The sequence below is a fragment of the Mauremys mutica genome, chromosome 1 (assembly GCF_020497125.1).
Source record: "Mauremys mutica isolate MM-2020 ecotype Southern chromosome 1, ASM2049712v1, whole genome shotgun sequence".
Taxonomy (NCBI): domain Eukaryota; kingdom Metazoa; phylum Chordata; order Testudines; family Geoemydidae; genus Mauremys; species Mauremys mutica.
Genome location: NC_059072.1, coordinates 312,719,194 through 312,791,282, shown reverse-complemented (window position 1 = coordinate 312,791,282; position 72,089 = coordinate 312,719,194). Strand labels below are relative to the sequence as shown.

Below are 72,089 nucleotides of genomic sequence, written 5' to 3'. Positions count from 1 at the left end.
GAGAGGAGAAACAGGCCCTGTGAAAGCAACATCTGTACATCAGTGAAAATTAAAAAATGTTTTTGATAACTTCATTTGATATCAATTAATTGCACTGCTAGCTCTGATTAATTGGAAGCGGGGAGCCATCATATCATGGGCTGCATGACAATTAACAGCAATGATAGTTTGATAAGGGCTTATTTTTGGAAAATGTTTAATGGCTTTGCTTCAATTTAATTGATGACTGAATTTTGATAAACCTTGCTGTGGAATTGTGTGAGGCATGTCAGAAAGGCCAATAAGATTCTGGTGTTCTGATGTCCGTTGGGTTATTCCTAAATCAAATGAAGGTACTATACAAGGTACATTATATACATTGTTTGTATATAATGTTCTTATATCTATTTGAGAGCCTTTGAGATGGACAGTACTACATGAATCTGTTTACTAAGCATGGCTAACATATTGAGACAATCTCATTTCACATGAACCATAAAATAATGATGAAGTGGTAACTCTGCAACCTGACCTGGACTGGATATGAACCACTGACCTTGGGGCTAAGGACACTATACCCCAGTATCTATCTTATAAGTACTGAGAATCCCAAATTCTTTCTAATTACTGTAAGACCTCATAATTATATATTCAATGGCTGTACTGGGAATTCAGTGCTGATGTATAACAATAAACCATTTTCAGTGATAAGAGAATTATGCTATTAAATAGCAGTTACCTCATGTTAACAATTACAAAGATACTGGGCCAAATCTTCCCCTCAGCGAGACCTATGCAACTTCAGTCAATGGACAATATTAATTGATGTATTCCAGACTATTTGCATCACCAAAACAGGGTGAAGCAGCCCAAAGTGTATCAGTGAATCTAGCCCATTGCATTTGTAATCAGAGACAGAATTCATCCTTCATATCTTCTGTGTTGTGCTGCATACTACTATGATTAGAAACCAAGGTGGTCGGCATCTTACAAATATGACAGACACATAGACAGAGTTGCATGAGTGGAAATCAGTGGAATGTAGAACGACACAAATCCAGATCCTAAGCAGTGGTGGTGGTGTTTTAACTACAGAGACTAAAAAATCTTCACCAGCTGAGCTCTTTTAATCAATTACAAAGGACAACTTGAAATGGACAAAGAGCTATTATAAACCAAATTATAGTCTTGTTTTCAGTAGCTCCGTTAGCAGCATTAGCAAATAGCTGCCAAGTAGTAATCATTTCACAGATTTAAATATTGGAAAGGGGGCGCAAGTCGACTGCATTCCAGAGTATACAGTGGAAATTAATCTGTTAATTTGTGGATAATCAGCAGGGTATTTGAATTAGTTTCAATGGTCCAGCTTATACTGGCACTAATCATTGATGCCAATGAAGTTACAAAGGTGTAAAACTGGTATGAGAAGAAAATCAGTCCTGGTCCCATTGGCTTTGCCATTAACACATGGTCATCAGCCATGGTCCACAATACCCTGAAATTCCTCGACCAATTTTCTGTCACTGCTCGAGCCCATTTGTCCTCACTGCATTGCTGATATGTTTGATTTCTCACTATATTATTATTTAATGGTGAATTTTATGAGAATAATATATTTTGTAGCATCTTTCATTGGAAAGGATCTCAAATGCTCTAATACATTACAGATGACACTGTGGAATTCTGGAGAGAGCTCTCATTAGAGACGCTGAGACAAATCGTTCCTTCTAGGCACAGGAAGGTACAAGTTGCACCTCTCTGAACCAGCACACCCCTTAACACACATGGGGAAGTTCCCCCAAAGGGAGTGTCATGGGTCTACCCTCACTTGAAACTGGGCGGTTTCAAAGTGAGGACCCGCATGCCACCATGTCCTATGGGATCTCACCCCCACTTTGAGCTTGTGGGTTCAAAGATGGGGACCCGCAGGTATTCTGCCACCACCCTAACCCTTAGGGTGGGGTTCCTTCTCGCTGCCACCACTCAATCAAGAAATGTGGATTGAGACACAGTCCTTCCCCAAAATCCTAGGGGATTCCAAGAGCCCCAAATCCATGGAGTTCTCACACCAAGGAGAAACAAACCATTCCCCCTGCTTCCTCCCCCCTCCCTTTTCCTAGGAGAGATACCGGGATCCAACTACAGAGGGATACCTCCCCCTCCCCTTTCCCTGAGAATCCACCCAAGGAAAGACCAACAAGTCCTTAATAGAAAAGAATTTATTAAAGAATAAAAAGAAAATACAGAATCTCTATGAGCCCAGGCTGGACACTCATAGGGTATAACCTTATCAATCTCTGGAGAGAATCCCCTCTCCCCCTTTTCTCAGTAAAAGCAATATCAGCAAACAGGAATAAAGCATTTCCTTTAGCAAACACACAATTGCAAATATAGAAATCAAATCATAAGACTAATTCGCCTTTCTAATTAATACTCACTATTAATTAGTAGAAACTACTCCAGGAGAACTTGGAGACATGACTGTCCTCTGTTAGATCCAAAAACAGTTCTCACCCAGACAAAGGCTTCCCTCCACAGAGATTTGAAAAAATCTTATCTCTGATTGGTCCTCTGGTCAGGTGGTCACCAGGTACTACATGTTAACCCTTTACAGGTAAAACAGACTTTAACCCTTAACTATCTGTTTATGACAGGGAGGAAAGACAGATTTAGTTTAATCGCTGCCTTTGCAGAAGTCCCTGTAAATGAGACTGCCAATGGGATGAGCTGAATTATCCCCACCCACTGATGCCCTAGCCTCTTCCTATCAAGCACTGTTCATATTTTCGGTCATGCTGGATCCTCTTGAACTCTTCAGTGAAGGGAAGGATGTGGATGTGTTTTCATAGCATCCATATTTCCGTAATTTCAATGGAGCTGTGCTGCTTCATGCCAGCTGAGGATCTGGCCTGTGATTTTTAAATTGACAGTCTCTCTATAAAAAGAATATGCATCCTATAAGTAAATCCCTGATTTTTTGTGTGTGTGGGAATTGAAGCACACTCCTCTTCTCATCATGTGAAGGGACTCATATTCTTAGAATGGTCGTAGTCCCTCTGTTAAACTATTTATTTAATATGTACCTTATTTAAGTAACACCAAGGTTTTGCAAATTAATGGAAATTATAATTTAAAAATGGGGAGAAAATATATCCAAGATTAAAACTAGGCAGACTGCAGGCTCAAAACACAGGGAACCCACCTTGGAACTTTGTTATATGCAAGACTCTGACTTACATGTCTCCTGTCCTCATAGATGTCAATAGGTCTGCAGCAGATCTTTGTGGAAATGGCACCTCTTCCTCTCAATATTCTTCTTATTGTTTTCCAGTAGTGCCTTAAAACCCCAATCAAGCTGGGGGCCTCATTGTGTCAGGCACAGAGTTTACTTCTGGCCTGGGCAACAGCCAAATCTGAAACAATAACAGGAATCTTTGGACAAAGGCACATAAAATAGAAGGGCAAAAGTTAATACAATGAACCTCTGGACTAAGCCCCCTATTTGGCATCATGCAGAATTTAACAATTGAGAGGGCATTATCAGAAAGAACCAAAGGAGGCAGAAATAAGAGTTCTGTGAGATTTATAACAAGGATCAAGCATGGTTACATAATACAGCTTACGTCCTGGACTTGCTTTAGGGGAAGAACAATATATATAGATGCAAAGATCCACATCCTGCAGTGTGCTGTGCATGTCCTGTGAACCTGTTAATTCTAGGGCACCCTTTGCTGTAGTAAATGAGCAGCAAATGCGGAGCTGGGAGATGAGAACCTGCAGCACATGGCAGGAGGTGCTTGTTCAGCGCCTCACAGGATCAGACCCATAAGGTTTAAAGACTGTCTTAACCAAAACTCTGTAAAAGTGATCAGCCCAATTAGCACTGTTGAGTCAGCTGGTGATCCAGAGAGACAGTATTTGTTCCTCTTTCATAGGTTTTTGTATCCCAGGTCAGAGACAACATGCCAGCTAATGTCTAAAATCTATCCATTATTATTTATCCCAAGTGTTATCAACCTCCAAGGCTGGATGGGAATTCACAATTTCATCAGAGCTATGAATGAGAATAAACCACAAGGGGGGATGCTAACAGTTATTATTTCTCCACTCTTGCCTGGTGACAGAAACTGCATTATTTTAAGGGATTGAGAAGAAAAATTAGTCTCATAGGAAAACCATACTCAGCTGTTCCTTGGCTGGGGTTGAGCCAATGCACACTCAGAAGGCATAAGCTTGATATGTTATCAGAATTCTTTTAGCACCACAGCTAATGTCACAGAATTTTATGCTACTATACTTTTATATAATTTTATGCCCCTAGTCCATGACTAGGGTCCCCAGGCACTATGGTAATTCTCTGAATAACTCTCTATGGTGATAATATAGTAGGTAGATTTTCTTTTATCCTGATGAGGCCAGGGGGGTTTTGGATAAGAAAATGGCCTCTCAGGAACTGAGGGAAGAAGCAACCATTGACCTTTCAGATGATAAAATCGTCAAAACCTCTCATGTCCTTAAATTCTAATGAAGGTTGTTTTCCCCCCTTCTTTCTTTAGACTGATTTTGAAATTCCCTCAGTTCAGAACCTGTTGTTTGTAATGCTTTTTAATGCCTTTTAGAGAGATGAAGGCTCTCTGTGGAAATGTTACTTTTGACAGAGAAATATAGATGGGGTGATAGTGACTGAGCTTCAGTCACGAGGGGTAGCAGATTGCTATGCGAGACAAGACTTTTATGTTTTGTTTTTGTTTTTCCTTTTCACCATCTCCTTCCCATACCTTTTTACAGGACTGAGACAAAGGGCTGCTGATGAGAATCACATATACTTGTGTCAAATCTATTTTTTTTTTGTGAAGGAGAGATTGATCTTTTTCTGGCTCATTTATCTTTGTGATGGAGTTCCTAATTCTCATTTATACAAGGGCCACTGCACACTGCTCTAGCAGTGAAATGGGGCCTTTAAGTGGGTTTGAATTACATTTATACTCACTTTAAGGCCGCTTTACACTGCCAGAAAAGTGTAAAATACCCTTGGTATAAATTAAATAGCAAAAAAAATTGTTAACACACAATTGAGGTGGCCGGGTGATAGCTTTTCCCCTTCCAGAACATTGCATTCAACAAAACTCAAACTTGTACAAACCAGGAACTACAGAGTTAAGATGAATGCCCACATACCCTTAACTCTGCCCTCTCTGAGTTATGCTCCAAAACACCCACAACACACTCACTCACATTCTGCCCTATGCTCAAACATTGAGCCTACTTCCCTGACTGAATACTACACTTGTAAAATTTAACAACCACTTCATACCCTTTTACAACCCTGTCACACTTGCACAGAGGATACCACCTAAACCTAAATTTTCCTTTACCCATAATTAAATCCACAGACTGCTCTTAGATCCTACCTCACTACTGACAATACCCAGGGCAAAAAGACCCCATTGCCCTGCTACTGACACAACCTAAACAATTTTGTACTGTAAAGGGGTTTAATGCGGTTATTAAATTTTACAAGTGTAAAAGTTGAAAGGCAAAGTGCAAGTATATGTGTTTTGGGGCATCATTCAAAGTGGGCAAAGTTAAGGTTATGTGGGCATTTACCATAACTCTGTATTTCCTGGTTTTCAAAAGTATGAGTTTTGCTGAACATTGCTTCCCCAGCCATGCCCCAGGCCCACCCAATCTGCCTTCCTCCAAACTGGGCCCCTCCCCCACACACTCTGGCCAGTCTTCCCATCCCACACTGGGATAATATGTATCTTAACTATTCATTTTATGGATATGAGATGTTAATTTTGTGTTACCTTCAGCTAGGGTTACCACACCTCCAAGAGGAAGAGGGTCCTCCAGATCCCAGAACACACAGTGGGCAGGGAGAGGGGTTCAGACTACTCCAGAGGGGGAGGGCTCCCTCAGATCCCAGCACAAACATGGAAGGGGAAAATTCAGGGCTGACAGCCCCCCTCCAAAAAAATCCCCAACTTCCTCTGCTACTCCTCACATTCTCCAACCCCTTCCATCTTCTCCCCTCCTATTCCCCCCAATCCCTAGCCTTTACCAAAGCCCCAACCCCTCTTCCTTCTGCTACCACCCATTTCCATTTATCCCCTTCCCCATAATACCCTATCCCCCACTACAGACCCAAACCCTCTCCCTGTATTCCCACCTACTCTTTCATCCCAATCCCCCCTCCCACAATGAGTACTCGCTCATGTAATTTATTTTCTTTTAAAAAATAGCTTCAGAACCTTCTTAATTATCCGCTCTACTCAGATTATGTTTCTCAAAAAAGAAGACAACACAAAAACCCCACAACCTTGAGAGAGGCAGTTTTTTCCAAAGTGTTTGTAGTTCATTCTCAGATTTCTGCCCAGGGTAGATTTAAAACTTCGAAGTTCCTGGAATCTGTGAACTTAATGAAATGTTTTGTTTTGTTTTTCCTGCTCCTGCGCCTGCCCCTTGCTCCAGTGACCCCACATTTAAATCAGTAGCCATACCCTACGTTCCTGTGAGGCATAGCAAATTTCAAGACAATCTGTGTAATCGGGTAGATTTTAGAGCACAAGGAAGAGTGGTCTTTTTAACAGGAAGAGCTGCCCGACCTTAGCTAAAGCAGAGCTGGCACGCCACTAGAATATTGTGTGAAACTAGATGGAGGATGGAGGTGAGGGCTTTACAGGTCCATCAGCAGCACGGCAGGTTCAGAGAGGTGTGAAGTGACCCATTCATCCCAATGTGATGTTCTCAGATAAAAGGAAATACTCACTGGAGATGAAAACAGGCTGAAACCACATTATTTTACTCTATCTAAACTGAGAAAAGCTCAAATAGACTTTCAGAATTTTTTTGTGAAAGTGACTGTTGAACTGTTGGCGGCTGATTCACGGCATGATTTTACAACACCCCCAGGCCAGGACCTGTCACCATACACCTTATCACAGCAAGAGGATCTTAAAACTTTGGATACAGCAAGTACAGGTTCTCTCAGTACAGGTATGACTGAAGATGGTGTGAGAAATGTAACTGTTCCTACAGATCTCAGAGAAAAAAAGCAATGGGCCTAATCAACTACATCTGCCTGATTTTCCAAGGAGAATGTTTAGGACACACAACCATTCTTTTTCAGTTTTCCATTACAACAAAATTCCTTGGGTTGAATATTCTGTTCAACAAGATGCTGTATTCTGCTTTCCCTACCATCCCTTCCAGGCTGAAATAGGCTATGTAGATGATTCATTTATCAAAAAAGGTGTGCCAAACTGGAAGAAAATCTCTGAAAAATTGTCTAAATATGCTGTTTGCCAGGTTCACATGAAATGTATGTAAAAGTGGCAATTCTTCCAACATACTGAAGAAAATGGATCAGTAGCAGTGAAGATTTTGGCAAGTCATAAAAGTATCGTTGAGAGAAACTGGGATTACCTTAGTAAAGTTGGTGATATTGTCAAATTACTTTAGAAAACTGGTTTACCATTTCAAGGCACAATGAGGAAAAGGAATCTAAATGGAAAGGGAATTTCCATGAATGTTGTGATTTCTTTTCAAAGTATGATGAAACTTTCAAGAAAATGCAGGCAAGTTATTTTAATTACACAATCCTTGCATTTCAAAACAAAGTGCTGCAGATTTGTACAGATTTGGTTTCCAAAGAAATTGTACAGGCAGTGAATAAGACTGTTTTTTTTGGGGGGGTGGGGTGTTTTTGTTGTTGCTGTAATTGCAGATGAGGCCAGGTCATTTAAGAGATTACAGAAAGGTTTCTGTGCTTCATCAATTGCTCGTCTTCCCAAAATGCAAATGGCATTTATACTGCCATAAAGACAGCTTTGGAGAAGAGTGGATTGCAGAATGTGCCTATAGTTGCTCAATCTTATGATCGTGCTTCTGTGATGTCAGGACATATAGCTGGGGTTCAGCAATGAATGAAAAAAGACCATCCATTTGCAATGTATGTACATTGCATGGCACACAAACTCAACCTTGTCCTCTTGGAGTGCTGTAAAGTAAATTGTAATGCTGTGGGCTTTCTAAATGTACTTGAGAAATTGTATTCACTCTTGCAGAGCCAACCAATTATCAGATGTTTCTCAACATGCAGACAGCTTTGGGTCTTATGCATCAAAAGATCATGCAGCCAAGTGATATGCACTGGGCATGTAAGTGGAGAAGTGTGTTTTCAGTAAATATGCAATACATTGTCATCGTGCTGTATCTAAAAGATCTGAGTGAACAAGGCAAAAAGTGGCCTGTGGAAGCAAACAGCCTTGATCATCACATGACTGGAGTTTAATTAATTGAATGCTTGATTATCTTTCAACATATTATGCAAGTTGTTCATGTCCCTCACAAAGGACTACCAGGCATTGATACCACACTTGCAAAAGCTTCCTCTATCATAGAGAAAGTGAAAGTGCATTTTGAGAAATGAAGAAGTGAAGAAGGCTGGAATGAAATGTGGAAAGAAATTACAGAATTCTGCCAAGACCATAACATTGCAGAGCCAGATGACACACTTCACTCATCGAAGCAGCTCTTCTGGACTGAATTGTCCCAATAACTTTGGGTCAAAGAGAGCATGTAGAAGAGGCAACAAATGTTTGTGAAATGCCCAAGACTGTAACTGCACCTGAAAAAAACAGGTGGCATCAGCAGCTGTACCTTCCTATTTTGGATGCCATAATTGCAGAGTTACAGAGACGATTCTCAAAGGAATCAATGGAGATTGCTGAAGCACGTGACTCAGTGTTAAGGTGTGACAAAAACGGCATTCATCCACTCTTGCAAAAATATGCAGACCCACTCAGCATAAGTCCTCACCTTGCAGCTGGAGAAATGGACATTTTTACCAGTACAGAATCACCTGTTACCTTTCTAAGACTTCAAGAAGAAATGTCTCAGGTTATGTATCCAAACTATTATAAACTCATTCAGTTAGCTCTCAGATCGCCAGTCGGGATGGCCACAACAGAACAAAGCTTTTCTGCAATGAGATGGATTAGAAACTGGTTGTGTTCAACCATAGGAGAAAAAAGATTTTCTTCACTGGCTCTTCTCGTTGATTCTAGAGAACATTGTGAACATTTAGGCTAACTAAAGGGAAATACAATTGCTTCTACATTAAGATAAATACAGTAGTTTTATATTAAGACAATGTTTATATATCTGGAAAACCAGGGAGACATGCTTCATAGTTACATGAAAGTGCTCAGTTCTGTTTATTCAAGAATTTGGTTTTATGCTAATGTTGATTTTTCAGTGTTAGTTGATAAATATGGCAAATAAGTTAAAATAAAAAATAAGGGTTATTAAATAATGAGTGTAAACTGTATATATAATTTTAAGTACACTGTAATTTAAGTACCACTAACAATCAGTAAATCCAGATGTAAGACCTATATTTATTATTAATACTATTAAGCCCCTTCCCCAGTACTCCTGCCATTCACCCCCTCGCCAGTTTTCCTCTCCCTCACCTGAGCCCCCTAACCCCTCCAACTTCCCCTACCACCCACCCCCATTTGTCCCCCTTCCCATAATCCTCCCTCCCATTGATGCAGTCCCAAATTCTTTTCACCTTATTCCCCCACCACCTAAAATTTCCCTCTCCTTCCATCAAGATTTGCATGAATATTTTTTTTACAAAAATACTTTTATTATATTTGTGACACCCTGGCACCCCAATATTCACTTAGGATATGGTTTGTACGAAGTATGTCTTGTGAGGTATCATTCTAAAAGTCTTGATCTGCTAGACATTAATATCTTGTTGGATTGTATGTGCTATCGTCACATGTGAATTTATGAAGTTTGGCTATGTATGTGTTACTGAAACATGTTGTGAGGTTGAAAACACCCACAAGCAGCCTTTCAGCTACAACAATAATAAGGCCAAGCAATGTTAATGGCTTATTGAGGAAATACACACAAGCACAAGGATTCCTCCAGGAACTGTGTACAATAGAAACCTCTCAGAGATAGCACTACACAATGGGAACTATTTGACCCAGGTCACAGCAAAAGAGCTTTCCAGCAAGTGGGAAAAAGATATAAAAGGGGGGAAATGACACCATGGGGGGACCTTACTGTCCCTACAACAACACACCTGAAACACCTGAGGAATAAAGACTGAACAGGGGGGAAGTGATGATCCCAGGCTAAGGGGTTTCTAGTCTGTGTATGAAAACCTGGGAAAGCCAAGCTGAAAAGCCAAGACAGCTTTTGCCTTAAGAACTGTCAGCCTGTTTATCACTCTGGGTGAGAAGTGTGTTAAACTCAGTTTGCAGTTTTGTTTATTTACTGAGTAGTCTACTTTGATCTGTTTGCTATCACTTATAATCACTTAAAATCTATCCTCTTGTAGCTAATAAACTTATTTTATGTTTTAATCCAAACCAATGTTCATGGTCCTCTTCACATTGAGAGAGAGGCGGACTGGGTATTAAACCTATATACTGGCCAGATTTGACCAGGGCAGGAAGGTACTGCTCTGGGGTCCCAGGCTGGGAAGCTGGTGGTTAGAGAGCCTGCATGTAACTGCAGCTGGGTGTGTCCCTACCTGTATGAATGCTAGTGCCAGTGCAGGCTGGAAGGCTTTGCAGCTTGCCACAGCAACACAGTGTGAGAGGGAGCCCAGGCTGATGGGTCAGAGGACTCAGTGGTACCCCCGTTCCAGGTGGCACCCTGAAGGGAATCTGTCACAGTGGTATTGTTGTACAAGATTAAACGCACAGTTTGTTGTTCTGAGTGAGATTGGCTCTTCATACACTGGTGGTGATTTTAAGTGTGGTAGCTAGAGATCAGTCTAAGTGGTTACCAGTTTGTTTGGCCTTTTTACTGTTGTACTGGAAAGGCTGCTTGTGGGTGTTTTCAACCTCACAACATGTTTCAGTAACACATACATAGGCAAACTTCATAACTTCATATATGATGATAGCACATACAATCTAACGAAATAGTATCTAGCAGATAGAGACTTTTAGAATGATATCTCACAAGGCATACTTTGTACAAAACATATCATAATTATATGACCGTGGTGAATATAGGGGTGCCAGGGTCTCACAGAGCCCATGGCAGGATTGGAGCCTTAGTGACAGGACTCCTTTTAATGTTAATGGGAGTTGCATGGGAAAATCCTCGTCTGTTGATCTGAGACTACAGTGCATAATAGTTTCTAGATACCAGGGCCTAATTCTGATTTCACATACACCCATGTAAATCAGAAGTCACTTCATTAAAGTCAATGGAGTTAGGCTGGTGCGAACAGGGCCGGCTCCAGGCACCAGCATTCCAAGCTGGTGCTTGGGGCTGCAATCTTCAAGGGGCGGCAGTCCCTGTTGTTTTGCCCCCAGCAGCGCGCCGAATTGCCGCCGGGGACGTCGGGGGCAGTCCCTGTGCCCTTAGGGCAGCACGTGCGTTTCCGTGGTGGCGGCAATTCGGCAGCAGCTTCTATATTTAGCTGTCTGCGGTGGCTTCAGCTAAACATAGAAGCTGCCACCGAATTGCCGCCACCGCGGAAACGCGCCTGCCGCCCTAAGGGCACACGGACTGCCTCCGTTGTCTGAGGCAGCAATTCGGTGCGCTGCTTGGGGCGGCGAAAACTGTAGAGCCGGTCCTGGGTGCAAACCAGTACAAATTAAATGCAAATCATCAACATTGCTAGTATATATCATGAGTTCTGAACCCTATTCTGCACCCTTTAAAGTAGATGGCAAAATTGATTTAATTGTGAGCAGGATCTGGCCTTATGTTAGAGGGTTGTTTTCTGCTAACCAGTGGCCATACATCAACTTCCTAGTTCCCAGAAGTGAGAGTTGATGCAACCATTGGACATGAGAGAAAAGAATGGCTGACCTTGGGAAATTAATTGTGTTTATTTGTTCTCGAGCAAGGTATTAAACAATTAATATATAAATATGAACACTAAAAGAAATCTAAGATATATGTTAAATAATAACAGATTGAGATGATTCATTTTAGTGTTTTATATAATATATAAAAAGTGTGTGAGGGGGCTTGTCCTTTTTATTAGCATGGGAAATTTTTAATATAATACAGGTGACATTTAGGAAAATGAATTACCTGCTATCCCATAGGGCTCTCATTAAAGATGTTGCATCTCATGAGGTTACTCCGGCTGACAAAATTCTTAAATTAATTAATAAGAAGCATGGATTGACTGAATGAACTCTGTAGTTACTACTTTTAATAATGACTAGCTGAACTATAGATAATTAAAGGGGCTAAAGATATCACACCAGGAGTATTCTAGGTCTTACAATATATTAAAGACACGAAATTATAGAATAAATAGAGCTCTAAATCATTTAAGAGATTGTACATATCTGGTTTAGAGAGTAGCTTTAATGTGACTGAGGAATCAAAATTTAAACATCACCTCAATACATCTTTAAGAACTTTTTCTACTTGCATCATTTACCATTAGTTTTAAAACAGTAATATGTAAGTAGATGCTAGTGAGGAAGCTCTTTCGATGTTTGAAAGCTTTACCTTGCAAGCACATTTGGTTTTGTCCATTGCAAGCAGAGAAAGCCTAAAAATATGCTCAATATCTACTCTATTGCTGTACAATTTACAATACTGCAAGAACAGACTAAATGCAGTGGCTAAAACTGTATGGTCAAGTTCAGAATGAGATTACTACTAACGTTGAGTGAATAATTGATTTTTTTTGTTCAGTCACCAAACTAAACAATCTGAAAAAAAAATTCTGGTCCAATGAAAAATTTTGTTCAACCCAAAATGAATTTTTGAGGGTTTCTGTTTGTTTTATTTCATTATCTTTTGGGGTGTTTTTACCCTTTAATTAAAAAAAAATCTACCTAAATTTCAAAATGAACTGTAGTTCCAAAACACAAAGTTGAAACATTTTATTTTGAAAATGTTGACATGAACTATTGAGATATTTAAAAATATTTTTATTTGGCTGAAATTATTCTCCAAATTCAACTGATATTCACAAATAGTTTTGGTTACTCCCAAACTGCATTTTTCAGTGAAGAAACTAGTCAACTGAAAAATTGTGCCCAGCTCTAATCACTATCTCATAATCTTGTTCTGTGAGGTTTAGCGGGGCAAGAAAGGAGAAGACTGAGGTGTGTGAGCAAAGAACAAAACATCAAAGAAACCAAGGGACTTTTTTAACCTGGCATTGGTGGACCTGCTTTTTTTTTTTTTACCCACAACTGTTTGCAAGCACAGATCTCACTCAGATGTACAATTATCTGATCTGTGGGGAAATCGTGGACTTGGGTATATTAATGATGTAGCATTGGTGAGTGCAAAATGAGAAGGTGGTTTTTTAAAAAATCTGGCCTAGAGAGATCCACAAAGGTAAATGAAGATCTTGGATTAGATATTCAAAGTGCACTTTTAAATATTTTCTTGGTTAATAGTTTGATTCCCTAATAAAAAAATATTTTAGCCTTCCACAGTACAAAAGCTCATACAAAGTTGGGCTTCCTGGCCCTCCCAGAGAAAAAGGAGGCAGTGTTAAGACACTTAGGAGGCATGTTTAATTTTTTATATTGAGGACTCATGAAGGAGACAAGGGAAATATCTTGCCAGCCCTGTCAAATAAGAAAACAAAAACACCCTAGGCATGCAGTGAAAGTGGATGTGTCCTTGTTGCTGACAGACTTTCTGGCTGAGTCTCTTTGTGGATTCAACAAAGTTGCCTGCCTAATATATACACTCGCGCCCACTCCCCCTCACACACACACTTTGAGTATCATAATCCATTAATATAAACAACTATTATTGCAATTTTTCACATTTCTGTATTCTGGGTTAGGGGGTCCATGAAAATGACACTGAACTATGGAAAGTTCATGTATTTTAATAAGGATAAAATAAAAAATTAAAGAAAAGAATGCTGAACACTAGAGGCAGAATGGGACTAGAGTTATTAGCAAGATACTGGGCTAGAATCTGATCTCAATTACACCCATGTACATCCAGGATAAACTCTATAGATGTTACTTTGGATTTGTGAGTGAGATCAGAATTTGGTTCCTGTTTCAACTACAATTTTAGGTGTGACTCATTCTCATCACTCCAGGTGTGAGAGCCTTTTCCTTTGCACCCCCCAACATCTGGAAGAACCTGCATCATGCATGTATTTCTCTGCCTCATTTACCCATCACCTCTTTTCACACCTCATCTGCAAACATGGATTTTTTGTCTTTCTGGTACTTCTTTCCATCTCTCTCTCTCTGCCTCATCCACAACTGAATGCTGTAATTGTATTATTTAATACTGCAAAGCAGTCTGGGTTTGTATGAAAGCGTCTGACCGGAGTAAGTTTGGACCATATTGTGTTGTACTCACAACAAAATGAAAAGGAGGAAAAGCAATAAAAGAGTTAATTGCTGTAGAACTCCAGTGCGTCATACAACCACAGCCTCTGCGTGAGGTTCTGACGCATCAACTGAAGTCTCTGCAAGTGGTGGTCTTGCTGATAACTCCTCTCCTGCTGTTATATCCGGAGGAGCCCACAGCAAATGAACACCTCATGAATAACAGCATGGTATCAGTGATGTAACACGACCTGAAAAAAAGCAATGAATATCAGTGACTCCTGAGGAACAAAGGCCCACTGCTTCTTCCTTCTCTGCTGAACAAACACACCTGAATTTCAAACATGCACCCCACTGCATCTCTATCTGTATGTATCACTGACCCGCCTCGTTGCTTTATGCAGGAAAACAGAGCTAAGAAGCATGATCTCAATTCTCATTAATTTCATGAGCACTAATAAACATTTGTAGTTGTATAAGCTACGATAATAGAGTTTGGCCAGAGCTGTAATATTTGGCTCTACCACATTTCAGGGATTTTTAAATATGGGCTTTTAATCTGGCTTCTGAATTGGAATCAGAATCCAGGTTTGGCTTCTGACTCTCTCTCAACATCAAAAGTTATTAGTAAACTAGGTCTCCCTCATTTTTCAGGAGCAAACTGATCACTTGTCAGGGGGCAGAAAGGAATTCCCCCATTGTTCAATTCACTCAGGTCTCGAGGTAAATAAAGCTCATTGAAGTTGGGAAGACTTCATTATGGCCAGGAGGGAGGGAGTTAACTTCCTTTGGAAGCATTGGATTTTGGGAACTGCTAGACACAGATGCCACCTAGAAAGGCCATGATTCTGATCTGGAAAATTCCCATTGCACTTGCACATTCATTCCCATTGCACTTGCTTTTTCTCCTCTTCCTCTTCAGAGGGAGAATCTTTCTGTCCTAATTACCCCACTTTTATTTACTTAGTCAGAAAATTGACCTGTAAGTCTGGGGAATTCTTCTGCTTCTTCTTCTTCTTTTTTTGTTTTTTTTAAAGATACTATACTTTAAAGGACATTTGCTCACCAGGCAGACTTCTCCAGTCCTTTGCAGTTGAGTGCCACCAGCCATACTAGCAGAATAGAACTAGTTTTGGAGCCTGTGAAGTCATCATTTATCTATGTTTGTAACCAGTGACATGCAAATACAGAGCTTGGCATGAGGATTGCTCTGGGCACAGTATCCAAATAAGAAATAATATAGCAAATTCTCTGTATTTTTGTTTAAATGGCTTCACCGGGGTTCCTTGCCTCTACTGGGAACTGATCATTGCTAACAGTATATTTTCAACTTGATTTGTGCTTTATTTGCCACAGCAAATTTGCCATAGTAACTCCTTAGCCACATGTGTCTCTTTCAGCAGTGTTCGCAAGTTAAGCTAAGCCAACATTAAGTAATTCCATGTTTGGGATTTGATAATATGAAATAAATAGTCTACTCTGGTTCTTATACCATGCCCACCGCCATGATGTCCAAACATCTAAATAAAAAAAAAGCAGAAATTACTTTTTCCCAGGGTGAAACCTATAAGGAGATTTTGCCAATTTGGGACCAAATTCATCTCTCTTGATTCATCCATCATGACCTCCATTGATGTCAATGGGGCTCTACCAGGAATGGATTTGGTCCATTCTTTGGGAATAATTTTACCTCTAGGATTTATATTGTATTTATTTCTGCTACTCAGTCCTCCAAAGCTGGCTTTATATCATGATATACCAAGCTGCCCCTTTGCTGTTATGAAATTATGTAAACTGCATCATGAAAAGCGATATGTTGAAGAAGTACCTAATGGCACATTATGAACTGCACAGCTCCCATAGAGCAATTAAAAATGATGAACAATCTTTTCTAACATTTTCCTCAAAACTGCACATGGGCTTCAGCCAGTCACAAGACTGAGCTGCAGCGAATGCATTAAACGACCCATCTGCTCTTCACACTGTTCATCACTGATTTATAACCCATTTGGCCAACAAAAACAAAGCTGATGAGATGAGTTCTCCAGAGACCAACTACAGCTTTTCACCTACAGTATCCAGAGAAAGAAATGTGTCCCATCCAGCTAGTGTTTTCCCAGGATTTGGACCCAGCAGATATGTTATTTGCAGGTTTCATGCACATGTTATTGTCTGCATGGACTTACAGGACCTTGTTTAGGTCTCAGTTATACTCCTGGAAATAAGATAATTCAATTGCCTTTAGTGGAATTGCTCTAGATTTACTCCAGTGTAACCGAGATCAAAATGTGACCTACGGTATCCTCAAAAGGCTCTGCAGTCCTCCAGAAGACTCTGAGGTGGTATCTCATGGATTTTCCAAGGACACTTCCAACCTTTCACTTGCTACTGGGACTGATATATTTTTAACTCTTCCCAGTATGCCGCACCTAATATTTGGGTGTACAGCCAGCATAGTCAACTCTACATTACCTCCTTCCAGACTCCCAGGATAGGGGGAAGCCTGGGGATGGTAGAGACCATAAACACAGTATTCTTTCTCCAGTGATCCCTGGCTAGTTTAATCTACTCATCTGGGAATCTATATGGCCCTTCTTACAGTAGCATCTGAGTGTATCACAGTCACTAATGTCTTTTATCCCACAACACACACACACACACACACACACCCTGTGGTGAGGAGGGAACAATTAGCCCCATTTTACAGAGGAAGAACTGGGTGACAGGGTAGATTAAGTGACATGCCCAGGGTCACACAGGAAGTCTGTGTCTGAGCCAGGAATTGTATATGAGTTTCCTGACTCTCACTTCAGAGCCCTGACCATCTTCCAACCCCTTTGATGTCCCTAGCCTCTGTTTGCCAGAAGCTGGGAATGGGAAACAGGGGATGGATCACTTGATGATTATCTGTTCAGTTCTTTCCCTCTGGGGCACCTGGCAGTGGCCACTGTCGGAAGACAGGATACTGGGTTAGATTTGGCCCTGACCCAGTATGGCCATTCTTATGTTCTTATATTCCCTTTGGGTCCTTACAAGCTACTGGAACTTAAAAGTTTCTCTCAGTAGTGCTGGTACCACCTTTGCCCTCTGCCTTGGTTCCTGCACCAAACAGGGGTTGGCCAGAAACAAGGGAAAGGGAGCATAGATTTACTGTTCTTCCTTCCACACATCCTGTCTTGGAAGCCGCTCAGCCTCCTTCTGTGGGTCTTTTCATTGACTTCAGTGGGAGTAGTCACGTGCTTAAGTGCTTTACTGAACTGTGGCCAGAATGTGTAGCTCCCAAATGACCTTCAAATTGTCCGGAAATTCTGCTGATCAATAAAGAGCTGCCTGAAATTCACAAGAGCCTAACAGACATACTGAGATGCTGTGCTGAGTGGCTGCTGCTCTCACAACCCCACCTAGCACTTTGTGTGTTTAGTGAACCTCCAAAGTCTGTGGCAGAAGATAGGGGGAGAGAACAAGGACTTCCCTGTCTAGCAAGAGATCTAATTGTGTCTGCAAGGGTTCTGTGCCAACCATTCATCAAACTGCTCATCCAAAAAGTGAGCTAGAGTCCACCTGCGATGAGACAGAAGGGAGAGCTCTAATTCCTGGGTTTGCATTCAGGGTAGACAGAGTATTTAAGGACTACTTTAAAGACAGGAGCAGACCAGGGGACACAAGAACCTGTCCCTCCTCCCCAAACTGGAGATAATAACACTTGATAGAACCTTCCATTTGAGGACCAAAAATTCCATTAATCAATTGATCTTTACAATGCCACTGAAAGGCACCCTAGGTCATTATCATTATCTTTGTTTTACAGGTGAAGAAAATGATGCACTAAACAGCTTAAGTGAGAAAGTGACTCACCCACTCTCAAAGTGAATCAGTGGTGGCAGCGGGACTAGAACTAGAACTCTAGAACTCGTTGCAAGAATTAAGCTGTTTTCCCACCTTCAAACATGGAGCAGTAGCAATGGGAAGTGCTGATAGCAAGCAGGCCATAGGGGGTGTATACATATCAAACAAAGGTATGAGGGAAGGCTTAAAAAGGATACTGATAGCTCAGTGGTTTGACCATTGGCCTGCTAAAACCAGGGTTGTGAGTTCAATCCTTGAGGGGGCCATTTAGGGAACTGGGATAAAAATCTATCTGGGGATTGGTCCTGCCTTGAGCAAGGGCTTGGAGTAGATGACCTCTTGAGGTCCCTTCCAACCCTGATATTCTATTATACCTGTTTTCTGAAGGAGGGAATTCCTTCCTCCCTCCTACTAGCCATCACAATGAAGAGCTAAGCAATTCAACCTCCATGGACTAGGACCTGTGGAGAAGGAGAGAGGGTGGGAATGGGATTTGGGCTCACCCACACTGGGCTGGCAAAGGGGAAGAAAGAGTGAGCATGGGCAGAGAGATAGTCATATACACACAGAGCCAACACACACGAGAGGAGACCATGGGGAAAGAGGGATTCTCTATCAAAAACATAGAACAAAAAACCTAGCAGGAGAATGGGGAATAAAAAGATGTAGAAAGGGTGTTCAAAAACACAGGTCTTAAGGTGTGGGAGGGTTTTTTCACATGCATATACAAATGGGAGAGATTTGGTGAAGACAGATGGGAAGGAGTGTTCACACACACTTTGGAGCAGAAACACTAGGAAGGATATAAGGGGGACAAGGAATTGCATACAGAGCAGGGACAATATAGCAATGTAGAGGGCAGAGAAATGCAGTGAGAGAAAGCAGGAGTTGTGGGGGATGGAGAGAGTGTAAGTACAGAGGGATACTCTTATGCACAAAGGACAGTGAGGATGGAGGGATGGGGGAAGGATTCACACACAGAATGGGGTGGTGGGGATGGCGGATGGGTGGAAGGATTCACACACACAGAGGGGCGGTGGAGTGGGAGGCGTGGGTGGAAGGATTCACACACAGAGTGGGGCAGGAGGGATGGAGGAATGGGGGGAAGGATTCACACACACAGAAGGGTGGTGGGGCTGGAGGGGTGGGTGGCAGGATTAAGAACATAAAAACAACCATCCTGGGTCAGACCAAAGGTCCATCCAGCCCAGTATACTGTCTTCTGACTGTGGCCAATGCCAGGTGCCCCAGAGGGAATGAACAGAACAGGTAATCATCAAGTGATCCATCCCCTGTTGCCTATTCCCAGCTTCTGGCAGACAGAGGCTAGGGACACCATCCCTGCCTATCCATTGATGCACCTATCCTCCATGAACTTATCTAGTTCTTTTTTGAATCCTGATATAGTCTTGGCCTTCACAACATCCTCTGGCAAAGAGTTCCACAGGCTGACTGTGTGTTGTGTGAAGAAATACTTCCTTTTGTTTGTTTTAAACCTGCTGCCTATTAATTTCATCCAGTGACCCCTAGTTCTTGTGTTATGAGAAAGAGTAAATAACACTTCCTTGTTTACTTTCTCCATACCAGTCATGATCCCCCTTATTCATCTCTCCTTTTGTGGGTTCCAGAACTATCGCCTACAAGATGCAGCAACACACACAGAGTGGGTGGTGGGGATAGGGTTGGGAGTAGTGGTGGGTGGATTCACACACACAGAGGGGGGTGGGAAGGGAGGCCTGGGTGGAAGGATTCACAGGGAATAGGGGAAGTGGGAGTAGAGGGTGAGGGATTCACATTGAACGGGGTGGTGGGGCTGGAGGGTGAGGGATTCACACGGAACAGGAGCAGTGGGGGTGGAAGGTGAGGGATTCACACACAGAACAGGAGTGGTGGGGATGTTGGGTGAGGGATTTAGGGGGAACAGGGGTAGTGGGGATGCTGGGTGAGGGATTTAGGGGGAGCAGAGGCAGTGGGGATGTTGGGTGAGGGATTTAGGGGGAGCAGAGGCAGTGGGGATGTTGGGTGAGGGATTTAGGGGGAGCAGAGGCGGTGGGGGTGGAGGGTGAGGGATTCAGGGGGAACAGGGGCAGTGGGACTGAGGGGTGAGGGATTCACACGGAACAGGGGAGGTGTGGATGGAGGGGAGGGTGGAAGGATTCAGGGGGAACAGGAGTCGGGGGTGGAGGGTGAGAGATTCACACACAAAACGGGCGGTGGGGCTGGAAGGTGTAGGATGCACAGGGAACAGGGGCAGTGGGGTGAAGGGTAGGGGATGCACAGGGAACAGGGGCGGTGGGTGAGGAATTCAGGGGGAACAGGCGGTGGAGTGGAGGGTGAGGGATACATAGGGAATGGGGTACTGGGGTGGAGGGTGAGGGATTCAGGGGGAACAGGGGCAGTGGGATGGAGGGTGAGGGATTCAGGGGCAACAGGGGCACTGGGATGAAGGGCGAGGGATTCGGGGGGAACAGGGACACTGGGGTGGAGGGTGAGGGATGCACACAGAATGGGGCGGTGGGGTGGAGGGTGAGGGATTCACGTGGAACAGGAGCGGTGGGGTGGAGGGTGAGGGCTGCACAGGGCAGGGCCGCTGGGGGGTGGCTAGTGGGGCAATTTGCCCCGGGCCCCGCAGGGGCCCCCACGAGAATATAGTATTCTATAATGCAACTTTTTTTTATGGAAGGTGCCCCAGAAATTGCTTTGCCCCAGGCCCCTTGAATCCTCTGGGCAGCCCTGGCACACAGAACAAGGGCGCTGGGGTGAAGGGTGACGGATTCAGGGGGAACAGGGGCACTGGGGTGTAGGGTGAGGGATGCACATGGAACAGGGGCAGTGGGATGGAGGGTGAGGGATGCACACAGAACAGGGGCGGTGGTGGAGGGTGAGGGATGCACACAGAACAAGGGCGGTGGGGTGGAGGGTGAGGGATGCACACGGAACAGGGGTGGTGGTGGAGGGTGAGGGATGCACACGGAACAGGGGCGGTGGGGTGGAGGGTGAGGGATGCACACGGAACAGGGGCGGTGGGGTGGAGGGTGAGGGATGCACACGGAACAGGGGCGGTGGTGGAGGGTGAGGGATGCACACGGAACGGGCGGTGGTGGAGGGTGAGGGATGCACACAGAACAGGGGCGGTGGTGGAGGGTGAGGGATGCACACGGAACGGGCGGTGGTGGAGGGTGAGGGATGCACACAGAACAGGGGCGGTGGGGTGGAGGGTGAGGGATTCAGGGGGAACAGGGGCGCTGGGATGGGGGTGAGGGATGAACAGGGGCAGTGGGATGGAGGGTGAGGGATTCGGGGGGAACAGGGGCGCTGGGATGGGTGGTGAGGGATGAACAAGGGCGCTGGGATGGGGGTGAGGGATGAACAGGGAACAGGGGCGCTGGGATGGGGGGTGAGGGATGAACAGGGGCAGTGGGATGGAGGGTGAGGGATTCGGGGGGAACAGGGGCGCTGGGATGGGTGGTGAGGGATGAACAGGGAACAGGGGCGCTGGGGTGAGGGATCCACACACACCCAGTCCCTAGGCACCGTGCAGCAGCCTGGCTATGGAGAGCCGCTGTCATTACAGCTGCAGCAGGAAGGTGGCGGGCGCGCTGATTGGCTGCCTGGCGCCCGGCCCCGCCCAGGGCAGGGGAGCCGCGCTCCCCCCGGCTGGCGCGCGGCTCTGTGGAGCAGGACGGCCGGGGGCAGCCGCGCGCTCGCTCTGGTCCGACGCGCTGAAGCCAGACTGGGGGGGCTCGGGCCATTTCCCAGAGCAGGTCAGTGAGCCGCCCCGCCCCGCCCCGGGCTGGGCTCTCCCCCGGGCCCGCCTGGCGATCCGCGGGAGTAACGGGGGTTGCATGGGGGGACGCGGGGCTCTCCGGAGTGACCCCTGTGGTGCGGCTGGGCAGCGGGAGCGGCGCGGCGCTGCAATGGTTGCGCTCTCCCAGGGCTGCCCGTGTCTCATGTCAGCCCCGGCCTCCAGCCATGGAGCCGATTCGCGGGACTTTAGAACCGGATCATCGGGAGCTGCTGAGTCTCCTTCAGTTGGTGAGCGCTGGGGAGAGGGGGGAGCTGGCACTGCCCTGGGGGTTGATTTCCAGGCAGACTCGCTCTTCTGATGAAGAAGGAGTTTGCTCTGTGCAGTGTCAGCGAGGCATGCCCCCCCTCAGCCCCCCATCCCACTTAAAACCTCATTTATTCAAATGGTCCTAGTTTATACTAGCCTTGGAAACATCCCCCCGTGCGCCTGCCTGAGCCGCACCGCTCTGGGCTTGCTCTGCTCGGGGCATGGGGCTAGGAGGCGTTTTCCTCCCAATGTTGTGCAGAGATTCGCCAGCTGGGCAGCCTCTGAGGCTGCTCCAGAGCTGAACCTTTCACTTTCCCAAGGGACAGGAGAGAATCTGCTTTGGTTCATTGCTTGACTTGCCCTCCCACCATGGTCACTTCCCAGAGAGGCAGCTTGGTCCATTCATCGTGCGCGGCAAGGCAAGGATCGGTCAGTTGCAAAAGAAGAGTGGTAGGTTCAGATGTTTACAGCACTGGGTGTGGGCATGCTGCTATGTTGAGGGGTTGGGAGAAGGGCTGGGAGTCCGTCCCTTTGGGATTTGTTTGCTGCACAACTTTCTCTGCACCTTCTGAAAAAATTAGTTGCATAAAAATTGGGTTCATTGTGGATCAATTTCAGGCGTATGATAATTATAATATAACCCCCTTAAGGGTGTATGCAGCTTACCTCTGGAGAGTGGTGTATAGTGGACAGTTCTCAGTTCAGTAAAAGCAAGTAGTGTGGATCGGGCTAATGGCAATGCTGTGTAATTTCTGAAGCGATCATTCTCACTTTTTCATTACTGATTTATGCATCATTAGTTTTCTCGCAGTACCCTACTGAAACTGATAGTTGCATGTGTTGGTGGTTGGGTGGGTGGGGAATTAACATACTTTTTGCTGTTTCAGATTATAATTTTTCTTAAGTCGTTTGCTGTACATTTTCCCTGCTTGGGCTTTTAATGCAATGTGATACCCACAGCGCTGCATAAAAGTCACTAAACGAAAATGATTCATGCTTTTTCAGCAAGAGAAGAAAACAGTTGCAGAGTTTGAATCTGCTTCCCCTGATGTCAGTGGAAACGTTGCCTTTGACTCCGCTGAGATCAGGATCTGGTCCTTAATTAAGAAGGAAAAAAAATCTTTGCAGTTGATTGGAGTTCTAGCTTGCTGCACAGGAGTTGGGGAATTTTTCTGCATTCTACTGAGCCAGTGTGATGTGCGTTCTTCATGATCTGAGTTGTCTGATTTCAGTCCTGGATCAACATATCGCACTCAGTCAAAGGTGCCTATACAGATAGATATGTACTATTTATCTCAGAATCTATCCATTTATCTCAGGCCTCCCATCACCATATATTGCACCTGTTACTGACTGGTGAGATCAATGATGAACAACATATTAGTAATGTTAACAGAGCTTTCAAAACAGGATTTGAAAGCCTGACTTAATTGTAGGAAAACCCCTTCTGTCCCCTCTGCATCAGGACGAGTTACTGTAGTTAGAAAGAGAATACTGGATATTTTGTCTTTTTTGTGCCATAAAAGAAAGGGTAGTAATCAATGACATCTAATTTGTGGATTGTTTTGTCTGTTTTCCTTCGTGGCTTCATTGTTTTCAAACATGATGTGATGGAGTAGCGTACTATTTTTGTCCTTACTGGCTTTTTCTTGACTCATTCAAGTACTTAAATAAAAACATACTTTTTTCATTTCAGATAAATTGTTTTGTTTTCAGGCACAGGGATGGACTCTTTCACTGAGCCCAGGTGATGGACTGTGTCCATGAACTGGCTCTTTTCGGAATGGAAAAGATGCAGAGTCAGAATAGGCACATGTTGGTTTCTATTCTTTAACTATCCTGCCAAATGAAAGTTGTATAGTGCAGAGCTAGATTTGTTACTGTACTATATATTCTGGAGCTCTGGACATCGTTAAGGTTGCCATTGGCATTACATCCCACATTATTTGTGGGTGGATATGACAGGAGTTGTTTTCATTGAAAATGCATGGCAAAATTCCCACTGAGTTTACATCAGGATCAGGCTTAGACAGTACAATATAGAAAAAATATAAGTTGATGCATCTGCAGAAAAGTACATGCTCCCAAATCAATTTCTTCTCAAGTAAAGGCCAGGAGGTGTTGCAATATCATCGATATAGCATGTTTAATGTGAGGTGATGAAGCCTGGGACAGAAAGCAGGGAAAGTGAATTCTCACTATCCTTGCATTGCTAAACAATAGGCAGGAGAGAGAGAGAGAGAGATGGGAGGAGTTGGTTAAAGAGCTAAACATTTTCAAGAGAACTTAACAGTTATAAAAGCATATAAAAGATATCATGCATAATAAATCAGATTAAACAGAATTCAGAGGAAATCATAGTAACATGGTAGAATGTACTACTAGTAGAGCCACATTTTGACGACTGCAGAGTTCTAGCATACTGTACATAGTACTGGTCATTTTATTGTGAAAAAGGATATGACTGAAATGTAGGGATGTATGGGGGTAATCTTCCCAGTTCAGAGACTCAAGAACCAAAAATTATGGAGTCATGGATCAATGCAGGACTGGAGCTGTTTCATACTAATCCCTTATGACTTCACTTTTTAAATTCAAATTGGCCATGGTCTTAGATCTCCAGGCTGTAATGGACTGAAATGAATCATGGCTTGGAACCACCCATACTTCCTCCTCTTTGATATTTTTACTCTAAGGGCTTGTCCACATGAAGGATTTTTGCACTGGTGTCACTGCCTATTGCCTGTCTTGCTAACCCATACCTTCCCTTGGGCAGGGTCACATCATATGATCTGAAGGGTCAAGAAACAAGCATATCCCTCCATCCTCTGACAGCCTTTTAGATGGTATGAAAAGGTGTTGTTAAAGATGGTAATAACTGTCCTCTTTGGGGAGAAGAGAGGAAATTAATTGAGATAACAGCTGCTCCAGCCTGTTGATTAAGTCAGTTCTCGTTTCCTAGAAGACAAAACAAGACAAACACACACAAGAGAGGAGAGGAGAGAACAGCAAAGATAGAAAATGCAGCTCTCTGTCTCTGGTGTGGACTCTCACTTGAAACCTCACTGCTGGAAGAACACAGGTACAGCACAGAGTCTCATCAGCCACTCCGAGACCTGGCAAACTTGTACCAGCATCGGGCTTTCTAGAGCATTGCATTGACTGCCATTCTGGTGACAGGCTTACTGCAGTGTTGCAAAATAAGCAGTCCTGGTTGGCTAAGACAGTCTCTTATTGGACAGTCACATAGGGAAAAAGGAGAGGAATAAGAAAGAGAATAATTCAGGTAGGGGGAAGGAAAAGGACACGTCGGGGGAGGAGGAAGGGGGAGAGACGGAAGTCTCACATGCCAGGTGGTGTTTGGTATTCACCTGGAGCCAATGGAGGTGATGATGTCATCTGAGTCCCTCCCTCTGTCCTGCTCTGGTCAGGACGGATTAGGACGAAGGAAGTCTAGGGACCCGGGAAATGGTGGGAGTGACAGCCATGATGCTGAAATTCAGCCTTTTCTCTTCTTTCAGCTAGCAACTGTCATGTTCATTTCCACTCTGCTAATTTTCACCCCAAAGTCTCTGTTTAAAGACCCCAAAAGGGAGCGATGAGTGGAATAGCCCATCCCCTCATTATTTTGGCCACCAATTAGGCCTAATTTATGACACACCAATTTTGGTCCATTGATTTTCAGTCCCACGCTTTTCTTGTTTTCAGGCATGATCTTATCACAACCCGTAAATTATATCAGTAGGCCTTTTTGTTTAGACTAGTTTTTTTGTCTCCCTTTTGCATCTTTTCCCATCAGTATTTATTGTTATTGGTTATTGTGACATTTGATGAACTTTCACTCACTTTTTACAGTTGAATTCACAATTAGGGTAAATATGTAGGCTCAATTACCACAACACTTCTCAAGTATCAGAGGGGTAGCTGTGTTAGTCTGGTTCTGTAGAAGCAGCAAAGAATCTTGTGGTACCTTATAGACTAACAGACGTTTTGCAAAACGTCTGTTAGTCTATAAGGTGCCACAAGATTCTTTGCTGCTTCTACAACACTTCTCATTAGTTAAGGGGAAACTGACACCATGAGAGTCCTTATTCGGTATTCTTTGGAAACAAGGATAGTGGGGTCCAATGTTGAATTTTCTGACTGATGTTATTTTGAGTGGTATCAAACCATAGGGGCCCAATCCTGCAAACCCTTAGTCTCACAAGTGAATGTGTGACTAAAGATTGCATTACTTGTGCAATGTGAATGAGGGGTGCTAATAAGGACAACATGCATAGGGTTAATTGTGTCTTGTAGGTGTAGCCTATAGTAAATGATGCTGCAGAGCTACACTGCCCCAAATACCAGAAAGCAATTCTGCCTCAGGGTCACAGAATACCTGCCAGAGCTCCTAGCTGGGCAGAGACTGTATGCCTGCTACCAAACCCCTTAAGGAGGTGCAGCTTAATTCCCCTTGTGTCGCCAGCTAGCATTGTGAGCCAGTGCATAGTTGCAGTGGGAGGGAGTGGAGCATGGCACAGTGCATTCCTGGGGATTCAGGATGGAGTAGCCCCCTTTGCTCCCTGAAGTGCAGGCACTGGAATTCTCTCTGATCCTTACAGGGGACACACACTCCCCATTCCTCTACTGCTTTCCTGCATAAGGGCCAGGCAGGATTTGCTCCAAAGAGAGCTCCTCACTGACCAGAAGACACTTTGATGGGAACAGAAAGGCATGTCACTATTTGAGGAGATGGGCACGAACGCGTGCTAACAGCAAATCACACTAACATAATTCAGCTGCCATTTGTTTACTCTGAGGACACAGGTGGTGCCACCATTACACATGTTGACCAGCACCTTAGTCCATGAACCCTGCTCATTTCCATTGGACTTTTCACAGCCTAAGGTCCTACTCTCTGTGCCTGAGGCTGGCAGAACCTGACCCAGCCTGAATGACAAAGGGAGGCCATCAGACAGAGCTAGTTGAATTTTTTCAACTACTTATTTTCATTCAAACTTAATTGAGAATGTAATGTTTCGTGAAAAGTGGGGTTTGAATTAAATCTTGCAGGTTTTCATGGAAAAAACAACAGTCCCCTCCACAAAATTTGCAGTTTTAACAGAAAACTTGTCAGTTTGGGATGCCAACAAACAAACAAAAAAATCAGATTTTTGAGGGTTTGTTGGGATTTTGGTTGTGTGTGTGAGAGAGAGTGAGTGGGGGGGGGACTGGTTTCAGCAATAACAAAACCAAACCATACCTGACAATCTGAAACAAACAATGAAAAAAATAATTCACTTTTTTGTAGGGGAGAAAAAAAAACATTTCCCCAGCAGATCTGTTAGACCCCTTCCTTTGGGGAGTCAATGTTGGGGAGGTAATATCTTTTTATTGGACCAACTTCTTTTGGCAAGAGAGACAAGCTTTTGAGCTTATGTAACAGCGACAGACCCCAGTCGTCGGCGGGTGGGATCAAACCTGGGACCTCTGGAGCTAAATGCGTAATCCAAAAGCCATATGGCTGGTAGCTAAGGCTGTACAGCAAGCTCATCAATCTCTTTCTCTCTCCCTAGGTGGTCTCAGTGCCACTAGATGGGACAGAACACCACACCCCGAAGGTGTGTGGGTTACACTTACACAGAGCTCTTCAGATCTGGGAAAGAAGAGCACTATGTAAGTTTGAAAGTTTGTCTCTCTCACCAGCAGAAGTTGGTCCAAAAAAAGGTAATATCCTAGGACCAACATAATTTCAGCTCCTGCCTCCCTCCAGTCGCTTTTAAGTATTGAAGGTACTTTGTGTAATTTCAGTGGAACGGGATTAAAATTAAAAATTTTACAGATCAGAACTTGCTTTTTTCCAAACAACAAAATACTTAATATATTACCACCCACTCCTGTGTATAGATCACGTACCTGTGCTGTACCCATAACCCTCTCATGCTCTATGGTCATTTTTATACTATGTACATGTTATATGTTATACTCAGGTTAATAAAGAAACTCAGATATTTAAAAAGCAAACAAACAAACAAAAACCCACTACATACAACAGTTCCTTTGAGTTGGATTCAGCCTCCTCCTTTCTTGGGAGGGCACCGGGCTTTCCCTCCTTGTGTGGTCAGGCACAATTGCAGTCCTTGCTGAGGAGTGCAGAGATTGCTCCCTATTTACTCCCACAGAGGTGCAGGGAGGAGGCAGGATCTTGGCCCCATCCTCCTCCCCCAAACTCACTGGTCCATAGAGCAAGTGTGGATATATGCTCTCAAGGCATAATTCCTCTCCGAGTTATAACCGGGGCAGTACCATGATGCACTCCCCCTTAATAATAGGCTCTGCGTAAATGGCACAACCGAGCCTTTGGGAATAGCTTTTAAAGGCATTAAACAGATATTAGAAGGAATAAAAAGTGTATGATACAACTGCTTATCCAAAGGACCTATTGTAGATTAGCTTCCTGATCTCCGAGACTAACTAGTCCTTCTCAAATGGTACTCCTCATATAATTCAAAACTCAGCCCTATCTGTCTCAATGGGTACAGCTGCCATTTGAATATGAATGAACACATTCCAATAGACTTGAGGATGAATTAGTTTTTGCATTGCAGCTCCAGCATATATAATCATTTTTGGCTTGTGTAGGCACTGTTTTCTTTGCTATGTATGGGAGCCACTGCACTGTATGTAACAGTAGAATAAATAAGCAAGTGCAGTGTTCAGTGTGAAAGGAATTTGTTCATGAAAGTCCTCTATAGACAAAAGAGACATGGAACACAAGTGCAATCATTTGTATTTGTCTTGTTTGAGGACAATGTGCATTTTGAAGAGACTTATGCTTCTTCCCTCCAGAGAGTCTTTCTGAAAGAAATGAGTAGATGGAGGTTCTATCCTGGGAGGGGCTGGGTATTGAGGATGCTCACCACCTTTCAGGATTTAGTTTTTGAGTTGTCTACTTAGGAGGGTTATTATGTGATGATGACCAATTTCCTTAAGGGGCATCGACACTTAGTTCCAGAATGGGGAGAGGTTTCCAGGATAATGTCTTGATGCTTTTGGTCAGAACAGTGTAATAAATGTAATAAAAACATTTGAATGTCAACAATGTACTTAGTAGTCCTGGTAGCACTAGGTAATTTTCTTTATTGAATTTGGACCGGCTTAAGCCATAAGTAAAACAGTGATAGAAGGGATAAAAGCAACATACCGATGTGTTAACATTTATCCCTAGAAAGCTATTTCTCGAGAGTAGTTCACACCAAATGAGCTGAAAGGGTAGAGATTTTAAATATAAAGATTATGTGGGTCTCTTTTTCCTTTCAGGGAGGATCTTTTTGAAAGTGGCACTATTTGTTTTAATCTGCGTGGTCTGGACTGTTCCCTCATGTGCAGTCAATTTAATCTGCATTGCTGAAGACAGCACATGGGCCAGATTCTAATCTTAGATATGTGATGCGTAGTGCTACACAAAATCTGTTGCTGCCCTTGTGCAGACCTTGTGCTTACTGATGGGTCTTTCACGGTAAGAAAGCAAACTGTAAGCTCTTTGGGACAGGGGCTGTCTTTTTGTTATGTGTTTGTACAGTGTCTAGTGTAGCAGAGGGGCCTTTAGGTGCTACCACAATATAAATAATACCTATGAATTATTCGTAGTAGTGTTTATTTTATTAAGATCAGAGCTAATGCAAGCCCACCTGAGATTAGAATCTAGCTCTATGACTCCAAAGCTGAAAGCAGTGCCACAGGAAAGCAAGCTGTCAATGCTCCTCATTCACTCCCTGGGGAGGGATGACGAGAAGGGTAGTAGGATGACATGGTGGTAAAACACAGACTAAAAAGGATTTTTTTTATAGGGCTGTCAATTAATCACAGTTAACACAAGCGATTAATTCAAGACAAATTAACTAGATTAATAATAATCGTGATTAATCACAGTTTTAATCACACTGTTAATAATAGAATACCAATGTACATTTATTTTGGATGTTTTTCTACAGTTTCAAATATACACAGAATTTTTTTATTACAAATATTTGAATTGTAAAAAAGGTAAATAAAATAATAGTATTTTTCAGTTCACCTCATACAAGTACTGTAGTGCAATCTCTATCGTGAAAGTGAAATTTACAAATGTAGAATTGTTTAGGGCTGTCAGTTAATCACAGTTAACGCATGCGATTAACTTAAAATAAACCAATCCATTATTTTTTTTAACGAGTGTTAATCGCACATCTCTGGAGATGGGACTTGGCAGCGGCCAGGTGGGGAGGGAGGCACCGGCCGTGGTAATGAGCAGTAGGCGGCCAGGGAAAAGAGACTCCATAATATCCAGGCCAGATGCACAGATTACTGAAGTGCTTCATGCCCCCTACTACCCATGAAAATCTATTGATTTCCTTGACGTGAGGAGAAGGATAAGAGTAATTGCGAGCAACCACAAGGACATGAAGGGACAGGGAGCTTTGGAGCCGCTGCCACAGGACCCCACCCCCTGGGTGACTCCAGCAGCAGCCCCCCGCTACACTAATCGATTGTGACCCTGTCCTGTCGTCTGTGGGCGATTTGAGGCAGTCAGTTAAACACCTTTCAGGGGGAAGAGAGGAGCCCCCCCGCCTACGCCATCCCCTCCCTGCTTGACAGGACTGACTTTGAAGGTGGGCCACTACCCAGGGCACCATGCTCAGGGGGATGCTGCTGCATGCCTTGGGGTGGGGGTGCCCCTCCTCCCACTGCCCTGCTCCTCTGCTGCTCCCCCCCTGCCCTCCCACCCCATAGAGCCGCCTCTGGCCAAGCTGGTGTGGGCCGGGAGTCTGCCTTCTGTCTGCTGTGCAGAGCAGGGGCAAAAGAACTGATGTCAGGGTGTCCCCCTTCTCTGCCCATGTACCCAGTCACCACTGAGCTGTGGTCGGGGAACAGGGAGAGCCTCTCTGCAGCTGCTGCTGGCTCAGGAGTGACTGCTGCCGACAGCAGCTGCTGCTCGAAGAAAAAGTGTTCAGGCTCCTGAGCGCTCTGCTTAGAAAGACAGCGCTCCCCCCGAAAACACACACTCCCCACCCCCCCTCCCCCAGACACACACACACTCTCATACTAAACCAATATCTGAAATGGCATCCGTGGTGAGCCATGAGTGGCCAGAGGGCTGCAGGAGGGACATTGGATCCTGCGAGATACAGCCCCGTGTGACAGCATGGAGCCCGCCTTGAGCCGCTGACCAAGTGCCCGGCACCACGAGCCACAGCAACAGCACAGAAGTAGGGGTGATAATACACCATGTACCATGCCATCCTTATTTCTGATTGACTGAACAAGAAGTCAAAAACAAGAATAACATTGTCAGACACATAGATGAACATGATTTGTTGGGGAAAGAGTCAACATGGTTTTTATAAAGGAAAATCATCCCGCACCAATCTACAAGAATTCTTTGAGGGGGTCAACAAGCATGTGGACAAAGGAGATCCAGTGCATATAGTGTATTAAGATTTTCAGAAAGCCTTTGACAAGGTCTCTCACCAAAGGCTCTTAAGCAAAGTAAGCAGTCATGGGATAAGAGGGAATGTTCTCTCATGGATTGGTAACTGGTTAAAAGATAGGAAACAAAGGGTAGGAATAAATGGTCAGTTTTCAGAATGGAGAGAGGTAAATAGTGGTGTCTCCCAAGCAGGGCCGTCCTTAGGATTTATGGGGCCCTACGCAGTATTATTAAACTGGTGCCCCTATGACTCACCCCAGCTTGCAGCCCGGCGGGGGGGGAGCCAGTGGCGTGATGAGGCAGCAAAGGATAACGAGATGCCCATCCCACCTCACGGTGGCAGAGAGTCACAGTCCTCCACAGTCAGAGACCCCCATACCTTTTCCCTCATGCAAAATGGATATGCAGAAGGTACCGAATTAAAAGCACTAAGCTTGGGAATAAAAAATGGCAGTCACAGGTTTTTTGATATGCCCTGAAGTTTGTCAGACATTTATTTGCAAAAACTTTGTAGTAAGGGTGAGTCAGCTGTCTTGCTGAATACAACATTAAATATTATGGAATATCTGATGCAGCTCTTCTCTGTTTCACATTTTCTTAATCAGTATTTCTAAGATGATTTTATATTTTAAATGTACTCTTAAGCGTCATAAAGTAATCATTCCAGATTACTACATATTTAACTCACTGAAACAAAGACATTATTTTAAATTAATCAGTTACAGAGGTTTAGTATGTTCATAACAATGTTAATTGCTTTTAGAAAAAGGGAACACATTTACTTTGTGTGATCTCCATAACAATAGACATGTTTATGAAATTTCACCAACTTTAAAAAAATGTTTCCAAAGATTTTAGGTATAACAAAGGATTTTATATCTTACTAAAGTATTGATTTTGCTGGAGGATTCTCTTAAAACTAGTTCATCAGATAGTCAGAAGTAAAGAAAGGGAAACTCTTTGTCCAGCTATCTGGAAGCAAAGGAGTCTTGTCCCTTTAAGGGCTCTCTTCAGTGGGGGTGTGAGGGTAGGGGGAGAGGGGGTGAAGGGAAAAAGGGGTGGACGGAAAGGACAGGAAGACTTTGGAAGCGAGTTTTTTTTATTATAGTAATTAAAATGTGTATTTTATATAAGGGTGGTCTTTTGAAGGATTTATTTTAAAAACTATATGTCTGAAGATCCAAGCATTTAAGGCTAAAGATGATTGTGCATCTAAAAATCTATGCAAGGATTTTTTAGAGATGTGATTTTATAATCTTCACCAACTCACTAATGAAATATTTTTAAAGCAAATTTTAAACTAAGGTCCTGTAGACTGACATATTCTGAGAAATATTACAGCAGGGGTCGGCAACCTTTCAGCAGTGCTGTGCCAAGTCTTCATTTATTTACTCTAATTTAAGGTTTCGCGTGCCAGTAATACATTTTAACGTTTTTAGAAGGTCTCTTTCTATGAGTCTATAATATATAACTACACTATTGTTGTATGTAAAGTAAATAAGGTTTTTAAAATGTATAAGAAGCTTAATTTAAAATTAAATTAAAATGCAGAGCCCCCTGGACCGGTGGCCAGGAGCCGGGCAGTGTGAGTGCCACTGAAAATCAGCTCCCGTGCCGCCTTCGGCACGCATGCCATAGGTTGCTTACCCCTGTATTACAGTAATGCACAGCTGTTTTTGTCAGCAAATTCAGAAACTGACAGTATATACCTGGGGTTTGGCAAATGCCTGTTAAATGGATTCATTACCCCTTGAATAGCTCTTTAACAGTTTCAATGTTGTGCTCATAGGTCTGGCAGGCTGGAAGACTTTCACTTTTAACTCATAGATGAGGAAGACTCACCAGGCTGCAGCAGCTGGCTGTGGGAGCCTGCTGCAAGGGTCAGAACAGGGATAGGAAAGCCAGGAGGGTGGACACTAAGACCCAGTGGTGCCACAAATTTTCAGATGCCATACGCTGCGTATGTTGCGTATGCCTAAGTATGGCCCTGCCCCCAGGGGTCTGAACTGGGCCCAGTGCTATTTAACATATTCATAAATGATTTGGAATAAGGGTAAACAGTGAGGTGGCAAAATTTGCAGATGATACAAAACTACTCAAGATAGTTAAGTCCCAGGCAGACTGCAAAGAGCTACAAAAGGATCTCTCAAAACTGGGTGACTGGGCAACAAAATGGCAGATGAAATTCAGTATTGATAAATTAACAGGAGTACTAGAGACTAACAAATTTATTTGAGCGTAAGCTTTCGTGGGCTACAGCCCACTTCATCGGACGCTTAGAATGGAACATATAGTAAGGAGAGATATATATATACACACACATACAGAGAACATGAAAAGGTGGGAGTTTCCCTACCAACTCTAAGAGGCTAATTAATTAAGATGAGCAATTATCAGCAGGAGAAAAAAAAACTTTTGTAGTAATAATCAAGATGGCCCATTTGATAAATGCAAAGTAATGCACATTGGAAAACATAATCCCAACTATACATATAAAATGATGGGGTCTAAATTAGCTGTTACCACTCAAGAAAGAGATCTTGGAGTCGTGGATAGTTCTCTGAGAACATTCATTCAATGTGCAGCAACAGTCAAAAAATCTGAGAATGTTGGGTATCATTAAGAAAGGGATAGATAATAAGACAGAAAATATCGTATTGCTTCTATATAAATCCATCATACACCCACATCTTGAATACTGCATGCAGGTGTGGTTGCCCCATCTCAAAAAAGATATATTGAACTTGGAAAAGGTTCAGAAAAGGGCAACAAAAATGAATAGGGGTTTGGAACGGCTGCCGTATGAGGAGAGATTTATAAGACTGGGACTTTTCAGCTTGGAAAAGAGACAACTAAGGGGGGGATATGATAGAGGTCTATAAAATCATGACTAGTGTGAAGAAAGTAAACACAAGAATTTCATTTGGTGACCCCTAGTTAATAGACAGCAGGTTTAAAACAAACAAAAGGAAGTATTTCTTCACACAACGCACAGTCAACCTGTGGAACTCCTTGTCAGAGGATGTTGTGAAGGCCAAGACTATAACAGAGTTCAAAAAAGAACTAGATAAGTGTATGGAGGATAGGTCCATCAATGGCTATTAGCCAGGATGGGCAGGGATGGTGTCCCTAGCCTCTGTTTGCCAGAAGCTGGGAATGGGCGACAGGGGATGGATCACTTGATGATTATCTGTTCTATTCATTCCCTCTGGGGCACCTGGCATTTGCCACTGTTGGAAGACAGGACACTGGGCTGGATAGATCTTTGGTCTGACCCAGTATGACGGTTCTTATGTTCTTAAGCAGGACTGAGTGGGCTTGTAGGCTCTGAAGTTTGACATTGTTTTATTTTTGAATGCAGTTATGTAATAAAAGAGAATTCTACACTTGTAAGTTGCACTTTCATGATAAAGAGATTGCACTACAGTACTTGATGAGGTGAATTGAAAAATACTATTTCTTTTGTTTATCTTTTCTACAGTGCAAATATTTGGAATAAAAATAATATAAAGTGATCACTGTACACTTTGTATTTTGTGTTATAACTGAAATCAATATATTTGAAAATGTAGAAAACATCCAAAAATATTTAAATAAATTATATTCTGTTATTGCTTAACAGTGTGATTAAAACAGCAATTAATTGCTACTGTTTTTTATCTCACAATTAATTGCAATTAATTTATTGCTTGATAGCCCTATTTTTTTTACTATATAAACATAATTTTTTAGCTAAACTATAGGAGGACATACCAATCAGAGACACACAAAATACCAGGCACCCACTCAGTTTGTCTTTCATACAGATGCTTGACCCTTAGAAATTCAGTCACTTTCCCCCATAGTTACCTTTGCCATGACAGTCTGGTCATCGCTAAACTCTTAAGTTTGAGTTTACTCTTTTATAGGAGTTTTTCTCAGCATGCCCTTCTCCTGCTAGCTGTCCCTTTAAATCTGGCTGAGATAACCAGCTACAGCTCTAATTTAAATGGCCATTTGGCATCTGACTTCTAGGGTTTGCACCTCCCTGCTAGTAAGTATTTTGTTCCTTTGCTTTACTTCCTCTTTCTCACCTTCCTAAGAAAACAGCTAAATGTTACACAGGTTGGGCCCGATCCCAAGTTGCCCTGCGCCTTGTGTAGCCATGGTACAAAGTGCAAGTAAAGTGCAATTGAGTCAGAATGGTAACAATTTACACCCTCTCTGCATTGGTTTAACTGACTATACCACATACAGAGCAATGGAAAATCTGACCCGTTAAATGTATTCTAGATGGTAAAAACACAGACCCCACACATCAGCCTATTTAATCAAGGGCAGGGTAAGTATCCCTAAGATTTTGAAGCAGGTTAAGTGTCCTTTTTCGAAGCCGCGGAGAAAAAACAAACATTTTCTCTTGCACAAATACCACCTGATTTAACTGGTAGCCAAATCACCTGGGATTCCTATCTTGTTAGTTCATAAGCTAAAAAGTGATGGGCCTAGTTAGGACTTTAATAGGAAACTGCTGAGGAAATAACTAGTTGTGGCAGGCAGTAGTTTTGGTGATTCACTAGGTGGCACTCTTCCCACTGAGGCATTACTTAGCTGATCCCATGCCCCAGCATAGTATCATAGGACTCTGTGCTGTGGGAGGGTCCATCTTTCAGATGAATGTAAAAACAAGATTCTTATTATTTTGACTTTTAATTGCTAATGGCAATATTTACAGCAATAGGGAGTACTAATCATGTAATTCTGGCCAAATTCTCACTGGGGAATTATGTTCTGTCTCCCCAACTAATCACCCTGTAGCTTCAATTGGAAAAAGTGATCTTACATCTCTCTTCTGAGCTACTGCATAGTTTGGTTGTATGCAACTTAAAGGCTACATCCTCCCACACCAGTGTTGGTTGCACTTCAGTGCTGAAGGGATCCCTGCATATCAAGTTTGTTGAACGCTTTGTTAGCTGAAAGGAGTCTTATATGCATAAAGCTCTATGCAAAAAGGAAAACAAATGTAGGAAAACAATACATTCTCCAACCAGTACTGGCAATAAATAATACTTAGTCCTGCCATGAGTGCAGGGGACTGGACTAAATGACCTCTCTGGGTCCCTTCCAGTCCTGCGGATTCTATGAATAGTGAGATCAGTAAAGCAGACCAACTGCTGCCATTTTAACCACTTGTCATCCAGTGACATGGTGGTTAAAATGCTACAGGCTGGTCTAGATTGGTGCTCCAATGAGTGAAGCTGTACTGACAGTAGAGCGGAGTGGTTAGTATTCTAAATTAGAACGTCAGGAGCCAGGTTTAATTCCCTGTTCCACCACAGCCTTCCTGTGACCTTGGATAAGTCATTTAATCTTTGTGTACCTCAGTTCACCTTCTGTAAAATGGGTGATGATTGCACTTCCCTGCCTCATGGGGTTGTGAAAATAAATACATTTTATGATTGTGAAGTGCTCATTTAGGATTTATTTAGGATACCAGAGAAAAGGAAAGAGATGGTGGGAGATTCTAACAAAAATAGTGTCTAAAACATTTCAGTTTTCAGTGATCTCAAACTGGCACTCTTCATGAGCACTTACAAACCTCTGTGATAGCTAAAATATCTCTCAACTCATAGTCCCAACAGATCAGAAAGAAACAAGAAATCAAGGTGCCATCCCTGAAAAAACTTGTAAGGTCTGTGACCAATACGCTCAGAAGAAAATGAATATCCCAGGCTTATTTTGGTTCCCCACTCCTCAGCCTTCCCAACTATTTGTAAAGCCTCAGCAATTGTGAAGAAGATCCATTAAATTCCATTTTTGCTGAGGCCAGGCGATGAAAGAAAGTGGTTAAATCAAGATATGGAGAGAGACGCAACTGCATTGTAACAGATTTATAACACTGTGTAACCAAGGTTGTCTATAAAAGTACCCTATTTACTGTATGTCATGTTGAGATTGCAGCAGTCATTTGTAACCCAGTTTAGTCTGCAGTTGGGGACCACTACTGACTCACATACTGCTCAACATTTAATGAAAACATTAAACATATTCGGGTGTCAGGATGTTGTATTAATTGATGTTGTCTGTGCTGTTGACAACAGCTCATTGTAATTTTCTCAAGAAATAGCCTTTCAGAGGGGTGCCATTCAGAGAAAGATGTAAACAGGCAATAAATTAGAATAAGATTAATCAGGTTTAGTCTGCGAATTACACTTAGAGATGAATGGAAGAATAATAGCTGACAGGAAAATATGTAAAGAGCAATTCTACTCTGAAAAGTGACCATATAAGAATGGCACAATCATATTCAATAGACTGTCTCCTGGTATGTAGTCGGTCATATCTGGTGTCTTAAGTGACAAAAATCATTTATTATTTTTTATGCCTATTAGGGCTGAATAGCCAAAACAAAGAGCGGAGCTAGATTCTTTTCCTTTTTAGCAAGATCAGCAGATTTGTTTACTAAGCTCCAATCAGTTCAGGCTATGCCAACGTATTGAAAGGTCATGGGATTGCACAGTGAAGGCCTAATCTGAAGGCAGGAAGGTTACGCAAATGTAAATGAGAGCTCAATTTGGCTTGCATAGTCTTCACTATTGGGACTGATGTGGGATGGAGTTATGCAGGAATAAACTATTCAGGAATAACTCCATGTGTGGACACTCTTATTCTGGAATAAGTGTCCACCCTGACACCCGAATATGTTTAATGTTTTCAATAAGTGTCCACCCATGGAGTTATCCCATTTTAAATTTTTCTATTCTAGCTGCTGAACTTTAAATTCACCCCTAGCTTAATCCACAACAACTTTCAAGTGTAGACAAAAGAATGCCTTTTTTGTTTCGGTTTTCACCAAAAAAGTTGGCAGTGATTGGACAATTAACATACTGAACATCAGTGTAAATAGGATAGGCTAAAATTATGTCAAACCAACCTAATATCCTTCTTTGACAGGATAACAAGCCTTGTGATAGGAGGGAAGCAGTAGATGTCTTATATCTTGACTTTAGTAAGGTTTTTGATAGTGTCTCACATGACCTTCTCATAAACAAATTAGAGAAATATAGGCTAGATGAACCCACTGTAAGGTGGGTGCATAACTGGCTGGAAAACCATATTCAGAGAGTAGTTTTCAATTATTCAAAATTGATCTGGAAGGGCATATTGTGGGGTCCCATAGAGATCTGTCCTGGGTTCAGTTCTATTCAATATCTTCATACATAATTTGGATAATGGCAGAGAGAATACACATATAAAGTGTGCAGATGATACCAAACCAGGAGGGATTGCAGCGTGTTGGAGGACAGGATTAGAATTCAAAATAATCTTGACAAACTGGAGAAATGGTCTGAATTAAAGGACAAATGCAAAGTACTACAATTAGGAAGGAATAATCAATTGCACAAATACAAAATGGAAGATGACTGCCTAGGAGGAGTACTACAGAAAAGGATCTGGGGGCTCTTGTGGATCATAAACGAAATATGAGTCAACAGTGTAACACTGTGGCAAACAAAACAAAACAAAACAACCACCATTTTCTGGGATGTAGTAGCAGGAGTGTTGTAAGCAAGACACGAGAAGTAATTCTTCCACTCTATTCAGCACAGTGTCCAGTTCTTGGTGCCACATTTCAGGAAAGATATGGACAAATTGGAGAAAATCCAGAGGAGAGCAACAAAAATTATTAAATATCTAGAAAACATGACCTACAAGGGAAGATTTTAAAAAATGTGTTGGTGTGGTCTGGAGAAGAGAAGACTGAATGGGGACATGATAACAATCTTCAAGTATGTAAAAGGTTGTTATAAAGGGAAGAGTGATAAATTGTACTCCTTAACCACTGAAAAGACAAGAAGTAATGGGTTTAAAAATTGCAGCAAGAGAGATTTAGGTTGAACATTAGGAAAAACTTCCTGTCAGGGTGGTTAAGCACTGGAAAAAATTACCACAACTGGAGGTTGTGGAATCTCCATCATTGGAGGTTTTTAAGAACAGATTAGACAAACACCTGACAACGATGGTCTAGACACCTGCAGGGAACTGGACTAGATGACCTATTGAGCATATCTATGATTTCTAGGATTCCAGGAAGGAATTTGGCCAGGATGTTTAGGCAAGATTTTTCCCTCCAATTATTTGCACACTTGTACCAAAGAAAGCAAGGCTTTAATCCTATACTGTGCTAATTGTTCATTGGGCCTGGAGATACTGTTTGTGGCTCCCCAAGCTTGGGGCTGGTAGGGGAACCAGTTTGACCAAGCAGAGTTTAAGGCAGTCCAGAACCCCTTAGCCACACTCCTTCATCCAGGAACATCTCAGTCACAGCCTGTGATGAGACCACTCACCTCAAGTGAGCGCCCCTACTGGACAGGTGTGTCTGCACCTGCACTCTCTCAGCTTTGCTCTGCTTGTGGTGGCCCCTGTTGTGTTGATAGTTAAACTTCTCAAGCAGGTTTTCAGTGACTTGGCCCTCTGGCTGAGTCACACACCATCGGTAAAACAAAACAGACCCTTTCCAGGCTACAAATCCAATAGGGGCTGTCATGGTGCCCTCTGTAACATCGTGGTCTGTAGCCCTGTCTCCAGGCTCAGTTCTCAGTCCATCTAACAGGGCCACAGTACCCTGATTAGCCTTGGCCCCTTCTGAGCTAGCTTCCAATGGTACCGGCTCTATTATGGAGCCGGGCCACTCCCTGGTGACTCTTCGCTCTGTAGCGAGCCTTCCAGACCCCAGCTCTCCAGCTGAGTCACTAGTTCAGTTTGATCCCCTTTTGGGTTAACATGGTTCAATTAAATGCTGACCCTCTTCAGGGTCTTCTGGCCCCTTCTCTGGGCTTGCTTAAGCTCCCTTCTCTGGGCTCAGGCCACTCTGCCTGTGGGGGAGGTGATCCAGGCCCGCCCACTACTCCAGGTCACAACCCAGGGGCCCTATAAGTAGCAGCCACCAGCTGCTTCTCTTTAACTACTTGCTGCTGCATTTCCCTGGGCCACTTCCTTTAGCCCCAGAACTTTCAGCTTCACCCTTACTTCAGAGCACTGAAGTCTTGCTTAAGTCCCAGTCATCAGCAGAAGCACCTTCTCTGACTCCAGCCAGGAACTGCTCTGTCCAGATATTGTAACTCCTGCATCTAGCCAGGAGCACCTGATCGGCTGTCAGCAGCTCCTTTTATATGAGCCTGCTGGGCTCTGATTGGCTGCTCCCTGCAGCCTCTCTCTGGTTGGCTGCTTCCCCTCAGCCTCTCTGTGCAGCTTGGAGGGCCCACCACTACTGCTGTTTCCTGGAGCGGGGTGTGGTAGGACCAAGAGGCCTCCAGCAGGGGGCCTCAAAGGGCCTGCTACAGCCCATTACACAGCCCTTACATCAGTGCTAGCCACCTATGCTAGCAGGGCCTAGATGGAGAGATCTGGCTGTTTTCCAGCTTCTTCATGATGCAGAAACTGCCCAAGGGAACATAGCAGGATAGAGCCTACCTGTCTATTTCATTTTCTTTTCTCATAACAGGTTGTGTGCCTTTCTATGAATAACATCAGAACTGCAGGGCCTATCCTGTTCCCATTGAAGTCAATAGGACTTTGCCATTAATGTCAACGGGATAATGAAAATTTGTCAAATGCACCTGAGATACATTTGATTCTAACATTTCTATGTGAAGTTCCTTCCTCTTAAATATGTATTTTAAATAAAATACCTTTTTTTCTGGGTTTCCCCAAAATGTTTCCAGAGAGTCCCTGTCATCTTGTGGTAGGCATATTCACATCACTTCATGCTTACGTTGGGCCAGATACTCAGCTACTACTCATTGTGAGTAAGGGAACTGGAGTCTAGCCCACTGGAGTATAAGATTTTATACTGTCTATGATATTGATACATAGTATTCAGTTTTTTAAAAAACAACAATCTAATTGATATTGTAATGATCTACACTGAGCATAAAGGCCCCCAGTACAGCAAGTCATATCGATCTATCGATATGCATGCTTAACTTTAAGCCTGTGATTAGTTCCCTTGAAGTAACTGAAACAACTTGTGTGCTTAAAGCTAAGCATGGGCCTAAAATGCTTTGTTAAATTGGTCCATAATTCTTAACTGCAAAAGTAAGACATACTAGATTTAAAGTTTTATAAATAATTTTGAATAAATCTCCCACATTTTACCAAATTAAAACAAGCGTGAATTAATTTCTTAGATTATTATAGAGAAATGCAATTAACAACTGATCAGCTGTTCACTGTGATGATTAATCAAGGACAAAATCTTTTATATCAAAGCGTATCTTTTTAACCATAATCTAGCCATAAGACATTTAAGTAATTACAGACTAAGAAATCATTACATTTTATCCCATTACTTCACTTTGTGCCTCTAAAGTAAAGGAGAATCTCTCCCTGTTGAGTCTAATATAACTGATTTCACAGAGTACTTTAAATATTATTCCTTGGTGTAAATAATATTGGGGTTAAAACAATTGTTTGTTTCAACATATTTTATGAATCAGTATAAAGATATATACCAAAAAGGTCAGATTTTCAAAACCTTCTTTTTTGTGTATGAAATTTGCAGGTGCATTTTTGCACCTCTGATTATTTTGTGGATACAATTTAGGCCATTTGGATGCCTAATTAAGAATGACAAAAGAGTGTGCAATAAAACCAAGACAGATTTCATACCACAGTGTAATTATTTATTTATCTATGGAGACACTTAGATTGCATTCACTCACACTGGAGTCTAGGTATGGAAAACAAATTAAGGTTTACAGAAAATAATTGTAATATTAAAAGTCTCTTTACTGTTTAGTTTAGTCATTATTACTTGAATACTTAGGGCTATTTATGGCATATAGTGTTTCTCCTAAATTTAATTTACAGTGCAAAGCATGATGGGTAACTCTATGCTAATTATTATAGAAACTGCAAGTCAGATTTTTTAGCACTCTCAGTAGGTGTCTCCTTAGGCTTTTATTAGTCTGCCAGGGAAGAAAGAGCACCAGCAGAAACTTATCTCATCCTTCTTGAGGATCATTAGTACAATTTCTTGCTTTTCTCACAGGCAGTTAAAGTGTCAGCCTTGTGAAGAAAGAGATTCTTAATTAAGTTAGGCGAATTGACAGGAAATATAAATTTCAAAGGTAAAATTATAAGGTGGAGCATTATGGGCAAGAGTGTTGGAACATTTTCATGGAAACATAGCAAGATGCTTTAGTGTGACATCCAAAAAAGACCACAAAGTGATAACATGATTATTTTAAGGGCCTGATTCTGCCACTGCTATTTACACAGCATAGAACCTATGCTGCAGGAAGCTTTAGTCAAGTCACAGAGGATTATCTATGAAGTAAGATGCTACTCAATGGCAGTAACAATGGCAGAACTGGGCCTTAATAACGATAACAATGTTTGAAAATGTGAGGCCTCTCAAGATGGCCAATGTAGTCTGTAATAAAAACCACTTATTTTAGGAACAGGTAATTCAGTTTTTTTAAGGGTTTTATTTGTGTGGTTTTGTTTTGTTTTACTATTGGGTAATCTCTTTGCCCTTTAAGAGGATGTCAGATGAAGGCTGAAGAGTTCCTTGCATCAAAAGTTCAACTTCCTGTTTCACTCATGGCTGATTCTGAACTGGACATGTGCAAAGAGGCTTAGGGTTAGATAGGGTACAGTGCCTCCTGGAGGTGAGGGGAAAATGACTGCCGTGTTAGTTTTGAACAGCATGCAACCTGGGCTCCTTGGCCCAGGCTCCTCCCTGGTCCCTCTGGATAGTCTAGAGCTGTTAGTGACACTAATCTTTCACAGTCTTTTCCATCCCTAGACTACAATGTTGCCTGCCCTTTCTCAGGGACACAACAATGAAAGAGTCACTTGTGTTCTTCCTCCTCTCTTATGCACCTGTGCAGGGTTGGATACATCAGAGCTTTAAGGCACCTGTAAAATCAACTTTGCTTACTTTCCCCGGCTGGAGAGTATAGAATGCTCACTGATATAGTAGAAAGGTGCAGATACAAACCTAATAAATGTAGGTTTAGAAGAAAAATCTTGGCAAGGGAAAATCCTTCTCTTCTCTACAAAGCATTAAAAAGAGTAGATAAAAATGTTCCTCAAAGCCTGGAAATGGAGGTTAAAAATACTTAAACTGAATTGAAACTAAAGTTTAAGGTTCAAAGCAAGTTCATCATAGGTGGGACCCATGTCTTCTTCATCTTCATGCTGGGGACTTGGGTTCTCTGTAGATGTTCTCTTCTTGTAGAGGAAGAAAAGGTCACTACCTTTCCCCAACAATATAAGAGGATTCAGCAGGTGCATTCAAGGGATGGATGTACATGTAGATAGATAGATAGGTAGTTGGTGTGATTCTCCAATGCCTTATAATTTGAGTAGCTATTGACATGAGTACAAAGTTAATGGACAGTGGCGTACAGAGCTACCAAAACAGAATATTAGTATTTTACACCTATTTTCTACTCACTAAACCCATTCTAACTCTGGTGAAGCATATCTACACTGGGGATTAGCTACATGGTGCAAAAGCCACTAGTATAGACCTCCTCTTGCCTCAGTTTTACCCTGACTGTTGGGATCATCTGAGGCACCTGAGCCTCCAGATTTAAACATGAGGGGGTCTGGAAGCAAAGTATTTTCAGTTGAAGGGCCTTCGTCATCTATGGAATCCACTCTCTTAGGGCTTGTCTATACAAACCTTAAGTCTTAGTTCATGGCAGGCTGGGGTATAAATCTACCCTGCACTAGCCTGCCCCACTTTAAGTGTCAATGCAGACCCTTCTGCCAGCCTACCACCCATGGAAAGTTTTGTGGTGTGCTTTGATTGACCTCACTTTGAAACAGGAGTAAGTTAAAGTGCACTAGGGAGCTTGTAGTGTGCAGCAGCAGGGTCCACACAGGCACCTTACTGTGTGGCATGTTAGTACAGGGTAGATTTGCACCCCAGAGTGCAGTGAACTAAGTGTTTGTCTAGATGAGCCCTTAGATCAGGGGTGGGTGAACTACGGCCCATGGGCTGGATCTGCCCCACCAGCCATTTTAGTCCAGCCCTCGAGCTCCTGCTGGGGAGCAGGGTCTGGGGCTTGACCCTCTCCAGCTGAGGAGCAGGGTCAGGGGCCGCTCTGTGCAGCTCCTGGAAGCAGCAGCATGTCCTCCTCCGGCTCCTATGTGTAGGGGCAGCCAGGGGGCTCCACTCTGCACTCTTCCCCTGCCCAAAGCACCACCCCCACAGCTCCCATTGCTCGGGAACTGCGGCCAATGGGAGCTGCAGGGACGGTTCCTGCAGATGGGGCAGCATGCAGCAGAGCCTCCTGACCGCGCCTCCACGTTGGATCCAGAGGGGGGACATGCCGCTGCTTATGGGAGCTGCTTGAGGTAAGTGCTTCCCGGAGCTGCACCCCTGAGCCACCCCCCCATATCCCAACCCCCTGCCCCAGCCCTGATGCCCCTCCCACCCTCCAAACCCCTTGGTCCCAGCCCGGAGCACCCTCGTACACCCCAAACCTCTCATGCCCAGCCCCACCCCAGACCCCACACCTCCAGCTGGAGCCCTCACCCCCCCCCCTTCACTCCAACCCCTTCCCGCATCCTGAACTCCTCGTTTCTGGCCCGCACCCCCCAGCCAGAGCCCTCACCTCGTCCCGCACCCCAACCCCAATTTTGTGAGCATTCATGGCCCGCTATACAATTTCTATACCCAGATGTGGCCCTCGGGCCAAAAAGTTTGCCCACCCCTGCCTCAGATTGAGGCCAAGTTTGCTGAATTGTGGGTGTGGGAAGAAAAAGGGGCAGTTTTTGGCTGAGAAGTGTGTTTTATTGAAGCCACCTTATCAATAGCAGATCAGCCTGGTATTGACTTGATTCTTGCATTTTAATCTTTGTATATGCAGTTTGTGAAATTAGATCAGCACATTTTATAAATGTAAAATAAATAAGCCACAGCAAATTCTCTGGTTCTGGTTACCTCAGACAAGACATCACAGAGACATAGGTTTAATAGTGGTAGTGGGTTTACCATCTCTCACCTTGCTTAAAAACCTGATTCTAGGATTACAAGTTTAATTCTTTACAAGGATTTTTTATTTTTTTTCTGGTGTGGAAACAGAAAGTCGATGGCCAATTCCTGAATTCCTGCATTTTGTAAAGATTCCCCATAGCAAAGAATTCATACGATAGCACAAACCTTCACCATAGATTATGAAACAGCATTTATTTGGCCAGCACCATGCTCCAACAAGGTTTGGGAGTAGCTGGGATATCACCAGTTTAGTTCATATTGAGGCATCACATGACACATGAACTGGCAAACATGACTGCAGGCATGCAGGTGTGAAATCAGGCATGCAGGTGTGAAATCAGGAAGGCCAAATCACACTTGGACTTGCAGCTAGCCGGAGATGTTAGGAGTAACAAGAAGGGTTTCTTTAGGTATGTTAGCAACAGGAAGAAAGTCAAGGAAAGTGTGGGCCCCTTGCTGAATGAGGGAGGGAACCTAGTGACAGAGGATGTGGAGAAAGCTAGTGTACTCAATGCTTTTTTTGCCTCTGTCTTCACAGACAAGGTCAGCTCCCAGACAGCTGCACTCTGCAGCACGGTATGGGGAGGAGGTGACCAGCTCTCTGTGGAGAAAGAAGTAGTTCGGGGCTATTTAGGAAAGCTGGACGAGCACAAGTCCATGGGGCCGGATGCGCTGCATCCGAGGGTGCTAAAGGAGTTGGCCGATGAGATTGCAGAGCCATTGGCCATTATCTTTGAAAAATCATGACGATCGGGGGAGGTCCCGGATGACTGGAAAAAAGCTAATGTAGTGCCCATCTTTAAAAAAGGGAAGAAGGAAGATCCAGGGAACTACAGGCCAGTCAGTCTCACCTCAGTCCCTGGAAAAATCATGGAACAGGTCCTCAAGGAATCAATCCTGAACCACTTAAAGGAGGGGAAAGTGATCAGGAACAGTCAGCATGGATTCACCAAGGGCAAGTCATGCCTGACTAACCTAATTGCCTTCTATGACGAGATAACCGGCTCTGTGGATGAGGGGAAAGCAGTGGATGTACTATTTCTGGGTTTTAGCAAAGCTTTTGATACAGTCTCCCACAGTATTCTTGCCAGCAAGTTAAAGAAGTCTGGGCTGGATGAATGGACGGTAAGGTGGATAGAAAACTGGCTAGATGGTCGGGCTCAACGGGTAGTGATCAATGGTTCCATGTCTAGATGGCAGCCGGTATCAAGTGGAGTGCCCCAAGGGTCGGTGCTGGGGCCGGTTTTGTTCAATATCTTCATTAACGATCTGGAGGATGGTGTGGACTGCACCCTTAGCAAGTTTGCAGATGACACTAAACTGGGAGGAGTGGTTGATACACTGGAGGGTAGGGATAGGATACAGAGGGACCTAGACAAATTAGAGGATTGGGCCAAAAGAAATATGATGAGGTTCAACAAGGACAAGTGCAGAGTCCTGCACTTAGGACGGAAGAATCCCATGCACTGCTACAGACTAGGGACCGAATGGCTGGGTAGCAGTTCTGCAGAAAAGGACCTAGGGGTTACGGTGGACGAAAAGCTGAATATGAGTCAACAGTGTGCCCTTGTTGCCAAGAAGGCTAATGGCATTTTGGGTTGTATAAGTAGGGGCATTTCCAGCAGATCAAGGGATGTGATCATCCCCCTCTACTCAGCACTGGTGAGGCCTCATTTGGAGTACTGTGTCCAGTTTTGGGCCCCACACTACAAGAAGGATGTGGATAAATTGGAGAGAGTCCAGCGGAGGGCAACAAAAATGATTAGGGGGCTGGAGCACATGACTTATGAGGAGAGGCTGAGGGAACTGGGATTGTTTAGTCTGCAGAAGAGAAGAATGAGGGGGGATTTGATAGCTGCTTTCAACTACCTGAAAGGGGGTTCCAAAGAGGATGGATCTAGACTGTTCTCAGTGGTAGAAGATGACAGAACAAGGAGTAATGGTCTCAAGTTGCAGAGGGGGAGGTTTAGGTTGGATATTAGGAAAAACTTTTTCACTAGTAGGGTGGTGAAGAACTGGAATGGGTTACCTAGGGAGGTAGTGGAATCTCCTTCCTTAGAGGTTTTTAAGGTCAGGCTTGACAAAGCCCTGGCTGGGATGATTTAGTTGGGTTTGGTCCTGCTTTGAGCAGGGGGTTGGACTAGATGACCTCCTGAGGTCCCTTCCAACCCTGAGATTCTATGATTCTATGATTCTATGACTGTAGATGACATCAGTAGAGATGGCCTGAGGCACTAAATTCAGATCTGGATCTTCATTATGAAACATCTCCTTCCGCTACAAAATTCAAGGGTGCTTGGATTCTGGGGTTCATTTGGCTCCATGTGGATATAGTCAGCGAGAAATTTGGATCTGGGTTTGCAGTCCAAGACTTTCTCCCACACCAAGTTCAGAGCTGTTTGGATCTGGAGTTTTGGATCTGGCTAATCTCTAGTAAAAGCTGTAGAATTTTCCTTCTACCCCTGCTTTTTGGGGAAAACAGACCATAAAGCAACAGATACTGATTTGTTTTTTCTTTTCTTTTTTAAGTTCTTGAGGTCAACTTTATGGGGAAATAATTTACTGTTTTTAAAATTATATTGCCTCAGGTGAACAATTAAAGCACATGGTCTAATAGTAAATTAATTCTGTTTTTCTTTTCTTTCAGGACTGAAGGATACAGCATCTTATATGACCTGTGGGTTTGAGAAGTGAAGAACAACTCTGATCACAGGGTGACTTGTTATGTCTATGTTGTGATGGAAAAATGAAAGCATCTAGAATACAGCATTTTTTATACTTCTAAAACTGCCTTTGAGTACAACACCTATTCCCTTCAAAACATACACACAAAATGTCAGAACTTGACCCTTCATCTGGATTAGTAGGAAACATGGAAAATGGGACTTTTCTGGAGCTATATCCAACATCCCTGTCAACTTCAGTGGATTCCTCATCTGGCCGCTTATCAAATGTCTATGTCTATGTTTCTATATTTCTCAGTCTCTTAGCATTTCTTCTTTTGCTATTAATCATTGCACTTCAGAGGCTGAAAAACATCATCTCTTCCAGTGCCTCCTACCCAGAATACACTAGTGATGCTGGAAGTTCTTTCACTAATTTAGAAGTTTGTAGTATTTCTTCCCAGCGATCTGCTTTCTCAAACCTTTCTTCATGAAAAGGAATGACGGAAATACATTGGGAAAGGAACAACTTTGTCCAGCTTTTGAGGGAAATAGTGCATGTAGCGTTTACCATTGAGGACTATTAATCATGAAAGAGGTGACTTTTAAAGTTCTCTTTGATTTTCTTCCTCTTTTTAGTTTCCATTTCCCCTTCTATTAACGATGCTTTTCATCTTGGAGCATGGAAAATGGCATCTGGTCATAGCTTCATGTATGTACTGGCAATGCTGCCTTTCTCTCATACGTATACACATCCATGCATACACACTGACTTCCTGCCAAATTTAAATATGGTTCTAGGTGGTTGTTCTAATTCTTGTCTGCAGTTGTATACCTCTTACCTGGATTTCCCTTTGTTAGTGTGTCATTGACTTTTCACTGGATAGCGCCTTCTGGACAAGATCGCTTTCACAAAAATGCTACCATACTGATTTAATAGACAAATTGGCCCCTTGACCAATTTTAAAGTTTTGGGTGGGGTTTTTTTGTTTTTAATTGTGATGTCATTTCAGTATTTAAATTATGTTATTAAAACAAAACTAAAATAATTCTTTTGTTAATAAGCATTAATTTTGTCTATGTATACCTGTCCATTGAATCTTTCTGTATAAAGCCTCTACAAGTCAACTTTCACATACACTTTGACATATTTGCTTAATTTTATTTAGCAAAAGCAGCTAGAATAAATATGCACAGTTGTAAACTCAAGTTGTACTGTATGTTGTAAAGATATTTTTAGAACCTACTTGCATGCAGTTGACAGGACTACCTGCTTCTCAGGGGGATGGTTTCTGCCTCTGCATCACAAATACAGCACACCTCCTTTCCACACTTCAGTGCTACTCTAGCTTATTGTTAATGTAGTCAAACACAATCTGAGCAGCCTTTTCTCTCCTGCATAACGCCCATTACTGTTGCTGGCAGCTGATTGCCTGTATTAAGAGCCCTTATAGGCATGAGGAGTTCTTACCTCAGTGGAGCTACTTATATCGGTCAGAACTAGTGAAGGGCCAGATTCTGCCTTCTCCTTACATGGATGTCCTTCTTGGCATGGCCTGTGTAAGGGCCAGGCAATGTCGCAGTTTCTTCACAGAGCCTGCTCTCTCCCTACTCCTCCAGTGATGCACAGTGCCTCAGTGAGGATAAGAATAGCTGGGGGGAGGTGAGGCCATGGCCCAGCCCCTCCTCCACGCTACAGAATGGGCCCAGTACGCATGGTGGGAGAATAAGCTGTACCCCATTAAGAGGTGTAGTAGTGGGCATGTCTTCGTCCTGCTCTAGGGAGTTCAGGGTCACGTATGTTGAGCCTAGATGCCTCCCAATGCTCCACACACCCCCATAGTTTGGGCTGTGCTGAAATGGCATAACCTAGCCCCAGGGAAATAAGGGTTTGCAGGACTGATCCCAGCATAGAGAACAGACCCATACACACTTACGTAATTGGTATGACATACTCTCAGTAACTGTCCATTGTGGCCAAATGTAATACAGTAGCTTCCTTGATTAAAACAGAGTCCTGTATTCGGTTACTGTCATAAAGCAATTATTATTATTGCAAAGCACAATTCTGTGAGGTCTCCAGCACACCTGACGTGGGTTTAGTCCCATTAAATTGGCAGTGATACGATATGGAATGCAAAGATTGGTTTGTTATTGCAGCCTCCAAATTGTTCCAGGTTATTACATTATAGCATCATTACAGAACGTGATCCAATGGGAATAGTTGTACGTTGGGCTCAATCCTGCTTCACCTAAAGTCAATGAGTGCTTTGCCCTTGAGCAAGATCCAACTCAGTTAAAGGACCATGAGAAGAACAGAGATGAATCATCGCTGGTTTTAACTAGCAGAGCTGCACTAGTCGCTCTAACTGACCAGTGTTACAGTTCCCCTTACAAACAGTGGGCCCGATCCTGCAGAGGTCTGTGCGCCTCCTGCAAAGTACCAGCACCCTTCACACCCATCACCCAGCATCTCTCAAGAGATAATTGGATCCTTGGAGGATCAAGTCGTGTATTATTTGGCCAGCAAGTTGTTAAAGTTAAGGAGTTGTTGGTATATTACAGCCTATGAGGCCACAGCTGTACATGGAACACTCCACAACTTTTTAAAACGTTTTTATCCTCCAGGCTCTCAGTTTGCTACAGGCAGGACACATATCCCAAAATCTAGCATTAATTGGGTGCTCTATGAAAATGCAGGGTTTTTACCATCAAATGTAAATGTAGTAATTAGAAATATCATTATTCAGTGCCAAACAAAGGCAGATTAAATTGGAGTTGGTGTTTTCAACTTTTAAAAATTAATGTATTATACAATAAGTTTTGGTGTTGATTAGATTCTTATAAGAGCCAAGGCATTTTGTTGCAAAATAAAGAAATTAAGTCACTGGGATTGCTGATTCACTCTGCTTTTGTAAAGATATATAGTCTCTCAATTACTCTATTCATCCAGACATAGTTTTCCTGAAACAGCTTCACTCCATTTTCACTAGAAACTGGTGAAAGGACATGGGGAACTACTAAGTTATTTATTTAAAGTTGAACAAGAAGTAACATTTCCTTTATGAAAGCTGTTTAAGATCCCAAAAGCTGTAACCCAATGTGTTTGTGTGTAGACTTCCAAATACAAATAAATTAACTTTAAAACAAGATAGCTGAAAACCAGCTCCATTCAGGCCTGCCAAGGCCTGAATTCAGTCGCCTGTGTCTCCTTTGCAGCAAATGAGGTTAATACCCATATAAAAAATGGAGGTGGGAGCCGCAGCGTGAAAATGGGTAATATTATCTAAGGGTATGTCTACACTACAAAATTAGGTTGATTTTATTTAAGTCGACACTGAGCCTCCAATTTAAGCCAGTCGATTCTACATGTCCCCACTATGCACATTGTGTCGGCGGAGCACATCCTCACTAGCAGGGCTTGCATCGACGCATGGAGCACTGCCACTGTGGGTAGTTATCCCACAGTGCATGGAGCCGAGTGGAATGTTGGGTTGGGCTTGCAATGCCTCCTGGGACCAAAACCTTTGAGCAGGTGGTTATGGGAACATGGTATTAGCCTCCCATGATGCACTTACCTCCCTCCTTGAAATCAACAGCAAACAAACCAAGCCTTTTTAGTGCCTTTTTTCCTAACCCTGGGTTACCTGCGCAGACGCCATAGCACAGCAAGCATGGACCCCACTCAGCTGTACACTGTTGTTGTGAGCATTACAAACACCTCATGCCTTATCCTGCAGTATTTGCTCAGCTGATACAGGAGCCACCACGCAGAACAATGTGATGCCACGCAAGCAGCCCTGCTAGAAGCCCTGGAGTGGAGCAATTTACAGATACTGGCAACAGTGGTGCATCACCTTTACACAGTGGAGCACTGCTTCTGGGCCCAGGAAACAAGCACTGACTGGTGGGACCGCATAGTTATGCAGCTGTGGGATGATGAGCAGTGGCTGCAGAACTTTTGAATGTGCAAGGCCACTTTCATGGAACTGTGCGAAGAGTTTTCCCCTGTACTGAAGCGCAGCAATAATAAAATGAGAGCTGCTTTGACAGTTGAGAAGCGAGTGGTGATAGCTCTGTGGAAACTTGCAATGCCAGACTGCCTACTGGTCAGTGGGGTATCAATTTGGAATGGGTAAATCTACTATGGGGTCTGCTGTGATCCAACTTTCCAGGGCAATCCACAGACTTCTGATAAGAATGGTAGTGACTCTGGACAACATGCAGGACATAGTGGATGGTTTTGCCGTGATGGGATTCCCTAACTGTGGTGGGGCGATAGATGGAACGCATATCCCTATCTTGGCACCTGACCACCTTGCCAAAGAGTACATAAAAGAGTACTTCTCAATGGTGTTGCAAGCCCTGGTGGATCACAGGGGCTGTTTCACCATCAACATGGGATGGTCGGGAAAGGTGCATGACACACGCATCTTTAGGAACTCCGGGCTGTTCAGAAAGCTGCAAGCAGGAACTTTCTTTCCAGACTGCAAAACAACCATTGGCGATGTTGAAATGCCAATTATGATCCTGGAAGACCCAGCCTATCCCTTGCTCCCATGGCTCATGAAGCTGTACACAGGCAGCCTCAGCAGCAGTAAGGACCGGCTCAACCATAGGCTGAGCAAGTGCAGAATGGTGGTGGAATGTGCTTTTGGGTGTTTAAAAGACCCCTGGTGTAGTCTGATTATTAGGTTAGACCTCAGTGAAAGCAATATCCCCATTGTTATTGCTGCCTGCTGTGTGTACCATAATATCTGTGAAACAAAGGGAGAAAAGTTTCTGGTGGGATGGGGGGTGGAGGCAGATCACCTGGCAGCCAATTTTGAGCAGCCAGCCACTATGGCAATAAGAAGAGCACATCGGGGCATGCTGCATCTCCGTGAGGCTTTGAAAACTAGTTTAATCAATGACCAACAGTAATGTGACACTTATGTGTGTTGTTCCTTACCTAGCTGTCCCCTTCATTGCATGTACTCCCCTGTAAACTGCATCCCTGCTAACCACTGTGTGCTGAACGAATAAAGAGCCTTTTCTTCTCAATCCATTAAGTTTTATTATGCTCACAAACACTGAGAGGCTGCAAAGAAAAGTAAGATAACCTGGGGCAAAACAGCTGATAACACTGAGGGAGCAGGGGAAACAAGGACAGCTTGCTTACAATTGCACTGCAACAACAATCAAAGGCATGGGAATGGGCGCCTTCTGGTCCTTGTACCCTCCCTGGAGTTGAGTGCAATGGATACCAAACTCTCCGCCTCATAGGACATCTGGGAGAGGCGGATGTGGAACTTGGCAATGATAGCAGCAGGTTCAGCATAGGCTGCAGTGGGACTCTAGCATCCAGCTGCCTTTCTTGAACCTCAACCAGATGCCCCAACATGTCTGTTTGCACCATCTCGTCCTGTGTGTCACACTTGTGTTCCCTGTCCTCGTGGTCATTGTGCAGGCTCTCCGACAGTACAATCCTCCATGCGCTGAGCTCCGTCTCGTCATTCTCAGAGGCACGCATTAACTCATTGAACATGTCCTCCCAAGTCGTCTTTTTCCGCCTTCTAATCTGGGAAGGTCTGTGACCCGGCGTTTCCTCTAGCAGCCTGGATGGTGCTTGAGGACAGGCACCAGCGTAAAGCCCCCCCAAATAGTTTGATTGTTACAAAAGCGGCACCGGGTTGAGGGAGAAGGGATACAAACAGGAAGCCCCCTCCCCCTTTTAAAATGCTGGCTGCAATATGCGGTGATCCCTTCCAACCACAACCACGGCATGCTTGGGAAAGTGTCATTATGTGACCCAGAATTCACCAGATAGGGGCAGATTACTTATCGAATTGCTTACGGTTTAAGGGCTAGCATTTAAAACTTCCCCCATTTCCCCTAGGTGAGCCTATGTGATATCACTCTCCTGAGAGTAACAGAGGTGGAACAGGAGCAGATGCTGCAAGCATGTGGATACAGACCTGGTCCTTATGTTGCAGTTCTGTGTGCTGCAATTATGCCAGAAGAGTTAATACTGGAGTGGCGTGGGAAAGTGTCTTACCATGGTGGATGAAATAAGACAGCCCTTCCCAGAAACCTTCTGCAAAGGATTGCAGAGTACCTCCATGAAAGCTTCCTAGAGATCACAAGGGAGGATTCCTGAGCCATCCCTGGACACATAAGCAGTCTTTTTCAGAGAGCACCCTCTGGGTAGCTGGAGTGGCCGCCAATAACTTCTATCCCAATTTTTTAATTCAGATTCAACATTAAAAATAACAGCATGTAACCACTACAGTTTGATTGAAAATGTGCACTCACCAGACGTGCCTTTCCTAGCATCACATTCCGCTGACAATTGGTCCTGTGAGTGGATGGATGTGACGGGTTGGATCACAGAAACCCCCTTGGGACTGCCAACTGATGTGCCAAGACTACTTCTGCCCCTGCTTTCCTGCCCTGGCAGCTTAGGACTTCAGTGTCCTGCCTGGTTTGAGCCAGACCCGCTAGCCTGCTGCAAACCCAGAGTCTGAACCACATGTGCTAAAGCTGCAGACTTAACTGAAAGCAGCTTACAGAAGTGTTCGTGTCTTTAACACTCAGATGCCCAACTCCCAATGGGGTCTAAACCCCAAATAAATCCGTTTTACCCTGTACAAAGCTTATACAGAGTAAACTTATAAATTGTTCACCGTCTATAACACTGATAGAGAGATATGCATGGCTGTTTGCCACCCCCCCCAAGGTATTAATACACACTCTGGGTTAATTAATAAGTAAAAAGTTATTTTATTAAATACAGAAAGTAGAATTTAAGTGGTTCCAAGTAGTAACAGACAGAACAAAGTGAATTACCGAGTAAAATAAAATAGAACACTCAAGTCTATGTCTAAGAAAACTGAATACAGATAAAACCTCACCAGTTCCACTAAGCTTCCTTTTACAGACTAGTCTCCTGCTAGTCTGGGTCCAGCAATCACTCACAGCCCTTGTAGTTACTGCCCTTTGTTCCAGTTCCTTTCAGGTATCTTTGGGGGTGGAGAGGCTCTCTCTTTAGCCAGCTGAAGACAAAATGGAGGGGTCTCCCAGGGGTTTAAATAGACTTTCTCTTGTCCTCACTCCTATGCAAAGTCCAGCTCCAAGATGGAGTTTAAGAGTCACCTGGGCAAGTCATATCCATGTATGACTCCATTTTTACTGGCTAAGTCACATTCCTGGGAAGGCTCAGATATGGATTGGCATCTTCAAGTTCATTGTTAGCTTAAGTGGTTTTTGATTGGGCACTTAATTTGCACTTTTCTCAAGAAGCTGACCAAATGCTTTACTAGGCTAGTTAAAATCAAGCCAGCACACAGCCAATATTCATAACTTTGAATACACAAATGATACATGCATACAAATAGGATGAATACATTCAGTAGATCATAACCTTTACATAGATATGTTACATGGCATAAGTAGCCTAAAACATAGTCCAGTTATGTCACATATGCAATCATAAGCATATTCCATAAAGCCTTATGGGAGGCGCCATCATATGACAATTGGTCCTGTGAGCGGATGGGCTCCAGAGTTAAAAAAAGTTCTTGGCTGTCAGGGAGAATGGATCCTCCGCTTGCCTGCTGCGCATTCTCCTCCTCCTCCTCTTCCTCGTCAACAATGTCCTTCTTGTTGTTGCCCAAGGTTGCCCGGGGCTCCTGAGAGGTATCCACGGAGCATTTTGGGATAGCGGTGGCTTCGCCACCTAGAATCGCATGCAGCTCCTCATAGAAGTGGCATGTTTGTGGCTCAGAACCAGAGCGACTGTTCACCTCCCTTGTCTTCTGGTAAGCTTGCTGAAGCTTCTTTATTTTCATGCGGCACTGCTGTAGCCCTTCTCCCCCAAGCCCTGCGCGATTTTGGCATAGATGTCAGCGTTTCTTCTGCTGATTCAGAGCGCTGCCTGCACAAACTTTTCTCCCCACACAGCAGTAAGATCCACCACCTCCTGTGTGCGCCATGCTGGAGTGTGTTTGCAGCCTTGAGTATCCGTTGTCAGCTGTGCTGACAAGCTCTCCACACCTATCAAACAGGAAATGAAAATTCAAAAGTTCCTGGGGCTTTAACAGGGGGGTTGTGCTTGACTTGACCAGCTATGTAAATGTGTATGTGTGTGTGTATATTTAAAAAATATTTTTTTATTCACAATGATGCAGTGTTCACCATTACTATTATGTTCTTATAAGATGTTAAAGATCTTCAGTTTCCTACAAAAACTGTAGGAAGTTGACTTTGCTGGAAATTTTTACCTGTTTTTATAAAATTATTATTACTTTCATCCTTCAGTGACATGTGGGACTGTATTCAGCCATCAGGGTTGCAGAGGAGTGGTACCAGACTGAATCTGGCTGCCTTTTTAGCTATATTTCAGCAGTGCTATATGTAACTACAGAATTATATGAAGTGCTCTGGGAACATTCAGACCAAAAGTCACCCTATAAATGTAAGATATTCTCAGAAAAGTTTAGCAAGACACCAATAGAGCAGTAGTGGGGGAAGGAATATGAAGATTTGCTGGAGCAGAAAAAGACACTTTTTTTTGTTTAACAAACACTCCTTCTGATATCTTACTTTTCTCATTAATTTCTGCTATAGTCTGCATTCCATTCTCATCTAATACTAGGTCAAAACAACCTCTCTTACAGTTCTTTCCCACTCACTTTCTACTTGCCTAGGGCTTCAAGTCTCGCGTTATTAGAGTCAGTGTCAGCCTGACTTTGTTAGCCTGACTCTTGCTCTATTCCTAGAGACTAAGATGTCTGCGCTTTTCCCAACTTCCACAAACACATCCTGCTCTAGGCAGCTCTTTTAATACTGATGCAGCATTAGGCAACTGTACATTTGTTTTCAAGGTTAGGCAAGCACAATAAGTCCTGGACATGCTCCACAGCATCAGCATCAATGTTCATCATCTCAGACAAGAAAGAGAAGTAACGGTTTTAAGGAGTCAGCAAGAGAGGAACCATTTTCACTTCTATGTATTTTTACTGCTCGTGATTAATGCTGTTGCCCAAAGGGCCAACGTGCAGTGTTGTAGCAATGTTGACCCCAGGATATTTAGAGAGACAATGGGGGTGGAGTAATATCTTTTATTGACCAACTTCTGTTGGTGAGAGAGACAAGCTTTCGAACCACAGAGAGCTCTTAAAGGACCAATAAGTTTTCTTGCATCCATGTTTTTTTTCTCTTCATTCATAGGTCAAAGCGAATGTTTGTGGAAAACCAGGCCCAGAACTGAACAATAAAGACTGAAAAGGCTGCGATCATACAGAAACCTACATTTTGGGTGGAGAGTCTCCAAATGGAACATGCTAAGAAATGCCATCAGGACACAATGACTAAAATACTCCCATCCCAACCCTGGGTCTTATTCAGGCACTTAGTTTTAAAAAGGTCTCAACCTTCAATACTGTGCGCACAAGTTTTCACTCAGTAGCCTTATTGATGGATTGATTAATCTCTTAGATGGCAATGGTCAATAAGGGTTCTGTCTCCTGTGGGCAACAGCATCAGGAATATTATTACCAATAGCATTAAAATGGAAGACCCAAGGAGCACATGAGAAACAACTGCAGTTTATTACATGTCCCTTTATTAACAAATCCACTACGCAGATAAACAATTTCATGAACAATGAAATACAACAGTGGCTAGGGAGTGCAAAGTGGTTAGCCCTATGACTGGCATCACTCATATCACCTGCTGGGGAACCTTGGAGTGTTAGTCATTTTCTTCCTCATCATCATCTTCATTGTCATAAGAACATAAGAACATAAGAAAGGCCGTAGCAGGTCAGACCAAAGGTCCATCTAGCCCAGTATCTGTCTACCGACAGTGGCCAATGCCAGGTGCCCCTGAGGGAGTGAACCTAACAGGCAATGATCAAGTGATCTCTCTCCTGCCATCCATCTCCATCCTCTGACGAACAGAGGCTAGGGACACCATTCTTACCCATCCTGGCTAATAGCCATTTATGGACTTAGCCACCATGAATTTATCCAGTCCCCTTTTAAACATTGTTATAGTCCTAGCCTTCACAACCTCCTCAGGTAAGGAGTTCCACAAGTTGACTGTGCGCTGCGTGAAGAAGAACTTTATTTTATTTGTTTTAAACCTGCTGCCTATTAATTTCATTTGGTGACCCCTAGTTCTCGTATTATGGGAATAGGTAAATAACTTCTCCTTATCCACTTTCTCCACATCACTCATGATTTTATATACCTCTATCATATCCCCCCTTAGTCTCCTCTTTTCCAAGCTGAAGAGTCCTAGCCTCTTTAATCTTTCCTCGTATGGGACCCTCTCCAAACCCCTAATCATTTTAGTTGCCCTTTTCTGAACCTTTTCTAGTGCCAGAATATCTTTTTTGAGGTGAGGAGACCACATCTGTACACAGTATTCGAGATGTGGGCGTACCATGGATTTATATAAGGGCAATAATATATTCTCAGTCTTATTCTCTATCCCCTTTTTAATGATTCCTAACATCCTGTTTGCTTTTTTGACGGCCTCTGCACACTGCGTGGACATCTTTAGAGAACTATCCACGATCACCACCAGTGGTTGTCATCTTAGCATATCCCCATGTGTTTCCCTCTGCGCACAGGCTGGGCAACACCTTTGACCCCAATTACACTTAAACCCACTCGGACTCATGCATATGCATAAGGGTTCCAACCCCTTTTTCCTTATCCAGTCTTCCACACCCAGTAATTTAGGGATACCCCATTTTCCATAGACTACCTCATTCGGCCAATTTTTCCTTATTAACATTTATGTCAGATAGTTACCATAGCAACTCGTGGTTAATTTAGAATTCCCCAAGATGTTACTATGGCTATTTTGCGGTATTAACTGATACACTGCAGCATATTTTCTGAAACATCAGCAATTGACACATCTTTTACAAGGTTATTCATTGGTCAACTAGTCAACAACCTATTCCTCAGCCTGAGGCCTTGTTTGGCCAAGCTAAATATCTTACAGGCCTGAAGTCAGTTACAGCATTGTCTTCTCGGGGGCTACAATTCATAATTACATATAGACACTAGAAAAGAGGAAGGCTGGTCCAGTGATTAGGGCCCTCGCCTAGGAATTGGTTCCCTGCTCTGTCACAAGTGTCCGGTGTGACTTTGCACACGTCACTTAGGGTACATCTGCAAAGCCAGTGGCAGCTCATGGCAGCAAGCCTCCGTGCACAAGTCGACAGATTCAGGTTCTTGGGTCTCACGCTAACAAGCTAAAAATAACTGTGTAGATAGCACTTTTAAGTTGTGCTTGGGCGCTGAAGCCCACCACCCACCGTAGGCCTCAGAGCGCAAGCTCCAGCCCAACCCTCAATGTCTATATGGCCATTTTTAGCATAGTAGTGTGAGCCCCACAAGTCTGAGTTTGTCGATCTGGGCTGGGAGGCTCACTGCCTTGGGCTACATAGCTATACCCTTAGGTCAGATCCTCAAAGGTATTCAGCCTCCTAACTTCCATTGAAATCAGCAAAGGTCTCGAGAGTAGAATTTGCTAGGCTTAGGTTTGAGTCTAGCCTCAACAATTGCTGAAGGGTGCAGAATAAGTGCCTATGAAAAAAGGTATCTTTGCAGTCTTCAGGGCTGCAACATTATGTTCAGAAATATCCGTTTTGTGCCATGCTTAGGTTGAAGTGGATTAAATCGTTATTCAGGCCTCACAAGGCGAGCAAAATCCCTGGAGTTTTTTATTATGATGAACTAAAGGAAAAAGTATGTATATCATCCTTGGCAACTTCTATGTATTTAATGGCTTTAGAGTGAATGAACATTTGTTACACTAGAGGACACTGTCAGAGCAACATAGCTACTATTTATGTGCCAGTCCCACTTTGAACTTAATTGCTTGGTGATGATTTCTGCCTTTAGATCTACAACATGTTTTTCTAAAGTTTGGAACAGTGTACCAGGCAGGTCTCCAGTGAGATAGTGCAGGGATTGGTCCGGTCTTCTTTAACATCTTGATTATTATCTGGAAGAGGAAGTAAGCAGCATGTTAGTGAACCTCACAGATGTTATTATACTGGGACAAGTTGCAAATACCCTCCAGGGCAAAGGAATAACACAAAGGGACCTAGTGAGAACAGAAACATGGGAAGGAAATAAAATGAGATTCAGCCTGGAAAAATGCCCACAGATTAATACATCTGAGGGAAAAATAATGTAAAAAAGAGATGCTCAATGGGAGAGGGAAAACTGGGAAACAGTGATACCGAGAGGAACTAGTGGTGAGCATAGGCAGCTAATTAGACACGAGACTGCAATGTTGCAGCAAAGAAGGGAAAGGCTATTGTGGGCTATGGAACATTGGAACAATTTACCAAGAGTCATGATGGATTCCCCAGCATTAACACATATTTAAATCAAGATTGGATGTTTGTCTAAAAGATATGCTCTAGGAATTATTTTGGTGCAGTTCCATAGCCTGTGTTCAGACTAGGTTAGACTAGGTCAGTGGTTCTCAACCTATTTACCACTGTGGGCCACATAAGTAGCTCTCTTGGTGTTATGTGGGCTGCATCCTCACAATATATACCCAGCTGTACATCTACTTGGGTTGCAGCTGTGTGCTGATTGGGCCACTGCTTGAGAATCACTGGACAGCCAGGGCTGGCCTTTGACCAGGGCAATCAGTGCAATCGCCCAGGGCAACGTACTGAAGGGGGTGTGTTTGATACATTCCATATGACCTGACCTGCTGACCAAGAGCCAGCTGGGCTTACAGAGGCAGCCAGCCAGCCGGGGAGAGAGACATGCATCGCTGGAGAGGGCAGCCCCAAGCTGCAGCTTGACTAGGCACTCAGTCAGGAAACTCTTCCAGTGGGAGCAGCAGGGGTGGGTGCCTGGGGGTCCTCACTCTCCTGGGACAGAGGGCTCTCTGCGTTAGAAGCAATAGGGAGTGGGGCTGGGCTGGAAGAGGCTCCCAATCTGATCTCTGGGATGGGTGACTGAGATAGAGGAGAGGGTGAGGAGGGATGTGTTTGCCAGCAGCTTGCCTCGATGTGTCCCAGCTGGGGGCTTGGAGCAGCCTCCCTGCTGTCTAGGTTGTGGTGGGGGTGGGCCTGCTGCACTGATGTCCCCTAAGTGCCCCACTTGTCCAAGAAAGGGCTTGCTTTTTCCCCCAGCACTGCCAACACACCCCACTAACCAGGGGTACTGCAGCTTGCTCCCATCCCATCCTTTCCCTGCAGAGAGGTGACACATGGGGAAGCATCCATGGGGAGGCATGGGGAGGCACCCTCTCCCCTTCCCCATGGAGAGCCAAACAAAGAGCACCTGCACCAAATAGCTGGGTGCAAAAGGGAAGGGCTGCTGATTCAGCTCCCCAAGGAGGGGTAGTGGAGGAACAGCTGCTTTCCCACAGGGGAACTGAGAGTAAGGGGGAGGCTTCTTGGTGAGGGAGGCACTTGGAGGAAACCTTAAATTGCGCCCCTTCCCCCCATCAGCAGGTAAGGGTCCTCCCTGCTCCCCTGGCTCAGAAGCTTCACTCACTTGGTCCCAGGAGCTGTCTCCCCAGAGTCAGGCAGGTGAGTGCACAGGAGATAAATGGGTGTGAGATCAGCTCCCCACCCCCACCACTTGTGCGCTGTGTGAAGAACTTCCTTTTATTTGTTTTAAACCTGCTGCCCATTAAATATCTTTGTTTGGGCCAACTTTGGTTGGTGAAAGAGACAAGTTTTTTTGTTCCACAGGCCTGGAGAAGAGGTCTGTGGGGTTCGAAAGCTTGTCTCTTTCACCAGCCAAAGCTGGTCCAATTAAAGATATCACCTCAACCATCTTGTGGCTCTCATATCCTGGTACGGACATGACTACAACAATATTGCAAAAACCACTAAGAGTCAATATCACATGTCAAGATATACAAAATTAATATCCTAAAACTAGAAACGATTTCTTGATTTAACTATTCATTCACGAGTCCATTTGTAACAAGTTTATATAACTGAATTTTTCACTCTAACAGGTTCTCAAGCAGCATTTTTCTTGCTTTCCCTATCTGTAAATTTCAATGATTACTGATGGATTTGTGTGGGTATGATCAGCAAAGAGTCCTGTGGCACCTTATAGACTAACAGACGTATTGGAGCATGAGCTTTCGTGGGTGAATACCCACTTCATCGAATGCATGTGATGTATTCACCCACGAAAGCTCATGCGCCAATACATCTGTTAGTCTATAAGGTGCCACAGGATTCTTTGCTGCTTTTACAGATCCAGACTAACACGGCTACCCCTCTGATACTTGTGGGTATGATGTAATCAAAAGCTAATTTCCAAGTTATCTAAAAAAAAAAAAATAAACCTAGAATTTTCAGATGCCTAAGTAACCCCTGTAATCATGGCTAAAGTTGCCTTCCCCTCTCCCCACCAAACTCTGAAATGGCACCCCTGGCAAGCCAGAGGGCTCCTGGAAGGTCAGGCACCAGCAAACCAACCACGTGCTTGGGGCGGCATAATCTCAGGGGCGGCATTCCAGCCACCTTTTTTTTTTTTTGCTTTGGCAGTTGCGCTCCCGGACAGGGTTTTTTTTTTGCTTGGGGCGGCAAAAAACCTAGAGCCGGCCCCATGAAAGTTCTGGCAAGATGCTGCACCAGTGTGACAATGCAAAGCCCACCTTAAGCCACATGCCGAGCACCAGGCACCACAGGCCAAAGCAGAAGCGCAGAAGTAAGGGTGGCAATATACCATCAACCATGACACCCTTACTTCTGCATTGCTGCTGGTGGTGGTGTTGCCTTCAGAGCTAGGTGCCTGGCCAGCACCCACCGGTATCAGACCGCCCTGCCAGTGCTTAATTTGTGCCAGGGCTGAGCTCTGGCATCTCTTGCAATACAAATTAAACACTGGAGGACATAGAGGGACCCAGAGGTGATGGGGTAGGAGGAGCCCGTGGGGATTAGGGGTGATGGGGGTCTCCAAAATATAAGTTTACCCAGGGTGCCATTTTCCCTAAGGTCAGCCCTGATCAGTCATCTCTTCTTGCCTTGGCATATATGAATCTATGAAAAGTCATGAAGCTTGGAGCTAATGGTCCCTCATTCTACTGTCCTGATACAAACACACCTGTACTACTGCATTCAGTTTGGGGCACCACATTTCCAGAAAGATATAGCGGGAACTTAGAGAAAAGTAACAAAAGCATCCAGGGAGCTTGTGGTTCTGACATAAGTAAACTCCAGCAGCACACCTCCAAAAAGAGATAGTTTGACTAAACTTGGGAGATTTAACCAAAATGTATAAATCTGTATATTGCTATTTGGATACAAACAAGCATAGGGGCACTAAAACTGATTGTACTTTACAGCCATATGCACACACCCCTTGCATACAGTACAACATGCATGGGAGCTTCTGTAGATGTGTAACCAATATGGAGGCTGTCTAAATAGAGGTTTTGGAATGTGGATCTTTACTTGTCCAAGAGAAATAATGATCCTCAATCTCATATACAGTTTTTTCCATGACATTGTTGGAAACCTATTGGATCACAACTGATTTCTTTGATAAAGTTCTACTGAAGACACTGGGTGTTAAAAACTCATTTTGTCCTCATTTTTTGTACGCATTCAGCTTTTATGAACTGCAGGATGATGTCTCATTTAAGAATATTGAACAAGAAAATGCTTCCCTCCCTACATCTCGAGCAAATCTCTGTAGAGATGATATTCCCTAATTAACGAGTCTCAGAACAGACACCAAGTAAATTTCAGATTGTATCTGTGATGGGTTGGATCACAGAACCCATCTTGGGAACTGCCAAGTGATGTGCCAAGACTACTTCTACCCCTGCTTTCCCTGCCAGCTTGGGGACTCCATCACCCTGTCTTGTTGAGCCAGACACACCAGTCTGCTCCAACACAGACCCAGGGTCTGAACCACATGCCCCAAAGCTTCAGACTTAGCTGAAAGCATCTTACAGAAGTGTTCCTGTCTTTAACACTCAGATACCCAACTCCCAATGGGGTCTAAACCCCAAATAAATCAGTTTTACCCTGTATAAAGCTTATACAGGGTAAACACATAAATTGTTTGTCTTCTGTAAGACTGATAGAGAGAAATGCACAGCTGTTTTCCCTCCCTCCCCCCCAGCTATTAATACATAATCTGGGTTAATTAATAAGTAAAAGGTGATTTTATTAAATACAGAAAGCAGGATTTAAGTGGTTCCAAGTAGTAACAGACAGAACAAAGTGAATTACCAATAAAATAGAACACCCAAGTCTATGTCTAAGAAACCTAATACAAATAACACTTCACCAGCTCCAGTAAGCTTCCTTTTACAGACTAGTCTCCAGCTAGTCTGGGTCCAGCAATCACAGCCCCTGTAGTTACTGTCCTTTGTTCCAGTCTCTTTCAGGTATCCTTGGGGTGGAGAGGCTACCTCTTTAGCCAGCTGAAGACAAAATGGAGGTGTCTCCCAGGGGTTTAATTAGACTTTCTCTTGAGGGTGGAGACCACTTCCTCTCCCCTATGCAAAGTCCAGCTCCAAGAAGGAGTTTAGGAGTCACATGGGCAAGTCACATGTCCATGCATGACTCAGTTTTTACAGGCAGCAGCCATTGCTTACCTGCTCCCTTGAATGTCCTCATATGGACTTCTTATGTGGATTGGAGCCTCCCAAGATCCATTGTCCCTTAAGTGCTTCTTGATTGGGCACTTAATTTGCACATTCCTTTCTCAAGAAGGTGACCAAATGCTTTACAAAGGCTACTTAAAAATCAATATTTAATAACTTTGAATACAAAAATGATACATGCATACAAATAGAATTAATAGATTCAGTAGATCATATACAGAGATATGTTACATGGCATATGTAGCATAAAGCATATTCCAGTTATATCATATATACATTCATAAGCATATTCCCATGAAGCTTTATGGGGTACACCATCACAGTACCATTCCCAATTATACCTGGTTATATTGTTGAAGAAATTACTAGGGATACAATTAATTGCCTGGGCACAAAACAAGGTGCACTACAAGAGAAAATAAGAAATTAAAGATCAGTGTATGGGCCTAAATCTGGGTTAAACATTAAGTATGTTTGAGAGGTTTGTGGCTCTGATGACCCTTTCCATAGTTGGATAGACACAAATTATCCACTTTAGATGTTCTTCTACTCTGATTGTGTGCAGAGATCTGCAGATCTGAAGTGCTTCAAAAAGGCAGAACTGAAGCAATAAAATGGACTTTTGGTAAGAATTTTAAACATCTGTTCTCAATTATACTGGTGTGGGGCCAGCGAAGTATTCTGGATTTACATCATTGTAAATGACAGCAGCATTTAATCCTGCTTGTCTTAATAAGCTGCATAAACAGTATCATTTTTCTAAAATTAATTGTGTTTAAACTGCTGTTAGGGAAAGCTGAAATGCAATACAAAAGGTAACTTGATTAAGAAAACTGTCATTTTTATATGACCTTCTGATTTTTCATCTGGGAGGGAGAGTTTTATTCTGATTACCATAAAAATGAAGGAAGAATGTTCCAGATATATAAAAACACTGTTAATTGGATCTGCTGATGCATGCCTGGAAATTTTGATCTCAGTAACAGAAGTTATATATGTATACTGAGAAGAAACTAGACACCTCTGTATAATAATGTTACCCCTCCCTCTGCACCCATCTGAACAAAGTCAACATTACATTAGAACACACTGTCTTCCATCTTCAAGCTAAAAACTGGCAGATTCATTATGTCTAGACATACTATGAATTCAGACTAATGCAAGCTTTTTGACCAAAGGTGCTTTCCAGTGGCTAACTCATCAGTATTCATTAAGTAGAGATTTAGGCTGCTGCGACAAAGAAGAAAATCAGACACAGTAACTTGAACCGTGGCATCATCAAAAGCAATTAACTACATACTAGAGTGACATTGCTTTGTTCAATGGGGAGTGGAAGATGGTAACCAGCAGCCCTGCATAGCAGATTCTGAGTGTTACACACAGCACTTGTGTTATTTTGTAATACTGAAGGTGTTTACAGAGAGAAAGGAAGAGTGAGTAAAAATAGCAACTAGGACAGTAAGACAGACTGTAAGTATGCACTGATAAATGGCTTTGCTCATCCTAGGTCTCTCCAGCTCCTATGTTGTCCAGATATACCCTGCATAACTGTCAACAAGGACAGAATTTGCTTGGTTTATCTAGTCTTTTTAGCTAGCTAACAGGCCGTAGATATCCCCTAATTAGCATAACTCTTCCTAAGGGAGCAGCTTGTCTATAAATGGACTGTCTTCCATTTTGGATTGTTTTCCTAAACCAAACACAATTCCTAGTGCGGGGCTGCAGCAAGAAGCAAGTAAGAAGAGAGACAGAGAACATGGAATGAAAGAATAGATATGGTGGGGGGAGAGTTGCAAAGTGTGGGTTCACTCTCCATCCAGGTTGCCCTCTCTGAAATTAAAAAAAAGAAAATGAGGGAATAAAGGAAAATAAAATCTTTACTTCTTTGTGCTGTATGGAACAGGGGAAATTTCCCTCCTTATCATAGATAGACATGCTGAAATGGGAATGCAGACCATCGCTAGCCTGCATGTACTCAGTGGGTGGGACACTAGACTGGGACTCAGAAGACCTGGGTCCCGTTACTGACTCTATCACTGGCTTCCTATGTGACTTAGGCAAGTCACTTTGCCTTTCTCTGCCTCTGTTTCCCCTCCCACTCTATATCTGTTTTGTCTACTTGGGCACATCTACACTACCCGCCGGATTGGCGGGTAGCAATCGATTTATCGGGGATCGATTTATCGTGTGTAGTGTAGATGCGATAAATCAATCCCCGATCGCTCTCCTGTCGACTGCTGAACTCCAGCTCAGCGGGAGGCGGAAGCAAAGTCGACGGGGGAGCGGCAGCCGTCGATCCAGCGCCACGAGGACGTGAAGTAAGTAATTCTAAGTCGATCTCAGATACGTCAACTTCAGCTACGCTATTCTCCTTGCTGAAATGGCGTATCTTAGATCGATTCCGCACCAACCCCCCCGTGTAGACCAGGCCTTAGATTGCAAGCTCTTCAAGGCAGGGACTCTTTCTTACTATGTGTCAGTACAGTGCCAAACATAATGGCCTCTGATCTTTACTGGGTCCTTTAGGTATTACCATAATACAAATAATAGCAGTTAATACCCCTCTGTGCTAAAAAACTGCTACCCTACCCTCCTTTTTTCATATGTAATAGCAAATCTAACCCACTTATTCTGTGCAAAAAAAAAATAATTGCTTATGTAGTGAACCTTGGTCACATGGACCATTGGTGGGATTCAAATGCCAGAGTTGCAGCACCAAAGACACAGTTCTCTGTCACTTAAGCTGAAGGAAAACACCTTTTGTTCTAACATAGTAGTCAGCAGTGTAGTTGCTGGGATCAAGGCACTAGAGGAAGACAATCACATATAGTAGGTGTTGGGGAACAATTAAATACCTGGGTCCTAAGCTGAATAAAGCACCTCAAAATGCAACAGCCAACATTACTGACACATTTTTTTAAGGATTTGCAAGTGTGATGCTAAACTTTGAGCAAAAAGTCCCCTGAAAACCCATTCTGGAAAAACTAAGAATATGCTGACCTTTAAGGTCATGTTGTTCCCCAGAACTTTCCTACTCAAATAAAAAAATCAAGGTTATGTTAATGAATAACTTAGGATGAGCCATGTATACTGAATCATAATATTAAAATATGAAGATAATTGCCGAATGGTAGAAAATAATATTAGGTTTCGTTAGTTTAATGTGGCGTTGTGTTGATGTAATGTTAATGATTTACCACAACATAGAATGGAAAATGATAAAACAAATGATGAAAGTTTGGGTAAATGTATAATTGAATATATGTAATGTTAAATCATGTTGACTGAAGGAAAGCTAATGAATGTGTAATGTGGAAAGGTATAAACCCCAAGTGAACAAGGTCCCTAAGTGGAAAATATTAGACCAGCAACTGAGATGACCATCACGAAGTGGAGAAGAACTTCCTTATACCTTATACTAGGCCAATATTTTACATTTATTACCTGACAATCTATTGTCTAAAAAGCTTGGTTTTTTCCAAACTTCTTCAGCAATAAAATAGGAAGGTCTTCAGAAACATATTTGACTTTTATCAGGGGGTAGCCGTGTTAGTCTGTATCCACAAAAAAAACAAGGTGCCACCGGACTCCTTGTTATTTGACTTTTAGGTACTCAGAGTATGACCTCTCTTAGGCCAGTGTGGTCAGCTGGTTCAGGAAGTTTCCCAACCAGAATGAAGAAAAAGAGACCGGTCTGAATGAAAGAGGAATGACAGGTCGACGTCACTTTAAATAATTCTAGGGTCCCACAATCATCAGGTGCGGTTTGCAAAAGTGCCGGTCTGGTCTCTGGAGCTTGGCTAATCAGCTGCTCTGATCTACACTTGTTGCCAATGGATCTCAGGGGCCATTTTGGCAGCCAGTCATTCCCAGGGCATATGGGAGCCCTCGTGATGACCCTTAATTCTTGGTTCCAATTCTTGGCTCCATCTCCTGCACTAGTATTCAGGAGTTGGGATGGTTTTAAAGCTGCTATGGTGTCAGCTACAGTTGCCTTAGGATAGCTTTGTGCTGGCCCTAAAATATCTTAGTATCTGGCCCAATCCATTATCTGTAAAGAACAGGTTATGGTGTTTTTTTAAACATGTAAATGGGAAAGTAATTTGGAAAGAGACTTTGTTTGTACTTAAAGAGTTTGACCTCTATTATGCCACCATGTCCAACTGCTACAGAAAATATGCCAAGATGAATAGGTAAAAGGAAAACAAGAGTAAGATTGCATACTAGGTGATTAATTCTTACTTACTTACTTACTTATAAGGCATAAAGACATCCATTTTTGCTTCCTTAACATGGGCATTACTAATTTTCCATAATAAATGGAGCGGTTGGCTGCTGAAACAGGAGCTCACACTCTTTTAGGAGAAGATGTACTGCTTCCCACCCCCAACAGCACTCTGTTTTAGCAAGAGTCAGCAACAGAATTTTTACCCACGCTTTTTAGAGTGAATTTGTTATAGCAATTCAACCTTTGTTACCTAGTTTAAAGCACAAACCTGAATTACCAATACTGTTTTTAACAGAGCACAAAAGAAAATAGTAAAAAATTTAAAGCAAAATGAAGCTTAAATGCAGGTTTATGTAAACACTTTCAGGGTAATGAACTCTTAGGACATTTGATTTGTTCGTGCCTGGGATACAAAAGTAGAAACCTGGTCTTTTAATTCAGCTTTCTTCTTTCTATATATTGAGTGAGCTGCTGAGAATCTCACCAGTACCACAGGTGCTGGAACTAGGGGTGCTGCAGCACCCCTTGGCTTGAAGTGGTTTCCATCTTATCCAGGGTTCACAATTTGGTTCAATAGCTCTGAGCACCCCCACTATACATGTTGTTCCAGCACCCCTGACCAGTACTATTAGTAAGAAGTGAAGCCCTAGAGGGCCCGAGACTGGGAATCACAATACCGGGTCGTAGTCTCAGCTCTTCCAGTGTCCTATTGTAGAGAAGCCACTTCACCACTGTGTTCCCTCCCAGCCGTTGTTGGTCTTGTCTATTTAGATTATTAACTCATGGGTGCAGGGCTCCATATGTGCTTCTACAGTGTCTGGCACAATGGGTCGCTAGTCTCAATTGGGGCTTCTGGGTGCTATTGTAATCCAAAATAACTATGTTTAAGAATGGTGAGATTGCAAACTCACGCACTTGAAAATTAGGAAATGCCCTCTTAGGCATATACATTGTGATACAGTCTTTAATTATATCCTCAAGATCACATACTATCTTTTTCCACAGGCCCATAACTCATTCAGTGCACAGGATGGATGATGCTCACTGTACAAGCAGGTATTCAATGTTTCTTTTTATCCTCATCCTGCAGTGTGTCGCCCCAGGCTTTCTTTACCACACACCATCCAAGCCCTGCACTGAATACAGAATTATTAATTTCTTCATGGGCTTTCCTATAGTCCTGTTATCTTTGTATCTTAGTGCTTTCCAAAGATTAATGAATTTCTCTGCACAACACCCTTGTAAGGTGCTGTGGAGATAAATTCATTTTATATATGGGGAAGTGGGGCCCAGAGATTAAAGCCAAAATTGTCCAAAGTGTTAACTAATTTTGGGTGCTCAGTGTGACACACACAGAGCTTTTTCCCCCTGTTTTAGCATTTTGTATGTTCAGAGCAGAGCTCCCATTGACCTCACTTGCAGCTCTGAGCATTCAGCATTTCTGCATATCAGGGGTCTCAAGCTGGGTAGCCAGAATATGAGGAACACACAATGTGGTTGCCTATGAAAATTTTGGTTTAAGTGATTTGCCCAGCATCATACAGGAACTCTGTGACAGAGGCAGAGATATGGTTAAGGCAGTTGAATTGGATTATGAGACCATCCTTTCTCTTCCTGCAATACCCTGCCTCATTCACTACACACCCTGTGCAACAAATATGGCAGGGGCACTACAGGCAAGAGTCTCTTTCATACACAACCCTGATTCATTCCCAGAGCACAGTACATCCAGTGAACTGAATAAGACATGGGTCCTGTCGGAGTAATATGTGATTGAGTTTTTGCATAAAGACATCCATTTTTGCTTCCTTACCATGGGCATTACTAATTTTCCATAATAAATGGAGCGCTTGGCTTCTGAAACAGGTGCTCACACTCTTCTAGGAGAAGATGTATTGCTTCCCACCCCCAACAGCAGATGTAATTAAAGATCAAATCATAATGCATAGGCACAAGGGGGAAGCCTAAGTCACAAGAACTGAGTTCTCAGTTCTAACTGGATCGCCCCTGAACTCACCATCTCTGCTATGAATCTGAATCTTAAGAATTGAACTCATGTCTGTATGTATATTGATCTTTTAACCATACTCTCTCTCTCTCTCTCTTGTTTTTTAATAAATTTTAGTTTAGGAAATAAGAATTGGCTGTAGCGTATATTTGGGTAAGATCTGGAATATTCAATAACCTGGGAGGTAATGTGTCCGATCCTTTGGGATTGGTAGACCCTTTTCTTTTATATGATGAAATAAGATTTTCAGAAATCATCATATTTGATTTAGGTACCTGGGTGGAGGCCTGAGGCTGGATCACTTTAAGGGAATTGAGTTGTTGGGACTTCTGAGTAACCAGTAAGGTAATAAAGAAGCTGTTTTATGCTGTCTTGGTGAATCTAAGTATTGGAATATCCACTGGCTTTTGGGGGATTGTCTGCCCCATTCTTTGCAGTTCACCCTAACTGAGTGACCACAGCTGGCCCCCACTGGGACCCCAGTCATAAATGTGTTAAACAGATAATAGTTAAAATGCTATAATATGCACTATACTAAATTAACACTCGAGAAAGCAATAGTTCCAGTGCCTTGAGGCGATGGAATTTTTCTACGCCCCTTTCTTTTTTCAAATGTCCAGAACTATAATGGAAGCGCTAAGGAAATGTGTCAGTGATTTCTAGAAAACATCTGCACACATAATCTGATTGTGAAATTCTGCATAATTTCTATCTCTGGGCTAAAACTGGTAAAAGAATTGTTAAGCAATTTCCTTTAGTACAGACTAATGTCCATGAATTTTAATAGACCATAAGTATACAGTAGGTAGGATTTTGTTTCCCAGTGTGGTTTTCCTTTTCTGAATGAAATCATTTTGGTGTATATAATTGCCAAATGCTTCTGAATAAACATGAATACACTTTATGATTTAAATGAATTCCTAAAGGCCAGG

The 72,089-nt window shown here is 43.2% G+C and overlaps 1 protein-coding gene across 5 annotated transcripts; it reads left to right on the top strand.

Moving 5' to 3' along the window:
* Positions 1 to 21,825: 21,825 nt before the first annotated feature.
* Positions 21,826 to 51,284, top strand: SERTM1 (serine rich and transmembrane domain containing 1). Of its 5 annotated transcripts, none has more exons than XM_044981880.1 (3): positions 21,830 to 21,913; positions 22,524 to 22,653; positions 48,295 to 51,284. In XM_044981880.1, exon 3 carries the CDS (start codon positions 48,481 to 48,483, stop codon positions 48,802 to 48,804), a length of 324 nt encoding a protein of 107 aa, XP_044837815.1. In that variant the 5' UTR covers positions 21,830 to 21,913; positions 22,524 to 22,653; positions 48,295 to 48,480; the 3' UTR covers positions 48,805 to 51,284. The 5 variants fall into 5 exon arrangements, with proteins under 5 accessions (XP_044837832.1, XP_044837815.1, XP_044837822.1 ...); XM_044981887.1 differs by having other exon boundaries at positions 21,894 to 21,913; positions 22,588 to 22,653; XM_044981897.1 differs by lacking the exon at positions 22,524 to 22,653 and having other exon boundaries at positions 21,826 to 21,913.
* Positions 51,285 to 72,089: the final 20,805 nt, after the last annotated feature.

Coding starts and splice junctions, on each gene's coding strand:
- SERTM1 (XM_044981897.1), top strand. CDS start 48,481: ATGTCAGAACTTGACCCTTCATCTGGATTAGTAGGAAACATGGAAAAT.